At 41.9% G+C, this 72,089-nt stretch overlaps 1 protein-coding gene across 3 annotated transcripts; it reads left to right on the top strand.

The window, feature by feature from the left end:
- Positions 1-15,618: 15,618 nt before the first annotated feature.
- On the top strand, positions 15,619-53,425 carry LOC106560270 (mast/stem cell growth factor receptor Kit). 3 transcript variants are annotated; one of them, XM_045687673.1, is made up of 21 exons: positions 15,619-15,678; positions 22,380-22,634; positions 23,771-24,055; positions 24,189-24,328; positions 24,694-24,889; positions 25,102-25,288; positions 30,934-31,049; positions 31,333-31,447; positions 33,812-33,996; positions 36,844-36,950; positions 37,229-37,355; positions 37,911-38,015; positions 40,928-41,038; positions 42,598-42,754; positions 43,155-43,252; positions 43,434-43,564; positions 44,175-44,297; positions 45,156-45,267; positions 45,378-45,477; positions 45,834-45,939; positions 50,804-53,425. In XM_045687673.1, the coding sequence occupies exons 1-21, from the start codon at positions 15,624-15,626 to the stop codon at positions 51,005-51,007; spliced, it is 3,015 nt and encodes a 1,004-aa protein (XP_045543629.1). In that variant the 5' UTR covers positions 15,619-15,623; the 3' UTR covers positions 51,008-53,425. The 3 variants fall into 3 exon arrangements, with proteins under 3 accessions (XP_045543629.1, XP_013978460.1, XP_013978461.1); XM_014122985.2 differs by lacking the exon at positions 15,619-15,678 and adding an exon at positions 18,862-19,077; XM_014122986.2 differs by lacking the exon at positions 15,619-15,678 and adding an exon at positions 18,862-19,077 and having other exon boundaries at positions 24,721-24,889.
- The last annotated feature ends 18,664 nt before the right edge of the window (positions 53,426-72,089 follow it).

The following is a 72,089-nucleotide window of genomic DNA, read 5'->3' on the forward strand; positions in this document are numbered from 1 at the left end:
TGAAAACAATGTCCATTTAGCCTGTTCTCTTCGGTCGCATTTTGTTTTTAGATAAACAGCTCGTTTTTGAATGGTAACTGTGTGAAGGATGGAGTTTGGGGTCGGTGTGGAATACTGGAAAGGTGTGACTTTCAGGTTACAATAGGCCACAAGTATACAGTAGATCGCCATTTATCATCACTTTGATTATGCTGTAACAACATATTGTAGCACCGTGACTGGGATATCTATTCATTTAAGTGAGCCGATTAGGGCTTTCAGGAGGAATGGAAAATCTACTGAAGACATTTTAAAAATACTGGTAGACTTAGGGATTTTGGTCACGGACAGTGCTATTCGCAAAAACTATTATCAGATGCCTATGTTACACCAAAAGCGAAAGCCCTGGAAAATGAACAGCTACAGTAGGCTACAATACTGTACAGTAGGCCTAATGATGCTAAAAATACAGTGCCTTGCAAAAGTATTCACCCCCCTTTGCGTTTTTCCTAATTTGTGGCATTACAACCTGTAATTGAAATTGATTTTTATTTAGATTTCATGTAATGGACATACACAATATAGGCAAAATTTGTGAAGTGAAATAAAAACAATTACTTGTTTCAAGATATTCTCGAAAATAAAAAACGTAAAAGTGGTGCGTGCATATGTAATCCCCACCTTTGCTATGAAGCCCTTAAATAAGATCTGGTACAACCAATTACCTTCAGAAGTCGCATATTTAGTTAAATAAAGTTCACCTGTGTGCAATCTGTGTCACATGATCTGTCACATGATCTCAGTTTATATACACCTGTTCTGAAAGGCCCCAGAGTCTGCAACACCACTAAGCAAGGGGCAACAATAAGCAAGCGACACAATGAAAACCAAGGAACTCTCCAAACAGGTCACGGACAAAGTTGTGGAGAAGTACAGTTCAGGGTTGGGCTATACAAAAATATCCGAAACTTTGAACATCCCACGGAGCACCATTAAATCCATTATACATTTTTTTTAAGAATATGGCACCACAGCAAACCTGCCAAGAGGGCCGCCCACCAAAACGTACATACCAGGCAAGGAGGGCATTAACCAGAAAGGCAACAAAGAGACCAAAGATAACCCTGAAGGAGATGCAAAGCTCCACAGTGGAGATTGGAGTATCTGTCCATAGGACCACTTTAAGCCGCACACTCCACAGGGCTGGGCTTTACAGAAGAGTGGCCAGAAAAAAAGCCATTGCTTAAAGAAAGAAATAAGCAAACACGTTTGGTGTTCGCCAAAAGACATGTGGGAGACTCCACAAACATATGGAAGAAGGTACTCTGGTCAGATGAGACTAAAATTTAGCTTTTTGGCCATCAAGGAAAATGCTATGTCTGGCGCAAACTCAACACCTCTCATCACCCCGAGAACACTATCCCTACAGTGAAGCATGGTGGTGGCAGCATCATGCTGTGAGGATGTTTTTCATCGTCAGGGACTGGGAAACTGGTCAAAATTGAAGGAATTATGGATGGCGCTCAATACAGTGAAATTCTTGACGGAAACCTGTTTCAGTCTTCCAGAGATTTGAGACTGGGGCGGGGGTTCCCCTTCCAGCCGGATAATGACCCTAAGCATACTGCTAAAGCAACACTTGAGTGGTTTAAGGGGAAACATTTAAATGTCTTGGAATGGCCTTGTCAAAGCCCAGACCTCAATCCAATTGGAAATCTGTGGTATGACTTAAAGATTGCTGTACACCAGCAGAACCCATCCAACTTGAAGGAGCTGGAGCAGTTGTGCCTTGAAAAATGGGCAAAAATCCCATTGGCTATATGTGCCAAGCTTATAGAGACATACCCCAAGAGACTTGCAGCTGTAATAGCTGCAAAAGGTGGCTCTACCAAGTATTGACTTTGGTGGGGTGAATAGTTATGCACGCTCAAGTTTTCAGTTTTTTTGTCTTATTTCTTGTTTGTTTCACAATAAAACATATTTTGCATCTTCAAAGTGGTAGGCATGTTGTGTAAATCAAATGATACAAACTCCCCAAAAATCAATTTTAATTCCAGGTTGTAAGTCAACAAAATATGAAAAATGCCATGGGGGTGAATACTTTTGCAAGCCACTGTAATGCTTAAATAAATAAACTGCTGGTCTTTACTGTATGCTGCCCATTTTTACATTGTATTCCATTTCCAGCGTGACTATTCAAGCGATCGACTCACTGATGGATGAAGATGATAAGCGATTGGCAAAGGCCATCTGTAATCTGCTGGCATCACGGCACAGCATCAACATCGCTCTAATCACAGTCAGAAGACAGTTGAAGAAACTTGCATGGACTTATGATAATGGCCCTAGGACCATGCTTCAGGACTACCTGACCTGATGACCCCTTGCTGTCCCCAGTCCACCTGGCCATGCTGCTGCTCCAGTTTCAACTGTTCTGCCTGCGGCTATGGAACCCTGACCTGTTCACCGGACGTGCTACCTGTCCCAGACCTGCTGTTTTCAACTCTCTAGAGACAGCAGGAGCGGTAGAGATACTCTGAATGATCGACTGTGAAAAGCCAACTGACATTTACTCCTGAGGTGCTGACCTGTTGCACCCTCGACATCCACTGTGATTATTATTATTTGACCCTGCTGGTCATCTATGAACATTTGAACATCTTGGCCATGTTCTGTTATAATCTCCACCCGGCACAGCCAAAAGAGGACTGGCCACCCCTCATAGCCTGGTTCCTCTCTAGGTTTCTTCCTAGGTTCTGGCCTTCCTAGGGAGTTTTTCCTAGCAACCATGCTTCTACACCTGCATTGCTTGCTGTTTGGGGTTTTAGGTTGGGTTTCTTTACAGCACTTTGAGGTATCAGCTGATGTAAGAAGGGCTTTATGAATCAATTTGATTTGATTTAATAGGGTTTGAGGCAGAGAATCCCAGTGGAGAGAGGGGAACCGGCCAGACAGAGACAGCAAGGGCGGTTCGTTGCTCCAGTGCCTTTCCATTCACCTTCACACTCCTGGGCCAGACTACACCCAATCATAGGACCTACTGAAGAGATGAGTCTTCAATAAAGACGTCAAGGTTGAGACCGAGTCTGCGTCTCTCACATGGATAGGCAGACCATTCCATAAAAATGGAGCTCTAAAGGAGAAAGCCCTGCCTCCAGCTGTTTGCTTAGAGATTGTAGGGACAATAAGGAGGCCTTCGTCTTGTGACCGTAGTGTACGTGTAGGTATGTACGGCAGGACCAAATCGGAAAGATAGGTAGGAGCAAGCCCATGTAATGATTTGTAGGTTAGCAGTAAAACCTTGAAATCAGCCCTAGCCTTAACAGGAAGCCAGTTTAGAGAGGCTAGCACTGGAGTAATATGATCACATTTTTTGGTTCTTGTCAAGATTCTAGCAGCCGTGTTTAGCACTAACTGAAGTTTAGCCGGAAAGTAGAGCATTGCAGTAGTCTAACCTAGAAGTGACAAAAGCATGGATACATTTTTATGCATAATTTTTGGACAGAAAGTTTCAGATTTTTGCAATGTTACGTAGAAAAAATCTTGAAGCAGTCTTGTTATGTTCATCAAAAGAGAGATCAGGGTCGAGGTCAACGCCGAGGTCCTTCGCAGTTTTATTTGAGATGACTGTTCAACCATCCAGATTAATTGTCAGATTCAACAGAAGATCTCTTTGTTTCTTGGGACCTAGAATTAGCATCTCTGTTTTTTCCGAGTTTAAAAGTAGAACATTTGCCGCCATCCACTTCCTTATGTCTGAAACACAGGCTTCCAGAGAGGGTAATTTTGGGGCTTCACCATGCTGTTTCATCGAAATGTATAGCTATGTGTCATGCGCATAGCTGTGAAAGTTAACATTATGTTTCCGAATGACATCACCAAGAGGTAAAATATATCATGAAAACAATAGTGGTCCTAAAATGGAGCCTTGAGGAACACCAACATTTACAGTTGATTTGTCAGAGGACAAACCATCAGAGACAAACTGATATCTTTCCGAGAGATAAGATCTACACCTGGCCAGAACTTGTCCGTGTAGACCAATTTGGGTTTCCAATCTCTCCAAAAGAATGTGGTGATCGATGGTATCAAAAGCAGCACTAAGGTCTAGGAGCACGAGTACAGATGCAGAGCCTCGGTCTGACGCCATTAAAAGGTAATTTACCACCTTCACAAGTGCAGTCTCAGTGCTATGATGCGGTCTAAAACCAGACTGAAGCGTTTCGTATGCATTGTTTGTCTTCATGAAGGCAGTGAGTTGCTGCCCAATAGCTTTTTCTAAACTTTTTGAGAGGAATGGGAGATTTGATATAGGTCGATAGTTTTTTTATATTTTCTGGGTCAAGGTTTGGCTTTTTCAAGAGAGGCTGTAGTTGGAATTGGGTCCAGTATGCATCTTGAAGGTTTACAGGCCATGATTATTTTCATCAATGTGTCAAGCAATATAGTATTAAAAATCTTGAGTGTCCCCCTTGATCCCAGGTCCTGGCAGTGTTGTGCAGACTCAGGACAACTGAGCTTTGGAGGAATACGCAGATTTAAAGAGGAGTCCGTAATTTGCCTTCTAATGATCATGATCTTTTCGTCAAAGAAGTTCATGAATTTATCACTGCTGAAGTGAAAGCCATCCTCTCTTGGGGAATGCTACTTTTTAGTTAACTTTGCAACAGTATCAAAAATACATTTTGGATTGTTCTTATTTTCCTCAATTAAGTTGGAAAAATAGGACGATCGAGCAGCAATGAGGGCTCTTCGATACTGCACATTAACCATGTGTGTTCTCTTGTTTTGTACTGTTCTGTAGTTTCAACCCAATGATTCGTCTGACAAACAAAGAACTTCACGTCCTGCATGCCCAGGCATGGATCAAAGCTGGCGAGACGTTCAATGACGCCATCTTCACAGACAAATCAACCGTGGCCCTTGAGCAATTTGCTCAAAATTGCTACAGAAAAAAAGGAAGAAGATCAAGCAAGCCAAGTCCCAAGCATCCCCTCAAACTCCATGTGTGTGTGGGGGGGCAATTTCTCGCCAGGGACCAGGCCCATATTTGATTTTTGATGGTAAGTTTAGCTATTTAAAAAGCAAAAGGTACATAAAATATTGTAGCCTACACCTCACGGACTGCTATGTGTTACACAATAATTCACTGTTGTCTCCTTTTTCAGGTATCATGGCTCGGGATTTCTTTGAGGAAGAAATCATCAAGAGATATGCTGGACCCTATGTCAGAGAGGTGTTTCTGGGACCACATAGTTTCTTTCAAGGTAGGATTACAGCAATATTTAGTTATGTTTAGGCCTATTTACATGTATATTTCTAGTATTGTACCTAATGTTGGTTGTTAGGCTAAATGTCTTTTTTTTTCTCCAAATGCAGACAATGACCCAAAACACACTGCTGCCCGGGTTTGCATTGCAAATGAGGGCATAAACTGGGTCAAGCTGCCAGAAGAGTAAGTAGACCTTTATGTAGTAAAATAAGTATATATAAATAAATGAAAGACCTACAACACCTAAGGTAGGCCCACTGTATATCTGAAAATATATATTTCTTAATCTCTACATGTAGGTCTCCTGATTTAAACCTGATCTAACTTGTTTGGCATCAACTGAAAACATGAATCCGTAACTCTGCCAAGCCTACAAGCAAAGAGAAACTGGTGAAGGCCATCAAGACGTTTTGGCTTGAGAAATTGACGAAACAACAATGCAACAAATACATTGATCAGCTCAGCAAGGTTTTACCTGTGGTTGTGGAGCTGGAACTAAAATGTAGTTTAAATTAACATCTGTATTTTGAATGTCTTTTATCTAGTTATTTTATTAATGAAAGCATAAAGATGTTGATGAAGAACTGTTTGGGACAACCTTGTTATAGGAAACATTGTTTGCATGATGGGCTACACCTGCTACAGTACTACAGTACACTTGTGAAAAACAAGTGTTTGAAACCCTGTTTTCAAAATGCCTCCAGCTATCCATCACTTTTAGAGTTTGGGATTTACAAATGTGCATTTTTCAAGTCCTTTTTCATTTAATCTAGTTCGGATTTAAGTATAACTTTTGCATGACTGACGCCTTTAGTCAGAGGTCTAATGCTTTAATATTTAATCATTTCTGCCCTACGAATTCATACAGTATCTAAGGGGCCTTTTTCGTTAGAGCAAATCTGCTCTGTGAGAATATCTAATAAAAATAATAATAATCACTTGCATTATGATGCATTATGAAAGGAAAATGACATGCAAAAGAGATGGTGGTAATATTTTTCCTTTTAGAGACTATAATACATGGCATCCCGGTCATTTTCGTTTCTCTTAGAATAAAAACCTTAGTTTAACAACAGTTTTAGTAAGTAATGTGCTACAATCAAATTAAAACTTCTTCTTACCAAGTAGAAACAAAAAAATAAGTGTCTCTTTTCGGGTGTGCGTGCAGGACAAAGGAATAGCAATTCTTACACTATTGTTCTAAATTCAATCACCTTCTTCATCATTCAGTTCATTGGAATTCAATTTTGAAGTCGTGCACAGTTATCAGTTTCTATTTGGTTTATATCGCCCATTCATTGTCAGTTAGAGACACATTAGCACCTTGGGACCCAAGAGCATAATCAGTGCTCTAACTTCCCCTTGCAGTGGTCTGGAGCAATGAAGCAGTCACGCAGGGCAACGTACTAAACCACAAATGATCTCTAAATCCCATGGCATAACCTCAAAACTTTTAATTGAGGAACCACTGTAACGTTAGCTAGCGAGCCAGCCAGCTAACCTTAGCTAGCTAGCTAACAGTACACGTTAACTTGAAATGAAAACAACTTTCTGACAAAATTAGAAACGTGAAATAGATGAAAACGTAGCTAGCTAGACTATCTTACCCGTATACATGGATGGAAGCTTCTCCCTCTCTGTCACGGATGCCATGGTTGCCCTTAGTTTGAAGATGTAATCCGGTGACAGGTGTTTTCTCCATCCCCTTAGCTATCATGCTCTAATTCCACTGATTTCAAAACTTGGTCCCCCAGAAAGTGGAGAATAACGCTTATGCAGTTCTACTACAGATATATATTTTTTAAAGCAGCGTTAGACAGGATTACCTACACATACTGACCAGCTCAAATAGACAGAAGCTTGGTACATGACAGACCAATCTGAACTCATCTCTCGGCTCGTCCAGCCCACTCATTATCTCAGCCAATCATGGCTAGTGGGAACTTTGCTGTCTTTATCTGTGGCTTAACCATCTAGGCTCGTAATTTAACAATTTTATTCATATTTACAGATGGCATACCAGTTTGTTATTAAGGCACATGAAAGTTCACATGTTCCAGAAGGCATTTCTGCAAAGAAAACGCATTTTGATTAAAATAAAGTTTATGTTCAAATGGCTCTCCTGTGAAGTAGTGATGCGTGACATACGTCTAGTTTCATGAAACTAGTCACATGTGTCAGATTGTAGTCGGTTCTCCCCTTCAAACCTTGTTTTGCACAGGTAATTGTGCAGTTTGTCAACAACGGCCCAGTTTAATGCTAGATATCCTAATTTATGAGCAGGGTAATTGCACTCAGAAGGGGATAAACTTTGACTGACAAATGCAACTGGATGCAGATGTTGATCCTTGTCTTATTGGCACAATGCTCCACCTAACCCTTCACTGCTTGCATCAACATATGGCTGTTGAGGGTTTGCAAAAGCCAGCACCGGAGCTTCAGTGAGGCTTTACTTCAGTTTCTCAGCCATTTCAGGGGTTCAGAGGGCTTGAAGTACACTTCATCTGTTTTTTCCATTGGCTTTCTTCCTTTCTTGGCTGAGGGAAGGTAACCATGCAGGAGTTGATTCAAAGGGTAACTTACTTTTGAGTAGTCTTTCACAAATCTTCTGCAATACCCACAGACTCCGAGAAAAGAATGTAGAGTAGACACAGTGTCTGGTCTTGGCCATGTGGTTACTGCTTCGATCTTCGATGGGTCTGTAGCTACTCCATCCTGGGATACTATGTGTCCCACATAGGCAACTGACGTTCGGCAGAATTGACACATGTCCAAAGACAACTTCAGTCCTTTTTATTTCAAGCGATCCAACATCTTGAGAAGCATCTCTTTTCGTGTTCTTCCATTGTCTTTCCGAACACTATCAGGTAATCTACACTAGAACTTCAAGTAGGTTCATGTCTCCAACAGTCTGTTCTTTAACACGTTGAAAGTTGCTGGGGCTCCTGACACACCCTGTGGCATCCTCTCAAACTGATAGAATCCAGCAGGACATATGAAAGCAGTCTTTGTCAAAATCCCCTTTTGAGATCCAACACGCTGAAACATTTGTTTCCATTCAAACTGGGCAGGGCATCTTCAATTCGTGGAACAGTGTAGTGGTCATAAACTGTACATCTGTTGAGTGTTCTGTAATCCACACACATCCGTATGTTTCCATTCTTCTTCCTCACCACTACAATTGACAACGCATAGGGGCTTCTCGACGGAGAGATGATTTCAGCGTCTTTCAGGTTCTTCAGATGCTTACTTATATCTTCCACATCAACTGGGGACAGCCGTCGAGACCTCTCCCTAAACGCTGTGTCATCAGTGACTCTAATTGTATGGTGAGTACTCTTAGAACAACCAACGTCAAACTCATGAGTTGAGAACTTATTTTCGTTCCATCATCTAGTCAGTTAACCTTCTCTTCCATTCTTTAGATAAAGGTGAGGCACCGAAGTTGAATGAAGGAGTCAGCTTCTCAGGTAAGTTGCACTTAATCCCCTTTGGGGCAGCAGGAACAGGAGCTACATCTACAGGAAACAGGTAAGCAATGGCCATGCCACGTTTTAAGGTTATCTCCCTTGGTGATACATTCCTGACTATAACTGTTATTCTTCTAGATGACACAACCGTAGACATATGAATTTCAGGTCTCACAAGAAGTTCTTCTGAAAACTGGGAATTTTCTGGACACTGGGATTCTTCAGGCCTATCTACCATAAGATACCAGGTCGGCTTTCATCCTTAGTGGGACCTTGAGATGGATCAGCGTTCTTCCTTCTGACTTTGAATATAGAATCTGTCTTCTGAGAGAGAGTGTCAGGCTTACCTGTGGTGACAGCAGCAGAACTAAGTCAAGTCATATCAGTTTTCAAACCATTCAGTTCTTCCATCAGCAGCTCCATGACTTCTGTCGGTGCAGAAACAACTGGAGTGACAGCTGATGACATCACAACACATGTGGGAACAGTCCTGTCTTGAATCATATCTTCCTTCTCCCTCACCTCGTGAAGCAGCTCAGAGAAGGTTGGTGGATCACGCAGCTTTTTTAGGTCATCCATATGCAAAGCTCAGCCATGTCATGTGACAGTGCACCTCTCACAACCTGTTCAATGCATTTGCTATTCATCTCAGACAGTTCAATTCCAACTTTGCAAAACACACTGTGCAGCAGCTTGTTCAGTCTAAGCAAATATGCAGGAGGGTTTATTTATCTCATTCTGGAACGTATTTCTGAACCTTGCCATAAGATCAGATGCACTTTCAGTGGTTCCAAATGCAGTTTCAAGAGCGTTCATGTAATCAGCAGAAGTAGCTGTTGGATTTCCAATCTTCAAAAACACCACAATGTCAGCATCAAATCAAATTTTATTGGTCACACAGTACACGTGTTTAGCAGATGTTATTGCGGGTGTCGCGAAATGCTTGTGATTCTAGCTCCGACAGTGCAGTAATATCTAATAAGTAATATCTAACAATTACACAACATATACACACAAATTTAGTAAAGGAATGGAATTAAGAATATATAAATACACTACCGGTCAAAGGTTTTATAACACCTACTCATTCAAGTGTGTGTGTGGGGGGGGGGGGTCAATGCAAATAGTCCTGGTAGCCATTTGATTAGACTCTTATGGCTTGGGGGTAGTAGCTGTTTTGAAGCCTTTTGGACCTAGACTTAGCGCTCCAGTGCCACTTGCCATGCGTAGTAGCAGGAAGAACAGTCTATGACTAGAGTGGCAAGAGTCTTGGCAATATTTAGGGCCTTCCTCTGACACCTCCTGATATTTGAAGTCCTGGATGGCAGGAAGCTTGGCCCCAGTGATGTACTGGGCCGTACGCACTACCCTCTGTAGTGCCTTGTGGTTGGAGGCAGAGCAGTTGCCACACCAGGTGTTGATGCAAACAGTCAATATGCTCTCAATGGTGCAGCTGTAGAACCTTTTGAGGATCTGAGGACCCATGCTAAATCTTTTCAGTCTCCTGAGGGGGAAAATGCTTTGTCGTGCCCTCCTCACGACGGTCTTGATGTGTTTGGACCATGATAGTTTGTTGGTGATGTGGACACAAAGGAACTTGAAGCTCTCAACCTGCTCCACTACAGCCCCGTCGATGAGAATGGGGGCGTGCTCGGCCATGCAGTCATCGGTGAATAGGGAGTACAGGAGGGGAATGAGCAAGCACCCCTGAGGGGCCCCCGTGTTGAGGATCAGCATGGCAGATGTGTTGTTACCTACCCTTAACACCTGGGAGCGGCTGTAAGTCCAGGATCCAGTTGCAAAGGGAGGTGTTTAGTCCCAGGGTAGCTTAGTGATGAGCTTTGAGGGCACTATGGTGTTAAACGCTGAGCTGTAGTAAATGAATAGCATTATTACATCAAGTTGAAGTCGGAAGTTTACATACACCTAAGCCAAATACATTTAAACTCAGTTTTTCACAATTTTTCACAACAAGTTTTTCACAATTAGGTCAGTTAGGATTACTACTTTATTTTAAGAATGTGAAATGTCAGAATAATAGTAGAGAGAATTATTTATTTCAGCTTTTATTTCTTTCATCACATTCCCAGTGGGTCAGAAGTTTACATACACTCAATTAGTAATTGGTAGCAATGCCTTTAAATTGTTTAACTTGGGTTAAATGTTTCGGGTAGCCTTCCACAAGCTTCCCACAATAAGTTACATTTTGGCCCATTCCTCCTGACAGAGCTGGTGTAACTGAGTCAGGTTTGTAGGACTCCTTGCTCGCACACACTTTTTCAGTTCTACCCACAATTTTTTTTATAAGATTGAGGGCAGGGGTTTGTGATAGCCACTCCAATACCATGACTTTAATGTCCTTAAGCCATTTTACCACAACTTTGGAAGTATGCTTGGGGTCATTGTCCATTTGGAAGACCCATTTGCGACCAAGCTTTAACTTCCTGACTGATTTCTTGAGATGTTGCTTCAATATATCCATAATAATTTTCCATCCTCATGATGTCATCTATTTTGTGAAGTGCAAGAGTCCCTCCTGCAGCAAAGCACCCCCACAACATGATGCTGCCACCCCCGTGCTTCACGGTTGGGATGGTGTTCTTCGGCTTGCAAGCCTCCCCCTTTTTCCTCCAAACATAACGACGGTCATTATGGCCAAACATTTCTATTTTTGTTTCATCAGACCAGAGGATATTTCTCCAAAAAATATGATCTTTGTCCCCATGTTCAGTTGCAAACCGTAGTCTGGCTTTTTTATGGTGGTTTTGGAGCAGTGGCTTCTTCCTTGCTGAGTGGCCTTTCAGGTTATGTCGATATAGGACTCATTTTACTGTGGATTTAGATACTTTTGTACCTGTTTCCTCCAGCATCTTCACAAGGTCCTTTGCTGTTGTTCTGGGATTGATTTGCACTTTTCACACCAAAGTACTCTAGGAGACAGAACAAGTCTCCTTCCTGAGCGGTATGACGGCTGCGTTGTCCCATGGTGTTTATACTTGCGTACTATTGTTTGTACAGATGAACGTGGTACCTTCAGACATTTGGAAATTTGTGGAGACTTGGTGGAGGTCTACAATCTTTTTTCAGAGTTCTTGGCTGATTTCTTTTGATTTTCCCATGATGTCAAGCAAAGAGGCACTGAGTTTGAAGGTAGGCCTTGAATACATCCACAGGTACACCTCCAATTCACTCAAATGATGGCAATTAGCCTATCAGAAGCTTCTAAAGCTATGACATAATTTTCTGGAATTTTCCAAGCTGTTTAAAGGCCCAGTCAACTGGCATTGTGATACAGTGAATTATAAGTGAAATAATCTGTCTGTAAACAATTGTTGGAAAAATGACTTGTGTCATGCACAAAGTAGATGTCCTAACCGACTTGCCAAAGCTATAGTTTGTTAACAAGAACTTTGTGGAGTTGTTGAAAAACGAGTTTTATTGACTCCAACCTGAGTGTATGTAAACTTCTGACTTCAACTGTTGGTGTTCCTTTTGTCCAGGTGGGAAAGGGCAGTGTGGAGTGCAATAGAGGTTGCTTCATCTGTGAATCTGTTGGGGCTTTATGTAAATTGTAATTGGTCAAGGGTTTCTGGTGTCATGGTGTTGATATGAGCCTGACCAGTCTTTCAAAACACTTCATGGCTTCAGACGTGAGTGCTACGGGTCGGTAGTCATTTACGAAGGTTACCTTGGTGTTCTTGGGCACAGTGACTATGGTGGTCTGCTTGAAACATGTTGGTATTACATACTCGGTCAGGGACAGGTTGAAAATGTCGGTGAAGGCACTTGTCAGTTGGTCAGTGCATGCTCGGAGTACACATCCTGGTAATCCATCTGCCCCTGCGGCCTTGTGAATATTGACCTTGTGAATATTGATCTTACTCACATCGGCTATTGAGAGAGTGATCACACAGTTGTCCGGAACAACTGTTGCTCTCATGCATGCTTCAGTGTTGCTGGCCTTGAAGCAAGCATAGAAGCAATTTAGCTCATCGGGTAGGCTTGTGTCACTGGGCAGTTCGCGCCTGTGCTTCCCTTTGTAGCCCGTAAAAGTTTGCAAGCCCTGCCACATCTGATGAGCGTTGGAGCCGGTGTAGTACGATTTAATCTCATTCCTGTATTGATGCTTTGCCTGTTTGATGGTTCGTCGGAGGGCATAGCAGGATTTCCTATAAGCATCCGGGTTAGAGTTCCTCTCCTTGAAAGCGGCAACTCTACCCTTTAACTCAGTGCGGTTGTTTCCTGTAATCCATGGCTTCTGGATGGGGTATGTACGTACGGTCACTAAGGGGACGACGTCATCGATGCACTTATTGACGAAGCCAGTGACGGATGTGGTGTACTCTTCAATGCCATCGGAAGAATCCCAGAACATATTCCAGTCTGTCCTAGCAAAACAGTCCTGTAGCTTAGCATCTGCGTCATCTGACCACTTCTGTATTGATCGAGTCACTAGTACTTCCTGCTTTAGTTTTTGCTTGTAAGCCGCAATCAGGAGGATAGTGTTATGGTCCGATTTTCCAAATGGAGGGCAAGGGAGAGCTTTGCACACGTTTCTGTGTGTGGAGTAAAGGCGGGGGTTTTTTCAAGTTTTTTCCTCTGGATGCACATGTAACATCATGGTAGAAATGAGGTAAAACGGATTTAAGTTTTCCTGCATTAAAGTCACCAGCCACTAGGAACGCAGCCTCTGGATGAGCATTTACTTGTTTGCTTATGGCTTTATACAGCTCATTGAATGTGCCAGCATCGGCTTGGGGTGGTAAATAGACAGCTACGAAAAATATAGATGAAAGCTCTATTGGTAAATAGTGTGGTCTACAGCTTATAATGAGATACTCTACCTCAGGCGAGCAAAACCCTGACTTCCTTAATATTCGATTTTGTGCACCAGCTGTTATTTACAAATATACAAAGACCGCCACTACCCATTGTCTTACCAGAGGCAGCTGTTCTATCTTGCCAATTTATTGAACACCCAGCCAGCTGTATGTTATCCATGTCGTCGTTCAGCCACGACTCGGTGAAATATAAGATTTTACAGTTTTTAATGTCCCGTTGGTAGGATAGTTTTGATCGGATCTCATCCAGTTTATTATCCAATGATTGCACATTGCCTAATAGGACTGATGGTAGAGGCGGATTACCCACTTTCTGTCGGATCCTTACAAGGCACCCTGACATATGTCCCCAATATTGCTGTCTCTTCTTCATGTGAATGACAAGGATGTGGGCCTTGTTCAGTGTCTGAAGTAAATCCTTTGCGTCCTACTCGTTAATGAAAAAAATCTTTGTCCAGTACGAAGGTGAGTAATCGCTGTCCTGATATCCAGAAGCTCTTTTCGGTCATAAGAGACGGTGGCAGAAACATTATGTACAAAATAAGTTACAAATAATGCAAAAAAACACACACTAGCACAATTGGTTAGGAGCCCGTAAAATGGCAGACATCTCCTCCGGCGTCATGGTTAGCTACAACTAGTTCTACTGTACTGTTGCAGCTATAAGCACTTCACTGCACCTGCTATAAACACCTGCAAATCTGTGTAAGAGAGAAATAATCTTTGACTTGATAAAAATGTTGAGGCTTGTCTTAATTAAGGTATTGGCAATTAAGCGTGTTGGCTTCGAAGTACTGCATCTCTCTTCCCGTAACAAAAGTGATTACCTGGAACTAAAACTCTGGGGCCACAACATCAAAGCCACAAAATTGGTCTAGATCAGAATAAGTTTGAAGTAAATACTGAGATAATGATACCCAACTTGAATGCCCATGCAAACTAATGGCTATCACTGTTCTGCTTCATGATTTGGCTGCTCTAGCAACGAAGAAGTTACCTGGGCAATCTCAACTGCAGTTAGTTACCAGAGCTTAATAAAACAATAGTAGCACCAGTCATATGAATAGCACAGATAAGCATTAAAAAAAATAAGGAAATTAAACATTGATTATGAAAAATAATAAGAATAAAGATAATTTAATGTTTTAGCTTTGTTTTAGGTGTTAAATCCTAAACTGAAAAAAAGCAGGTGCAAACTTTGCACCTGGTGCAAAGGTTTAGTAAATCTGGGCCATATGTGTCACTGAACCTACAACAAAAATAATCAAGAAAGTCATGATTAATATGACTGCCTTGAGTATACCATGACATAAATTAAATAGCATTTGGGATGTCCTCCATGGTTGCATAAGGTGTTTCTAGATGTAAAAAGTAGAGAACATGCCTAGTAGGCTATACCAAACTCTCATACTGTATGATTTATGCAACAAAACAAAAAATGTTTTTATATGGACTTTAACCTTAGGGCTTCCAATCATAGCCACAGGAAGCACTCTGGGGCTGCTCTAATACAGAACTAGTAAAGGCCCAGTGCACTACTTTTGTGAGAAAAAAATGTAAACTAAATGTATTAAAGTGTTTACCAACATTTGTAACTTGAGTCTAGACCACTTCAGTTTTTACATAGAAATAAGTTGCATTTGCAAAGTATTTCAAGAAACTGGAAAACATATATCAAGCAAGTATTTTTATATTCTACAAGTATTATCAGATTTCTGTTTTGTACAGATAATTAGAATGACAATCACAGGGAAAGGGACAGTGCAAAAACATCTCTTACAAATTCAAACTATTGAATCGTGCGAGATACTGTTCTTAATTATACAACTACCTTTCTTGCCAACGCAGAGATGCTGATAAAATGTGTCTACATTGGTCTACTAATACTAGTAATGTAATTGAAATGCTTGTTATTGTTGATCTCACCCAACCCGCACCCTCCCCTGCCCACGAACAACTTCTATAGACACAGTTCAACACAACATCACCACCTGTTGATCTTAGTACTTCCACACAATACCCCGCTGCATTGGGTGTTCAAATACAGATGGAATTGTAATAATGGAACACCACTGGGTACTGTTTTCTATCTTGTTGCAGTTATCCTTCCAAACAGGTAAGACATAATAAGGGTCAACATTGTCTCTCTGCCAACGGTTGTGGGGGTAGTTGTTGTTTTACATAAGTTTATTTTAACCACTTGGTGATTGATCACACTTCACGAACATGATCACCTTGGTCACTGTACTAAATAGATTTGTTGCCACTGTTTTGTTCATTATTATTTTCGTTTCTTTGTGGGCTATAAATATGCAATTTCTATTCAGTTAGGGATTGTATTGTATTTCTGTACAGTGGCTTGCAAAAGTATTCACCCCCTTGGCATTTTTCCTATTTTGTTGCCTTACAACCTGGAATTAAAATAGATTTTTGGGGGGTTTGTGTCATTTGATTTACACAACTTGCCCACCCCTTTGAAGATGCAAAATATTTTTTATTTTGAAACAAACAAGAAATATAACAAAAAAAACTGAAAACTTGAGAGTGCATAACTATTCACCCCCCCCCCCCCCCAAAAAAAAAGTCAATACTTTGTAGAGCCACCTTTTGCAGCAACTATAGCTGCAAGTCTCTTGGGGTAGGTCTCTATAAGCTTGGCACATCTAGCCAATGGGATTTTTGCCCATTCTTCAAGGCAAAATTTCTCCAGCTCCTTCAAGTTGGATGGGTTCCGCTGGTGTACAGCAATCTTTAAGTCATACCACAGATTCTCAATTGGATTGAGATCTGGGATTTGACTAGGCCATTCCAAGACATTTAAATGTTTTCCCTTAAAACACTCAAGTGTTGCTTTAACTTTATAATTAGGGTTATGGTCCTGCTGGAAGGTGAATCTCCGTCCCAGTCTCAAATCTCTGGAAGACTGAAACAGGTTTCCCTCAAGAATTTCCCTGTATTTAGCGCCATCCTTCATTCCTTCAATTCTGACCAGTTTCCCAGTCCCTGCCGATGAAAAACATGATGCCACCACCATGCTTCATTGTGGTGCCACCACCATGCTTCACAGTGGTGTTCTCAGGGTGATGGGGTTCTTGGGGTGATGGGAGGTGTTAGGTTTGCGACAGACATAGCATTTTCCTTGATGGCCAAAAAGCGACGTTTTAGTCTCATCTGACCAGAGTATCTTCTTCCATATGTTTGGGGAGTCTCCCACATGTCTTTTGGCGAACACCAATCGTGTTTGCTTATTTTTTTCCTTTAAGCATTTGCTTTTTTTCTGGCCACTCTTCTGTAAAGCCCAGCTCTGTAGAGTGTGCGGCTTAACGTGGTCCTATGGACAGATACTTCAATATACGCTGTGGAGCTTTGTAGCTCCTTTAGGTTTATCTTTGGTCTCTTTTTTGCCTCTCTGATTAATGCCCTCCTTGCCTGGTCCATGAGTTTTGGTGGGCCTCTCTTGGCAGGTTTGTTGTGGTGCCATATTCTTTCCATTTTTTAATAATGGATTTAATGGTGCTCCGTGGAATGTTCAATGTTTCTGATATTTTTTTTTATAACCCAACCCTGATCAGTACTGCTCCACAAATTTGTCTCTGACCTGTTTGGAGAGCTTCTTGGTTTTCATGGTGCCGCTTGCTTGGTGGCGCCCCTTGCTTAGGGGTGTTGCAGACTCTGGGGTCTTTCGGAACAGGTGTATATATATACTGAGATCATGTGACACTTAGATTGCACACAGGTGGACTTTATTTAACTAATTATGTGACTTCTGAAGGTAATTGGTTGTACCAGATCTTATTTAGGGGCTTCATAGCAAAGGGCTGAACACAAATGCATGCATCACTTTTCAGTTTTTTTACTTTTTAGAATTTTATGAAGCAAGTTATTTTTTTAATTTCACTTCACCAATTTGGACTATTTTCTTTATGTCCATTACATGAAATCCAAATAAAAATCTATTTAAATTACAGGTTGTAATGCAGCAAAATAGGAAAAATGCCAAGGGGGATGAATACTTTAGCAAGGCACTGTATTGCACTTTGTGACATCGGATGATGTAAAAAGGCTTTATAAATACATTTGATTGATTGATTGATTGATTGATATTGTAGCCTAGCCTACACCTTTTTTCAGCAGATTATAACTTTGTATAGTTTATACATTGTTCAGGGCGTAGAGATAGCCTGTTGGTTACCCTGTACCTTGACATTTTGAGTTAGTCACTGAAACTTAATGAGGAAATTGGATATTTGTGTGCTCAGCATCAGGTTGCATTCATCTCCATAATTAATCTATTGGACCGGGCACAGCACGGAGACATTGGAAAAAAGTAAATAAACAGCGATTTTTTTCATGCACAGATTGATAACTGACCTCGTTGTAGGCTAAACAAATTGTTAGACATTACAATTAGGAATACTTTTTCAATTAAAGAATGACACTTGTGATAAACTATGTGATTTGGGAACGTTAGTTCAATAGCCTAGTAGGACTGTTTGTATAGGCTCTCTAACTGGTTTGTTCTTTTCCCGAGAGCCTCGAGTCATTGGCGCAGATAAGGGCTTTGCTAGTCATATCTTGTCATTTCAGCAACTGTCATTATGGAAATGTCGAGGAATTCCTTAGAAGTATGCAAATAAGCAGTGTCATTTTCTAAGAGTTGGTTTTGCATAGACCTACTGTGGGCCTGTAGTGTTGTATAGATTTTTTGTGACCATTATCCTAGCATCTCAACATTTGCATTCAAACTCAGTTTGTTAAACCTTGGAATGGTGTTTTTTGGTGTTAGGGCTTCATGTACCACGTTGTTTAATCAATACAAATATTTAATTTGATGTGAATGTTTTGGGTCTTTGCCCATAACTTTGCACATTTTGATGTAAATGTTTGTGGACAGGGTTTTGCTCTTTCTGGATTCCATTAGAATGACAATCGCAGAGAAAGTGACAGGGCAACAACTCTTAAAATGCCAACTATTGAATCCTGCAAGATACTGTTCTTAATTATACAATACCTTTTTTTGCCAAAGCAGAGATGCTGCATTTTTTTGGTCTATATTGGTCTGCTAATACTAGTAAAGGCACTACTTTTGTGAAAAAATATTTATAAAAAATTATGTATTATTATTATTTCTTTTTTCAGTGCTTCCCGCGGCTATGCTTCCAATGCAAAGTATTGCTGTGAAGTTCTGGCATGCATGGAATGTAATTGAAAAGCATGTTATTGTTGATGCCACTCAACCCGCACCCTGCCCACGAACGACCTCTATAGACGCAGTTGAACACATCACCACCCATTGATCCTAGTACTTCAACACAATACCCCTCTGCAATGTGCGTTTAAGACGTTCATCTGCATGTTTCAAGCCTTCACTCAACTGCGGAGCAATCCGCGGCATTTACAAGCGCGAGCTCTTCAGAGCAGACATTGGCACCGCACAGCAATATAGATGGAATTGTAATAATGGAATACCACTGGGTACTGTTTTCTATCTTGTTGCAGTTATCCATCCAAACAGGTAAGACATAATATTGGTCAACATTGTCTCTCTGCCAACAGTTGTGGGGCTAGTTGTTGTTTTACAGAAGTTTATTTTAACCACTTGGTGATTGATCACACTTCACGAACATGATCACCTTGGTCACTGTACTAAATAGATTTGTTGCCACTGTTTTGTTCATTATTATTATTTTAGTTTTTTTGTGGGCTATAAATATGCAATTTCTATTCAGTTAAGAATTGTATTGTAGCCTAGAATACACCTTTTCTCAGCAGATTAGAACTTTGTATCGTTCAGGATGTAGAGATAGCCTGTTGGTTACCCTGTACCTTGACATTTTGAGTTAGTCACTGAAACCTAATGAGGAAATTGGATATTTGTGCGCTCAGCATCAGGTTGCGTTCATCTCAATAATGAATCTAGTGGACCAGGCACAGCACGGAGATATTGTCATAAAGTAAATTAACAGCGATTTATTTATGCACAGATTGATAAGTGACCTCGTTGTAGGCTAAAATACTTGATAGACATTACAATTAGGAATATTTTTTTCAATTAAAGAATGACACTTGTTTTGATCAACTATATCATTTGGGAACGTTAGTTCAATAGCCTAGTAGGACTGTTTGTATAGGCTCGCTAAATGGCTTGATATTTTCTAAGAGCCTCGAGTCATTGGCTCAGATAAGCGCTGTGCTAGTCATATCGTGTCATCTCAGCAATAACTGTCATTATGGAAATGTAGAGACATTTCTTAGAAGTAGGTAAATAAGCAGGGGCATTTTCTAAGAGTTAGTTTTGCATAGACCTACTGTGGGCCTGTAGCGTTTTATATAATTGTTGTGACCATTAGCCAAGCCTAAACAGAGAAACTTTTGTCATACATTTTTAAATCAACAATTTTTATATCAACATTTGCATTAAATCTCAGTTTTTTTTAAGCCTTGTAATTGTGTTTTGGTGTTAGGGATTCATGTACCATATAACACTTTTTTTTTTACATAACTTACAACATGCCTTGCCAGTGAATTTAATGTCTCACATATAATTGCATGCCTCACCTATAGATTTAATTTAAGGCTTTATTGAGCAGTATTGAGTTGTCAATGTTAGGCCTAACTCTGCTTGTAATTGCTTACATGGTTGAATAATCAATCCAAACAACATCCACTTGAAATCAGGCAAAGGCAGATAAATAATATCAGTTATCCTGTGAAGTGATGGATCCTGAAATAGAGGAATGCTTTCTTCTATAGAGTGGAGTGCAAGGAATTTCCCTGCACACCTTGGTCAGAGCATTTCGTATTATTCTGTACGTAAATCCGACACTCCATTTATGATGATATGTTACTTTACGTATGGTTACATTAATCAAATCAAATCAAATTCTATTTGTCACATGCACCGAATACAACAGGTGTAGACCTTACAGTGAAATGCTTACTTACAAGCACTTAACCAGCAACGCTTTAAGAAGTTTTCAGAAAAATAAGTCTTAAGTAAAAAACAGAAAATATAAGTAACAAATAATTAAACAGCAGCAGTCAAATAACAATAGCGAGGCTATATACAGGGGGTACAGGTACAGAGTCGATGTGCGGGGCCACCGGTTAGTCGAGGTAATTGAGGTAATATGTACATGTAGTTAGAGTTGGGCAACACCAACCAAGCGACACCATGAAGACCAAGGAGCTCTCCAAACAGGTCAGGGATAAAGTTGTGGAGAAGTACTGATCAGGGTTGGGTTATAAAAAAATATCAGAAACATTGAACATCCCACAGAGCACCATTAAATCCATTATTAAAAAATGGAAAGAATATGGCACCACAACAAACCTGCCAAGAGAGGGTTACCCACCAAATCTCATGGACCAGGCAAGGAGGGCATTAATCAGAGAGGCAACAAAGAGACCATAGATAACCCCGAAGGAGCTACACAGTTCCACAGCGTAGATTGAAGTATCTGTCCATAGGACCACGTTAAGCCGCACAGATGTGCTTAGATGTGCTTAGATACGTTTTTTTTTTTTTTTGTCTTGTTTGTTTCACAAGAAAAAATATTTTGCATCTTCAAAGTGGTAGGCATGTTGTGTAAATCAAATGACACAACCCCCCCCAAAATCTATTTTAATTCCAGGTTGTAAGGCAACAAAATAGGAAAAATGCCAAGGGGGGTAAATACTTTCGCAAGCCACTTTGTCATATTAAATGGATGATGGACATCCAAAAATTATTACATACCATACGAAATGTAACAAATAATGCCATGTGGGGTGTCTCAGATTTACGTACAGAATAATACGAAGTGCTCTGAGTCCAGGTTGTTCTGCATGGTGGGCTTTGGCTGGTTGGTGGTCTGTTAAAGAGAGCCGCGCACAGTACGTTGTACCTGGCGCGTCTTTGTCCTGGACGCAATGCCCAGGTAGGCCAGTTCTGCCTACCTCTCGCCTGTGCAGGGGGTTGTCTGCTCTGCAGTATATTTTGTGTTGCCTGTGGGTGATTTTTCTTTTCCACTGTTCTAACCCATCCTCTGCCAAATTCTATTTAGGCTATATCCAAAGTGTTCTAGTTGACTATTTCATACCATAACATTTCTGTCGGGTTGAGAGCCGAAGGGCACATAGGGAATGGGACAGGAGATAACTTGTTTGGATTTCAAGACTAAATCAATATGACACTTCTCCCGTGCTGATATTGCTGCAGGTAGATTTTAAGTTGTGCCAAGAATTGTACATGGTGCATTGTTTTACATCTTTGACAAAGTGATAACTCACCTGTCATTTTTCAGTCATAAAGTGTTGTCAATATAATGCTAGGAGGGCTATGATAATGATTTGTATTAATATGAAAGTGCATGCAAAACAAGCTCTGAGGGTCTTGTCTACCCGTCCTCAGTGTTGACATACATTTCTAGCTGAGGAGGCTGGTAGAGGAGCTATAGGAGGATGGGCTCATTGTAATGGCTGGAATGGAATAAATGAAATGAATGTTTTTTCCATATGTTTGATGTGTTTGATACCGTTCTATTTATTCCCTTCCAGCCATTACAATGAGCCTATACTCCTATGTCTCCTCCCACCAGCCTCCTCTGATTTCTAGTCTACTATTACTGTTGAAGTACCTGCAGTGCAGTCGTTGCTGTTAATGATAGGCACTTGTACTTACTTATTTACTCCATTCTGTTAAACGTATTGTTATGTGTTATATGGCTCTGAGTGAGGACTGTGGTGTTTATGATTACGTTTTCAGTGACTATGTGCATGATATCCAGAGCCTGTTTGATCAATACTGTAATGACCATCCCAACCATGTTACTATAGGTAGCGCCAGACCCACCATCACCCCCAGAGGCCTCCACCTGGTCATTCCACTCAACATCCCCTTTAGCCTGCTTTGCCAGGGTGACCAGGTGGTGCAGTGGCAGCGGGAGGATCGCCCCAAACTGAGGGGCGAGGAGCGGACTAATGGGGCGTCAGTCCTGAAAATCCCCAGAGCTCAGCCTGGCCACATGGGCCGATACATCTGTCTGGAGGAGAGAACCGGAGAGCAGAGCTCTATCTACGTCTACGTCAAAGGTGTGTTTCTTTCTGAGTCAACATTCATAGCCCTGTTTGCCTGTGTGGGCATGTATGTGAGAGTTTTTATGTGTATAAGGCAGTGGTTCTCAATCCTGTTCCTGGGGACACAAAGGGGTGCACATTTAGTTTTTGCTCCCTAACACTACACACCTGACTCAAATCATCAAAGCCTGATGACGAGTTGATGGTTTGAATCAGGTGTGTAGTGTTAGGGCAAAACAAAAACGTGCCCCCCTTTGTGTCCCCAGGACCAGGATTGAGATCCACTGGTATAAGGTTGTGAGTGAGTGAGTGAGTGAGTGAGTGAGTGAGTGAGTGAGTGAGTGAGTGAGTGAGTGAGTGAGTGAGTGAGTGAGTGAGTGAGTGAGTGAGTGAGTGAGTGAGTGAGTGAGAAAGAGTGGGTGGGAGAAAGTGTGCATACGAGAAAGGTAAGCCTCAGAGAGGCTTGTGAACATTTATTTGAGGCAGAACAAGTGATTAAATCTTTTTTTAGAGGGGCACTGTGTGTGGGTGTGTTTGTGCATGAAGGTGTTTACTGGATTGATAGGTATTTGGATCAGTCTTTGGATTGTGCCATGTCCATATGGCAGTACATCTGGGCTCCTGAGTGGCGCAGCGGTCTATGGCACTGCATCTCAGTGCAAGAGGCTTCACTACAGTCCCTGGTTTGTATCCAGGCTGTATCACATCCAGCCATGAGTGGGAGTCCCATAGGGCGGCGCACAATTGGCCCAATGTTGTCCGGGTTTGGCCGGGGTAGGCCGTCATTGTAATAAGAATTTGTTCTTAACTGACTTGCCTAGTTAAATAAATAAAAATAACTGCTTATTTCTTGGAATGTGTGTGTGTGTGTGTGTGTGTGTGTGTGTGTGTGTGTGTGTGTGTGTGTGTGTGTGTGTGTGTGTGTGTGTGTGTGTGTGTGTGTGTGTGTGTGTGTCACTAATTGATTGATTATTGGCTAAAGATCAAACTGGATCTGTCTCCATTTCTGAATAATATAATTAGCACTATCTCCTAATCTCTTCTCTCAGTACTATACATACAGCACATGTACTCTGGACATCATTCAAAATACCTGAGGCTGTTTTCATACCACACTGTTGATTTTAAAGTCGTTTTTTTTTTGTTGGCAGATCCTGATAATGTCTTTAGAAAGACCATTGTGTTCAGTATCCTGACTCGTGCGGGAGACAGTGCCTCCATCCCCTGCCTAGCAACCGACCCGAGAGTGGTCAACCTGCGCCTGGAGCCATGCCATGGCGGTGCCCTCCCTAATGGTCTCCACTATGCTGCCAGCCTGGAGCGGGGCATGGTTATCGATGACACTAAGAAGGCCTTTGAGGGCTGTTACATCTGCACTGGCAGACTGGGCGGTGCCCTCGTTAAATCACAGAACTATGATCTGACTGTGCGACCAGGTAAAATAACATTAACTGTGTGTGCATCTGTGCATGTAGGCGCTAATGCAATCACTCCTGTGTTTGTGTTCTGGGATGTGAAGTACTGTATCCGTGACATAGTTTATTTGATATTCTCACATGTTTTACTCAGTCCCAGATGTGCCCCCTGTGATTGAGTTGCGTGGGCCCAAGAGGGTGGTCCTGACGCGGGGCCAAAATCTCACCCTGACCTGCAGCACCACCAACGTCAACGGAGACATCAAGCTGAAGTGGGCCGCTCCGCCGGGCACAGTGAGAACCCTTTGCCCTCTCTCTGAGGGGTTGGCCAGGGAGGCTGGAGGGATACCTATAGGACAACTCTCCAATAGACTGATTGGAAAATAGATTTTTATTGAAATAGAGCAAAGTTAAATATCTTTTTTATATTTGCTAGAGAGTCCAAAATGCTCCAAGTCTGAAACATCAGTATCTTGAGAAACTAGTGTGATGTTCAGTTGGCTGTGTGTGTATGTTTACTGAGTCTCAGGGCCCTGAGGTGGTGTGTGTGTGTGTGTGTGTGTGTGTGTGGTAAGCCCTCCTGTCCCCCTGGCCGGGGAGGGAAGGAATCCAGACCAGACAGGGTTAATCTCTATAGATCTCTGGGTGTTGATTGACAGGATGCCGTATGGGCTTCGTATCCACAGCAACCGGCAGTGGAGAATGGCTCACGTATCCTGACTGAGCCCATCACACACGTCCGCAGCGCTACACTCCAAGTCAACTCTGTCGGGACACAGGATTCTGGGAGATATCGATGTGAGGGTCAGAATGAGAAGGGGATCAGCTCTGAGTCAATCTGGCTGGATGTCTATGGTGAGTATATGGCATTGCAGTGCACTTCTGATCTATATTGAAATTCTCCATTTGAATGGGTTGTATTATGTATTTCCATAATGTGAAACTATCGCAACACTCATTTGAAAACCTAAGTGGAAATGGAGTGGTTTTGTTAAGAAGAGTCAAAGGTATTTTGATGTAGGTGACTGTCAATGTGTCTGACCTGTGGGTTGTTGTATGTCTTCCAGATAGAGGTTTCATCAACCTGGCTCCGTCAGATAACAGTTCTGTGCGTGTGCGTGCTGGGGAGAGTCTGTCCCTGCATCTGGACATGGAGGCCTATCCCAAACCACACACCTTCTCCTGGAGCTTCTCAGGCCAGCAGCTGAGGAACACCTCTGATCATGTCATCACCAAACAGAACCACCAATACAGGTACACACACACGCAAGCAAACAGACACACTCATCCACCAGGGTTTCCGTTAGGATAATTTGGTGCCGGACAAGTGACTGGTAAGATTTAATTTATCAGACATTAAAGAAATTGACCTGTCATCCATATGCATTGGGTACATAACCCATTAGGCCACATCCTCACGCATCCAGTGCCATCAATAAATGACAGATATTGGCCTCCCGAGACAACTGGGACCATCACCTGACAAGAATCTCCAGGGGACAATGACACAATCCCCCAAGAATGTTCAAGGGACCTTGACACAACGTCCCAAGAACATCCCGGGGATGTCCGAAGGACCAACCGGTAACAAATAGGCTGACCTCGGTCGTCAGTTGAACAATGTTTCCTCTGAAACATTAGTGCGGCTGGCTTCCGGGTTAAGTGGCGGGTGTTAAGAAGCGTAGTTTGGCGGGTCATGTTTCGGGGGACGCATGACTCGACCTTCGCCTCCCGAGCCCGTTGGGGAGTTGCAGTGATGAGACAATATTGAAATTGGGGAGAAAAAGAAGGTAAAATACCCCCAAAAATGTATATATAATAAAAATACACTGAGACAACTGGGACCATCACCTGACAAGAACCTCCAGGGGACCATGACACAATGACACAATCCCCCAAGAATGTTCAGGGGACCTTCACACAACGTCCCAAGAATGTCTTGGGGATGTCCGCGGGACCAACCGGTAAATAGACAAAACCTCCAGGGGACCATGACTCAACATCCCAATTATGTCCTAAAATGTCCACGGGAATGTCCCTGGGACCAACCAGGAACTAGAAAAAACCTTCAGGGGACCATGACTCAACGTCCTAAAAACCTCCCCGGAACAAACCTGAGAACGTTCCATTGGGACCATCATGTAAAATCCTAAGGACTAGTAAAATGAAAGTGCTGAAAATGTCCTAAAAAGTTCCTGACATGGTCCTCAGTAACATCCTGGGAACTTCAAGGAAACTAAACAAAGGTCCCCCAAAGAACGTTCCATTGGGACTATTACACGATTTCCTGAGGACTAGTAAGATGAAAGTCCTGAGAAGGTCCTAAAAAGGTCCTGACATGGTCCTCAATGACATCCTGTGAACTTACAGGGAACTAGACGAAGGTCCCCCAGAGAACATTCCCTTGGTACCATCAATTGACGTTCTTAGAACCTTGCCAGAATGTTAGTGGGATAACGTTGCGCTGAAACCCTTAAGGGACATAGTGGGAATGTTGCCGGATCAGGATGTCCCCTGTTTGCTGGGTAGGTCTACTGGCTTAGGTGTCCACTGTATTTAATGTTTTTTATAATATAAAAGAAGAGAAGTTTAGGCCTAGCCCCAGAGAGATAGAGATGTGCCTGCGGCATGTTACGACACTGACATTAATTCATTTATTTATACTTGTCTGATAGGTTACTGTGTCATACAGATATAACCGTACAGAAAAAGGCCAATTCGTAAATTGTCAATTTTAATATTTTTTGGAAAGATGAGCATCATATTCTCATATTATAGGAGTCATTGTGGTAGGCCTAAAACATTCTTCCTCACCTCATTCAGCTGTCGGAGTCATTTAGAGCACCTGTGCGCACTGCCTTCATATCATAGACCTCCAGTATATGGTGTCTCTGAGGGGTCTTTGGCCTGGTTTGCTAACTACCTCTCTCAAAGAGTGCAGTGTATAAAGTCAGAAAATCTGCTGTCTCAGACACTGCCTGTCACCAAGGGAGTACCCCAAGGCTCGATCCTAGGCCCCACGCTCTTCTCAATTTACATCAACAACATAGCTCAGGCAGTAGGAAGCTCTCTCATCCATTTATATGTAGATGATACAGTCTTATACTCAGTTGGCCCCTCCCTGGATTTTGTGCTAAATGCTCTACAACAAAGCTTTCTTAGTGTCCAACAAGCTTTCTCTGTCCTTAACCTTGTTCTGAACACCTCCAAAACAAAGGTCATGTGGTTTGGTAAGAAGAATGCCCCTCTCCCACTGGTGTGACTACTACCTCTGAGGGTTTAGAGCTTGAGGTAGTCACCTCATACAAGTACTTGGGAGTATGGCTAGATGGTACACTGTCCTTCTCTCAGCACATATCAAAGCTGCAGGCTAAGGTTAAATCTAGACATGGTTTCCTCTATCGTAATCTCTACTCTTTCACCACAGCTGCCAAACTAACCCTGATTCAGATGACCATCTTACCCATGCTAGATTACGGAGACGTAATTTATAGATCGGCAGGTAAGGGTGCTCTCGAGCGGCTAGATGTTCTTTACCATTCGGCCATCAGATTTGCCACTGATGCTCCTTATAGGACACATCACTGCACTCTATACTCCTCTGTAAACTGGTAATCTCTGTATACCCGTCGCAAGACCCACTGGTTCATGCTTATTTATAAAATCCTCGTAGGCCTCACTCCCCCCTATCTGAGATATCTACTGCAACCCTCATCCTCCACATACAACACCCGTTCTGCCAGTCACACTCTGTTTAATTCTCCAAAGCACACACATCCATGGGTCGCTCCTCTTTTAAAGTTCGCTGCAGCTAGCGACTGGAACGAGCCGCAACAAACACTCAAACTGGACAGTTTTATCTCAATCTCTTCATTCAAAGACTCAATCATGGATACTCTCACTGACAGTTGTGACTGCTTTGTGTGATGTATTGTTGTCTCTACCTTCTTGCGCTTTGTGCTGTTGTCTGTGCCCAGTAATGTTTGTACCATGTTTTGTGCTGCTACCATGTTGTTGCTACCATGTTGTTGTTATGTTGTGTTGCTACGATGCTGTGTCGTCATGTGTTGCTGCCTTGCTATGTTGTTGTCTTAGGTCTCTCTTTATGTAGTGTTGTCTCTCTTGTCGTGATGTGTGTTTTGTCCTATATTTATATTTGATTTATTTTTAATCCCAGCCCCCATCCACGCAGGAGGCCTGTTTGCCTTTTGGTAGGACGTCATTGTAAATAAGAATTAGTTATTAACTGACTTGCCTAGTTAAATAAAGGTTAAATAACATTTTTTTTAAATATATAAAAATAATAGGCTATTAGCCACACCACACCAAATCTTCACAAACGTTTCTACATTTAATTTGGGTAATGTCAAAAGTAAGTCAAGCCATTGTTTTTCTTTTGAAAATACAAACAGGATAAATGATATTGCGGTAAACACAACATTACAGTTGGAACTTAATTTGGCCAAAGAAATTGGCTCAACAGAATGAAACTACGCACTTACAAACTGATTTAAACCTTCACAGGCTATATTGGAGCAATTACCAAGAAAGGCTAGTGCATACCATACCCAACAAATGACAGCAATAAGTTAATAATGATATTTATTTTACAACATGCCTACTTATAACCCATCTTAAACAAAATACGGAGCACACATTTAAAAAGACAGATCTAACTTAATTTAGCCAATGAAAATGTCTCAACAGAATGAAACAAAACACGTTTTGCATATTTTAAATAATTGGTTTGGGTTAATAAATAGGCCTACAATAATAACAATGATTTTAAAAAATGTCTGAAAAATTGCTCCCTACCTGAAGAGTGTGTTGCACAGTAGCCTGCATTTGGCCGTGCCAACATTCTTCTCATCTTTGTTCACTACAACATTAAAACTTTTCCATTCGGAGGACTTTACCCTTGTAGCAGGGTTCCAGATGAACATTTTCCCCTGGTGGCACCAGCCCATGATTTGGTTTTACCCCCCCAAAAATGGTGCCATCACACAATACAAAAAAATAGTAGGCCTATCATCTTATAAAGTCATTCACAGTGTAATAGACTACCGAGATGGTATTGAAGAAATAAGTTGTTTCATCTTGTGATGTTGGGATTCTAAATATTTGAATGTGCAACCTAATCCAGTGATTGTCATGCATTGTGGGTAGACAATGATGCAATTGTTGTTATATTTTCAGATTTTTTTTGTTGTTGCTTGCATCCTTATGTGCTCTAATATCATAGGCTAATTTATTTGGGGCTAATTCACCACCTGAGTAAGTGGAAAATCAAAACACATTAGCGATATCACTAACTCTAAAAATAATACCCACTCATAGTAGCCATGTATTAGTGTAATAGTACATTTATGTCCAAAAAAATGTCCAATGAGGCCTATGCACTCCCAATGGCCAATGCACATTTCGCTAGCTCCATATCTGTGAAAAATAGTTGCTATTGAGGTTATAATTGAAGAGTTGAGAAATAGAAGATATACCAACAGAAAGCTGAGAACATCTTCTCTCCATCTGTGACAACAGTATAGCTGTGTTTTCCCAGCAACTGGATATTCAAATGTTAGACAATCAGAACACTTTTCTTTCTCCCAGAGCATTTTTTTCCCCTGGAAAGCAGAGAGAGATAGAGTGGCTCGCTGGACACAAAATCAGGCCCCAGCAAAACAGGTACAGGGACAGGCAGCCAGACACTTTCATGACAGGAATCATGAGGATAATGAACTTTACTGTTTGACCTAATCATGTTTTTAACCTCCTAAAAAATATGATGTATTTAGTGAGGTGAATTAATGTGCAGCCCGCACCGATGCAACTAATCAATTTTTTTACTTGCACAACCAAGTCAAAGGATCGCAAAATGCGACTAAATGGTCACAGTCTGGAGCCCTGCATTGTAGGCTTTTCACTATAGGCGTACTCTCAAACTTTTGTTTTACTCAATGAAAAAGGCATCCATCTTCGCAATCAACATTAGGCTAGGCCAAGGTTCCTCTCTCGCTTTCTCTCCCTCCTCAGCCGCACGGCAACCCCGGAGAATTTGGCCGGAATAAAAAAATATATATCTGCCAAAATCTGGCAATTACTGGCTAATGGAAACCCTGACACACACACACACACACACACACACACACACACACACACACACACACACACACACACACACACACACACACACACACACACACACACACACACACACACACACACACACACACACACACACACACACACACACACACAGTCTTGTGCAGCTAACCTTGTGGGCACATACAATTCAGTTCCATTCAAAATCCTATTTTGCCTAAACCTAACCCTAGCTCCTAAACCTAAACCTAATTCTAACCCTAACACTAATTCTAACCTTAGCCCTAAACCCCTAGAAACAGCATTTGACATTATGGGGACCAACAAAATGTCCGCAGTTGGTCAAATTTCCGTTAGTTTACTATTATTGTGGTGACTTCTGGTCCCAACAAGTATAGTTAAACACGTCCACACACAAATACAAAAAAACACACTCTCCTTGCCCTGGGCCTACCACATGATGAATATGTTCATTACACCCTCTCACTGAAATGTAACACCTTTGGTTCTTAACTGGCCCTGGGTCATTGAGAGATGATTACACTTTTATGCAACAGCCAGCCTTTCCCTGGCCCTGCTTTACCACACTCCAGAGCTGCCTGAGAAATTCAGTAAAAACGAATTAGTGCTTCTGGGCTTTTTGTGTGTGCTGTAATACTGTGCACTTTCGGGTGGTAAAGAATCATTGGGCAGTTTCTGAACCAAGCCTGGTACTGTGTTAATCATGAGGTGGTTTACTTAAATAAATCAGCTACAACACCAGTTGTTTTTAAAAATGTTGTGGTTGATTTAATCACCAGGTACAACAGTGAGCTCAGGCTGGTGCGTTTGAAAATGTCAGAGAGTGGAGTCTACACCTTTTATGCCTCCAATGGTGATGCAACAATCAATCAGTCATTTACGGTCTACGTTATCAGTAAGTCATGACATTATATTCTCTTAAGGTGCCCTGGAGCCACACATACACTATATTGGGAAATGGGCAGTCCGAGACTTCCCTTCTGCATACTGTCAATATGATGTAATTAATCATTAACATGATATGGCATTTATGACTAGATTTTCACAGACCATTTGACGTATGTGTTAAAGCCCAACACCTCTTTCGCCCCCCCCCAGTAATCCAGAGCATCACAGTTTATTTATATGCTATATATACTCACCTGGCATCAACACTAACATGTTTGTGCTCCTGTCAGGTAAACCAGAGATTGTATCTCATGATGGCCCAGTTGATGGACAGGTGCGATGTGTAGCTGAGGGATACCCTGCCCCACAGATCACCTGGTACTACTGTGAACAGCCTTATATGAGGTGAGATCACTGGGGTATCACACACACACATACTCCCAATGATATGCTATGATTGGTCTGTGTTGATAGATCGAGGGAATTTAGAAATTGAACTGTAATGACTTAAAGGGATAATTCAGGATTTTGGCAATGAAACCCGTTATCTACTTCCTCCGACGTAGATATTTCTATATATCTTAATTCCATTATTTTACTTTTTAGATTTGTGTGTATTGTGGTGCATTGTTAGATAATACTGCACTGTTGGAGCTAGGAACACAACAATTTTGTTACAAAATAATATCTGTTAAATATGTGAATGCAACCATTAAAATTTGATTTGATTTGAGAAGACGTCTTTTCAGACCTTAGTGAGAGGGTTTCAAAATGGTTTAATTGTCTTGACCTTCCCAGAGAATAAGCAGAAGTGGGATTGGACAGGTGTTATTTGTTGGTGGACTGAAGTGATCAGGGTTTGGAGAGAGGTGATTTGTGATTGGTTTGTTGGCTTGGAATGAGATGAACGTTATGATTTGGGGATTGGACAGTATGTTCTCGGAAGTTATTTATAATGATGATGGCAAAACCAATCCCAGGAAACACTGGCAATGAGTCAGAGGCAATTGGCTAATCATTATCCAATCACTTTCAATTAGGATCAAATCAACTTAGAGAGCTGTCCAACTCAAACAAACATGCTTATAGTTACCCTTGCCATGTCTATTTGATTTTTTTGTATACTTAAGGTACTAGGTGATGGTATGAAATGTCTTTGGAATGCCTCAATGTTTAAAATCATCCTTTATTGGCCCACACATCCAACGTTATTGGCACACACAAATAAATAGTGTCTCACACTCTCTATATATAAACTCCCAGTAAATTACTGGGAGTTTTTTATATATATATATATATAGAGTGTGTGACTCTCTTTATTTATTTTTTGATAGCTTGCAGTTTATTTGCCATTAATCAGCAGCTCCACACTAAATAATGTTTTCTGAGTGTGCTCCAGCTCATGTTATTTATTAGACTATTAACACACACATACTGCACACACATACTGCACACACAAACTCTACACACATACTGCACACACATACTGCACACACATACTGAACACACATACCGCACACACAAACTCTACACAACCATACTGCACACACATGCCGCACACTCATGCCGCACACTCATACCGCACACACATACCGCACACACATACCGTACACATACTGTACACATACTGTACACATACTGTACACACATACACTGGAGAAGCTCTGAGATTTTCTTTAAGTGTGACTTGGCCTGTCAGTATATGGAAAACAGCTGCTGTTTTTGGTACGCTGCTGTGAAATGTGGAGCCTTGCTTGGGGCACTCTCTACTTCTTCCAATCATTGTGCCCTACTTTAAACAACAGACAAATCCCCAGCCTTTTCCCTTTCAACATTATAGCTGTCATCATAATGTAACTTGATGATATTGGATAACACATGTTTTCACTCTGTGGACTTTGTGTACCTCTAAGGTAATGTTGTTTTAGCTGATGTGGAGGATCGTATAGGTTCCTTTAGTTTGTGCTGGAAGACTGGCATGGTTGGGGATGGATTGATTTAGCCTGAGACAGTGATGTTTTATCTGGGAACATTGATTTAAGACCAATGTATGTTCGTATGCATCATGCCCCAGTGCTGTCCAAAGACTCTCTGTACCTGGCTGTTGTTTTGAAGGGCACTCATGGTGAACATAATTGGGGAAAGAGGGGATGGTTGACTCTAAATTACCTGCATTTCAATCAAAAATTCCTCACTTTTAAATGTCCATGATCTAATGTGAACCCTTAGTTTCCCGTTTGTATACTCATAACAGTACATTCATCCATTTTACAATAACAACTGCTGTGTGCAACGACTGTCGTAGCGAGGGGACCAAAGCGCAGCGTGTTGAGTGCTCATGATGAAATTTATTATAACTCAAAAACACTAAAGACAAAATAACAAACAGAAAACGATCAGCTCCCAGTTCTGTCAGGTACTGAAGACTAAACAGAAAACAACTGCCCACAAACACAGGTGGAAAAAAAACCCTACTTAAGTATGATCTCCAATTAGAGACAACGAGGACCAGCTGCCTCTAATTGGAGATCATCCCAAAAAAAACATAGAAAACTAGAACTAAACATAGAAATAGAAAACATAGAAAAACACAAAACACCCCCTGTCACACCCTGACCTACTCTACCATAGAAAATAACATCTTACTATGGTCAGGATGTGACACTGTGTTTAGTGCCACATGAAACAATGGACTCAAAGCTACTGAAAACAACATCCAAATTCAGTCACACTAGTTTGGTAGACAGTTTGTCCCATTGTCCCCCTCAGGTGCTCCAACCAGATGAACGCCACTCAGGAGGAGCAGGACATTGTCACAGTGACGTTGTTGAGTCCTTCCTTTGGGAAGACGGAGGTGGAGAGCAGGCTGAACATTACCACAGGAAGATTCCACACGCTGGAGTGTGTGGCCACCGTGGAGGGAGAGCAGGACTTCACACTGTTCTCTATCAGTGGTGAGTTGTGGTGACACACACACACACACACACACACACACAGCTACTGGGAAGGTGTTGTCTGTACCTCTGTGATAGGATTGAAGCTCATCATCCTGGTATGTGTGGGCGTGACTGTGAGTGCCAGCAATTATTCCTGGATAAACACTTTCAAAACACATGCACGCACAACCGGTAAACATGTGTTGTTTTCAAGAGGTGAATTTTGCATAGACTTGCCTTGTCTCACCTCGAGCAGAGCACTTTGCAGACTCCATAAGAAAAACACAGACACCTCACTCTCCTGACTCTACCGGATCAGACAACTTATCTCTCTGGACCCATTCCCTGGAACTGGGGGGGCTTGAGGGTGGGGGGCTTGTTTTTTTTATGTGGGCCTGATGTCAGCTAGCCTGTCCGTGGGTTTTTAAATTGATGTGTTTGGAGTTAATCCCTAGGATATCCCTACCTTGGGATTAGAATTAAGTACAGTGTCAACAAACCTAGAGAGGACACAGTGACTGGAAGGCGTCTGTGTTTGGTTGTCCTCTACAGACTGGCTATCCCATTCAGGCCTCTCTCATTATATATTTTTTATAGACAATACTTAATGTGAAATATAAATGAATGTCGTTAATGCAGTACTAACTAAACTACATTACATGAACTACATTACTTTCCATCTGTAATTTGTACAGATAAACCCCGGGTCACCAAGAACATTCAGGTCAGACAGCTCATTCCTTCTCCCATTATGTCTAACCTGAGGTGCAGAGTTACAGCTGTTTCTCTTTATGTGGATCAAGGTCGTTTAAGTTATACGCACCATCAACACTCACCCAAACCATTTCTCAATTTGGTTCATCTGAATGTTTACGAACGACTTGGATTTTGACATAGATCTTACCCATTGATAGAGGTTCAAGATTAAACACTGATATAGGCCTGGAGTCTCTTATGTAAACATAGGCAGAGCGACATACCACAAACGTGTGTGATTTGTGATAATGTGTCATCACTTACTGGCATAAATGGTCATCAGTGGTAGGATATAGAGTACTTTTGGACCACAAATCCAGCTATCTAGAACATCCTGTTTATATACTGTGGGATGCACTAGTGGAGTATGACGGCAGGTGAAGCAAGAATGAGAAGAGAGTTGTCTTGGTGTGGGTATGAAGATAAGATTGGTATGGTGTAGAGGAGGAGGGGTAGCTGCCTGGACACAGTCGGCATGTGGGTGGGCATTATGGACGAGGAGTGTGTGTAGCCGTGCTCCCGAGTGGTGCAGAGGTCTAAGGCACTGCATCTCAGTGCAAGGGGCGTCCCTACGGTCCATGGTTCGAATCCAGCCGGTATCACATCCGGCTGTGATTGGGAGTCCCATACGGCGGCGCACAATTGGCCCACTGTTGTCCGGGTTTGGCCGGGGTAAGCCGTCATTGTAAATAATATTTTTTTCTTAACTGACTTGCCTAGTTAATTAAAGGTTACATAAAAATAATAAATAAAAAGCCAGGCAGGCCAGACCTCAGGGACCATGTGCCCAGGCTTTAGCGATCCGCTCTGCAGAGCAGGACAGACCTGGGGGAGTATGTGCCCAGGCTTTAGCGCTCCTCTCTGCAGAGCAGGACAGACCTGGGGGACCATGTGCCCAGGCTTTAGCGCTCCTCTGCAGAGCAGGACAGACCTGGGGAAGCATGTGCCCAGGCTTTAGCGATCCGCTCTGCAGAGCAGGACAGACCTGGGGGAGTATGTGCCCAGGCTTTAGCGCTCCTCTCTGCAGAGCAGGACAGACCTGGGGGACCATGTGCCCAGGCTTTAGCGCTCCTCTGCAGAGCAGGACAGACCTGGGGAAGCATGTGCCCAGGCTTTAGCGCTCCTCTCTGCAGAGCAGGACAGACCTGGGGGAGTATGTGCCCAGGCTTTAGCGATCCGCTCTGCAGAGCAGGACAGACCTGGGGGAGCATGTGCCCAGGCTTTAGCGATCCGCTCTGCAGCGCAGGACAGACCTGGGGGAGCATGTGCCCAGGCTTTAGCGATCCGCTCTGCAGCGCAGGACAGACGCGTGGAGACGTGCAGGGAAGTCTGGCGCACAGTGGGAGTCTTGGCCGCACTGAGTGTTTAGAGGCTGTGGGAATTTTGGACGCAGCCCTCCATGGACCCAGGGAGTTGTAGGGGAATAAAATAGGGATGGAGGGAGAGCTTTAAAAGCCACTAACAGGTTTACAGAGGATTAGTTCCTGCATACTCTGCATTCTCAGATGATTTGAAATGGAGAGAAAGCCTCTTATGGCTAAAGAGCTTATTACACCCCAGTGTACAGAGCTAGCAAAACAATAACACATCACAAACCGCTACACAAAGGAACAGAAGACTCATTATACAGATATTATACATAACAACAACAACAGCAGCAGCACCACATCATGCTGCACAGCATTACTGCAAGCTGCACAACTAGAATGGGAATTAAGGAATTGGGTAATAAATAGTATACAAATTAATTAACAAAATACAGAAAACACAGTTTGATTCAAGTAATATGATTACCTTTGAGTGATCACTGAAAGACAATGTAGCACATATGATACTGCACAGTGCTAAAGGCTAATATGTTGCCTAACATTAAAACTGATTTCTGTCTATCAGTGTTCCTCACTGATATCTCTCTCTTTATCTACCTATCTGTTAAATATCTATCTCTAAGGTTACACTGATATCTCTCTCTGTTATCTATCTGTCTGTTATATATCTATCTCTGTTACACTGATATCTCTCTCTGTTATCTATCTATCTGTTATATATCTATCTCTAACGTTACACTGATACTGTATGTATGTCTCTCTCTGGTGTGTGTCCTTGCAGAGAGAACAGTTCCCCATGAGCTCTTCACACCTCTGCTGATTGGCATAGTGTCAGCAACTGCCCTCCTCATCCTCATCCTCATAGTGCTCTTCTACAAGTACCTGCAGGTAACTACCCAAACTCACTACCTCTACTCAGGTAACTACCCAAACTCACCTCTTCTCATACATCACAGCCACTTCTACAAAGGGTTACACACCTGTATAAACTTGGAAAATTACAAACAGTAAGTCATAGGCAGAGATAAGGTACAGTAGCTCACCTTTAAAAATATATCCGCATTAACTCACAGAGGTCAATAAACTCTATGCTGAAGTACCACGATTGATGTGAGGTTAATGGTGTCCTCTGTACTTATCCTAATATAACTCTGCTGGCCTCACAGAAACCCAAATACCAGATCCAGTGGAAAGTCATTGAAGGTATCCACGGAAACAACTATGTGTATATTGACCCTACCCAGCTCCCATACGATCACGAGTGGGAGTTCCCCCGGGACAAACTGCGTTTCGGTGAGTTCCTTTGCTATCATCACACTCAGGAAAAGCACTGGTAATCACCAAGCAGGGAGGATGCCCCAGACATCTCTTACAGTATACTGTATGTATCATCTCTAATCCAGAACTGTATGATATACAGTTTGTTTTAATATTATCTAGGTCTATTTTATGTGTTCAATCAATAGCAGCAGGTGTTGAAATAAGTGTCTTTTGTTTTGCTATTTGGAGCCAGCCAATGTATCTTTGTTGTGACATCATACCTTATCCCCAGGGCCTGTCTCAAAATGATGGATTTACACTCTATTTGCTCACCAGTTGGTCACACTTTTACAATATCCCTGAGCATACACTAACTGCATGATGTATTTAATGTAGCTGCTTTCTTTAATAAATAACACCAACCCCTCCCTCTAAGCAAACGTTCTGTTGACATTTTGGAGTTTTTTTTCCTCATCCGAACCACCCCAAACAGGATCCTGCATGTCCTGGTAACAAGTGGAAGAGCCAGGATGTGGGAGAGGAACAGGATGGGTGAACATTGGTCTGTCTGTGTGTGTTTCCATGCAGGGAAAACTCTGGGCTCCGGAGCCTTCGGGAAGGTAGTGGAGGCTACTGCTTATGGGATGTCCAAAGCTGATACAGTGATGACAGTGGCGGTCAAAATGCTCAAACGTAAGACGTCACAAATTATGGTAAAAATGTTGATATAGCAATAAAAAGAGACACATGTTGGTGATAGATGTGTGTATTTTAAGGTGTCTGACTGATCAGACCTGGTCAGGTCACACTGTCAGAGAGAACCCCTGCCCCTAACTATGGGTGCTAAACACACGGATATTTGAATAAATGTATTTGACTAGCTATTGACCGTGTGTGTATGTTTGTGTGTGTGTTTGCATTGATGTGCACTATACAGTGCATTCGGAAAGTATTCAGACCCCGTGACTTTTTCCACATTTTGTTACATTACAGCCTTATTCTAAAATGTATTAAATTGTTTTTTTTCCCCTCATCAATCTATACACAATACCCCATAATAACAAAGCAAAAACTGTTTTTATAAATGTTTGCAAATTTCTTAGAAATAAAAATGTAAATACCTTATTTACATAAGTATTCAGACCCTTTGCTCAGGTGCATCCTGTTTCCATTAATCATCCTTGAGATGTTTCTACAACTTAATTGGAGTCCATCTGTGGTAAATCCAATTGATTGGACATGATTTGGAAAGGCACACACCTGTCTATATAAGGTCCCACAATTGACAGTGCATGTCAGAGAAGAAACCAAGCCATGGAGTCGAAGGAATTGTCCATAGAGCTCAGAGGCACAGACCTGGGGAAGGGTCTGCAGCATTGAAGGTCCCCAACAACACAGTGGCCTCCATCATTCTTAAATGGAAGAAGTTATGAACCACCAAGACTCTTCCGAGAGCTGGCCGCCCGGCCAAACTGAGCAATCAGGTGACAAGTGCCTTGGTCAGGGAAATTACCAAGAACCCGATGGTCACTCTGACAGACCTCCAGAGTTCCTCTGTGAAGATGAGAGAACCTTCCAGAAGGTCAACCATCTCTGCAGCACTCCACCAATCAGGGATTTATGATAGAGTGGCCAGACGGAAGCCACTCCTCAGTAAAAGGCACATGACAGCCCACTTGGAGTTTGCCAAAAGGCACCAACTGACTTTCGGACCATGAGGAACAAGATTCTCTGGTCTGATTAAAATCATTTTGAACTCTTTGGCCTGAATGCCAAGCATCACGTCTGGAGGAAACCTTGCACCATCTGTACGGTGAAGCATGGTGGTGGCAGCATCATGCTTTTGGGATGTTTTTCAGCGGCAGGGACCGGGAGACTATTCAGCATCGAGGGAAAGATGAACAGAGCAAAGTACAGAGAGATCCTTGATAAAAACCTGCTCCAGAACGCTCAGCAACTCAGACTGGGGCGAAGGTTCACCTTCCAACAGGACCACGACCCTAAGCACACAGCCAAGACAACACAGGAGTGGATTTGGGACAAGTCTCTAAATGTCCTTGAGTGGCCCAGCCAGAGCCCGGACTTGAACCAGATCGAACATCTCTGGAGAGACCTGAAAATAGCTGTGCAGCGACGCTCCCCATCCAACGTGACAGAGCTTGAATGGATCTGCAGAGAAGAACGGGATAAACTCCCCAAATACAGGTGTGCCAAGCTTGTAGCATCATACTTAAGACTCGAGGCTGTAATCACTGCCAAAGGTGCTTCAACAAAGTACTGAGTAAAGGGTCTGAATACTTATGTTAATGTGATATGTACGTTTTTATTTTTAATCAATTAGCAAAAATGTTTATTGTCATTTTTGTCTATTGTGTGTAAATTGATGATGGAAAGAAAAATATTTAATAATTTTTAGAGTAAGGCTATAACAGAAAAATGTGGAAAAGTCAAGGGGTCTGAATAATTTCTGAATGCACTGTATATACAAAGTATGTGGACACCCCTTCAAATTAGTAGATTCAGCTATTTCAGCCACACACGGTTCAGACAAGTGTATAAAATCGAGCACACAGCCATGCAATCTCAATAGACAAACATTGGCAGTAGAATGGCCTTACTGAAGAGCTCAGTGACTTTCAACATGGCACCATCATAGGATCCCACCTTTCCAACAAGTAAGTTGGAAGCAACATCAGCACAAAAACTGTTCGTTGGGAGCTTCATGAAATGGGTTTCCATGGCCCGAGCAGATGCACACAAGCCTAATGTCACCATGCACAATGCCAAGCGTCAGATGGAGTGGTGTAGAGCTCGCCGCAATTAGACTCTGGAGCAGTGGAAACGCGTTCTCTGAAGTGATGAATCCCGCTTCACCATCTGGCAGTCCAACAGACGAATCTGTGTTTGGCAGATGCCCGTAGAACGCTACTTGCCGAATGTATAGTGCCAACTGTAAAGTTTGGTGGAAGATGACTAATAGTCTGGGGCTGTTTTTCATGGTTCGGGCTAGGCTCCTTAGTTCCGGTAAAGGGAAATCTTAACGCTACAACATACAATGACATTCTAGACGATTCTGTGCTTCCAACTTTGTGGCAACAGTTTGGGGAAGGCCCTTTCCTGTTTCAGCATGACAATGCCCCCGCGCACAATGCGAGGTCCATACAGAAATGGTTTGTTGAGATCAGTGTGGAAGAACTCGACTGGCCTGCAAAGAGCCCTGACCTCAACCCCATCGCACACCTTTAGGATGAATTGGAACACTGACTGCGAACCAGGTCTCATCGCCCAACATCAGTACCCAACCTCATTCAATGCTCTTGTGGCTGAATGGAAGCAAGCCCCCGCAGCAATGTTCCAACATCTAGTGGAATGCCTTCCCAGAAGAGTCAAGGCTGTTATACAGCGAAGGGGGGACCAACTCCATATTAATGTCCATGATTTTGGAATGGGATGTTCGACGCGCAGGTGTCCACATTCTTTTGGTCATGTAGTTTATGTATGCTTGTTACACTAAACCAGCCAGAGGCCATACTTCCTGTGATGTTTTCTTTGATGATGACTTTGAAGCACTTTTAAATTATCATGTTCTGGTGGTGTTTCCACAGCCAGTGCCCATGCCACTGAGAAGGAGGCTCTGATGTCAGAGCTGAAAGTTCTCAGTTACCTGGGAAACCACATGAACATTGTCAACCTGCTGGGAGCCTGTACTGTTGGAGGTAAGGAGCAGCATGTCTAGAGGACTGTAGGGCTTATTCTCATTCTAATCTATGCTACTATCAATCTGGGAACTACAGTTGGCTGAGGTTTTTGAGATACAGCAATAATGTGAACAATCCTCCCTTTTATCACCAAGGATTGTATTACTTGTTGGCGAAATATCAGCCTTTCTAGAGTTTTTTCTGTTAGTTAACACTATCAACGTTTCTCTTTACTGTAACAATTGTGATTGAATCCACTCAATATTAGCCACTTTCAATGCAACATACCGAAACAAAACGAACTATGCAAAATATTTTGTTGTCGGCACAACGCATCGGAGTATGATTCTTTTGCACATGACTCAGCCAATACTCTACACAGACCGTTTCAGCATTACCAATCAGAGCTGCAGTAGGCCTATATGTAAATAGACCATTGCCAAATATGAATCTGTGCCATTTATTTTGAACTGGACTGAGTTTCCAGCTGTCTTAGTGAGTAGATGCACTTGTTTTGAGATCATGGCAAGAGCTGCATGTAGCCACATGTGCACATTTTGTTCATATCCTTTGCTAGTTAGTGAGTTATTAGCCCAGTTATAGATCATTTGTAGTCAACAATAGGGGAGTGATTGCTTCCTACAAAACGTGTACATTTCTAGACATCTTTGAAAAGATTAAGAGGTAAAGAGCTTTTTTTTGTCTTAAAGGGGTATTGTTGTATTTTGAGACAGGCTTGAATAATCTAAGTAGCCAATTGGCAGATGGTAGTATAATTTGTCTGATTCTCTATAATAATGGTATGGGAATAATAATACATTTTATTTTGTAAAGTGGTTTCTTGCATCAAACAACAAAACTACATTTTCAGTCACCTCCTTGTCTGAAGGACAAGTGGATAAAAAGGTTGATTTCATGCCCTGCATGTTTTTTTTCCCTCATGGAATGTAGGCCTACATTGAACACCACACATTGGCTGCTACTGAAGGCTGAATGATAGAACAGCTATTTCCATATTAAAATATTATGGGATGCATTTTCTCCATAGTTTTTTTTATGGTAGGCCACTGGAAGGCCTGGTACGCCAACATTAGGATCAAATAGCCACAGTTAAAACTAACTTAAAGCAGGTACAGCCTCAGTGTTCAATGTAAATGCGTGCTGGAAGTTGCAGAGATTTTCCACAACCTTCAAGTTTGCGCTCAGCAGACCAGAAATTTGCTCAGAGCTCCCCAAAAATTTGAGGGAACATTGCTTGTTGGGCGTAAGTATTGTTTACTATTCGTTGTATTAATGTTTATGATATAGGGGTGGTGCTCCTGAAACTTGCCGTACTTGTAGGAGTGGTGCTCCTGAAACTTGCTGTACTTGTAGGAGTGGTGCTCCTGAAACTTGCTGTACTTGTAGGAGTGGTGCTCCTGAAACTTGCTGTACTTGTAGGAGTGGTGCTCCTGAAACTTGCTGTACTTGTTTTGGGGTGTCTATATTTCAAGGTGTTTTGTTTGTCTTTAGTGTGTTGTTTCTTGGTGGATGACATTCATGTGACTGGCCATGGCTATTTGTCTCCTCGTCTCCAGGCCCAACCCTGGTGATCACAGAGTATTGCTGCTTCGGTGACCTCCTCAACTTTCTGAGGAGGAAGAGGGAGACGTTCTTTTGTGACACGTTAGGGGAGGACTGCTACTACAGGAATGTCATGCTGCAGAGGGAGACAGCTCCAGCTGGGTCAGATGGGTCAGTGTGGACTCATTATGTTTATAAGGAGAGGGTGGTAGTTGGGTGGTATATACTGTAATTTTCACTGCACAGTTTATACTGTATTTATGTAATGTTGCTTATGTCATCTCACCTGCTCACAAAAGTAAATACCACTGCCGTTGTTCTCCCACCCACTGGAAAATTCCCCAATTGAACTAAGCATACAGTACTTTCATGGTCTATAAGGCAGGACACGCCTACACTAAACCGACTACTCTTTGTTGTTGTTGAGAAAAATACTTACAGTAAATGTAAATGTCTCTGGAGATTCATAAATGTTTATGTTAGGGAGTATTTCTTACCTAGTGTGTAGTAGTTATGTGTAGTGTTTGATGGCGACTGAACTGAGACCAGACTGCTTATTTCCTCCTTGCAGAGACAGCAGGAATGGCTACATGGAAATGAGGCCTTCTGTCACTGGTGTCCTGCCCAATGGCTTCTCCTCAGAGAAGAGAATCTCGATACGCAAACCAGGCAAGACATCCACTTTTATTTGAATTGATAATTATCACATATATCACTTGAGAAAGCTAATTTATACAGCCTGCAATGTGCAGTATCTCCCTCTATACATAGTTAAGCTTCCTTAATACACAATGTTGCTCCCTCTACGCACCTCTCAAATTATCTTGCTCTATCACTATGTTTCTCTCAGGTGGTTCCAGTAGTGAGCCTGATGTTGTGAGTGAGATGCTCCATGAGGACAGTCTCTCTCTGGACACTGAGGATCTGCTCAGCTTCTCCTATCAAGTGGCCAAAGGCATGGACTTCCTGGCTTCCAAGAATGTAAACCCTTAATTTCCTCACAGAAGCTTTCCTCTCCTAATATAGCTCCTGAAAGCCCCCCACCACCAGCTATTCAAAACAACAGATCTATTTTCACTCTGCAATTAAATCCAGCAAGTTAAATCCATGATGGTAGATAATGTCCAACCATTCTGTAAATATTTTCATTCTGTAAGTACTGTACATTCACGTAGACCAAGAAAAGCACTGTTTCCACTGGTGTTGTTTGTTCTATGTATCAGATTAAATTTAGACACACGCTAAGCCGCACACACACCAACACACATTAGTTCCATCTTCTTTATTTCCAAACAATGCTAGGATCACATTTCCATAGCTGGTCAACAGGTCCAGAATGCATGTTGAGCATTCTGCTGAAAAATGTATAACCAATTGAGGCAAGCGGACACCATACTACAGCCAGGTCCTGTATCAATCAGTGTGTGTGGAACAGATTCGGGGAAGAACATTTACTGTCACCATATATTAGTAGTGTTTAAAAGTTTTATGTTATCTTATTACATTACATTATGTTTTATTATTTGTGTGTGTGTGTGTGTGTGTGTGTGTGTGTGTGTGTGTGTGTGTGTGTGTGTGTGTGTGTGTTCAGTGCATCCACAGAGACCTGGCTGCCCGGAACATTCTGCTGACTCAGGGGCGAGTGGCAAAGATCTGTGACTTCGGCTTGGCCCGTGACATCACCACAGACTCCAACTATGTGGTCAAAGGCAATGTAAGTCTGGCCCATCGCTTACTACTGTAGATCTCAATGTGATATATAGATACAGCATGGATATTTTGCAGTGAAAACCATCAATGGAATAGTCAAGCACAGGCACAGTATTGATATAAAGCCTCCCAGAACCAGTGTCAGCTATGAGCCTGGGGGCATCATGGGCTAGTACTGTATGTTCCAATTCCATGGCATGTGAAGTACAGTATGTATGTATGTATGTATGTATGTATGTATGTATGTATGTATGTATGTATGTATGTATGTATGTATGTATGTATGTATGTATGTATGTATGTACACTGAGTGTACAAAACATTAGGAACACCTGCTCTTTCCCTGACAGACTGACCAGGTGAATTCAGGGCCAGCATCCCTGTAGAATGCTTTAGATATTAGGAAGGTGTTCCTAAAGTTTTTTTACACTCCGTGTGTATCTGATGGATCTGACATTGTAATGTGCACTCTGACAGGTGTGTGATTATGAATTCCTTTAAATGTCACTGAATTCTTTCAAATGTCACTGGTATGGGTCACCAGATACAAGTGTCTCCAACATTCAGCACCTTAGGGGAGTTTTAACCTACTCTTGAAACTAAGGAAATACAGTACCTCTCCTCTCATACAAGAACAAGCAATTTTGAACATTTCTGATCCAAAATTCAAGATTAATCAACAGCATCTGCATTCATCATTTACTCTCTCTAGTTCTGCACTCTTCACAGCTGTAGACAGCTGAAGGGATAGAGATGATGGATTACTTCAAAGATGTCAAGAGATTTGCTTTGATGCATTTTCTGAATACGTGAAGTGCATCTGACATATTAGACTGGCTGTGATGGTTTGTGTTCCATGCAGGCTCGCCTCCCAGTCAAGTGGATGTCTCCAGAGAGCATCTTTGAATGTGTGTACACATTTGAGAGTGACGTATGGTCCTATGGCATCTTGCTCTGGGAAATCTTCTCACTCGGTACGTACGTCCACGTTACCCTCTGTGTGTGTGTGTGTGCGCGCGCGAGTACCTGTCCATGTGTGTGTTTTCATTGATTTGTATTATCTTATTTTCTTCATGGCCTACAGGAAGCAGTCCATATCCTGGGATGCTTGTGGACTCAAAGTTCTACAAAATGATTAAGGAAGGATATAGAATGGATGCCCCAGAGTTTGCACCGAGTGAAATGTGAGTGTGTGTGTGTGTGTGTGTGTGTGTGTGTGTGTGTGTGTGTGTGTGTGTCTAAGTATCTTGAGAAAGACAGTGTGTGCGTGGGTGTACTATACAGGTGTGTGAATATGTCGGATTTAAGCAGATTGCATATTTGATGAATTTCACCATAAACTTCACCATGAAAGCTAAATTATTATTTAGTTCGTTATTTGACGATAGCTACATACATTCCATTTTCAGAAGAATACACTTAGAGAAAAGCATGTAAAGTGTCAATTTGTAAGAGAGGGGGGCGAGACAAAAGAGGTAACAGGTGTATGTGCTTGGTGCCATGCCTGCGCCTGTGCTAAATATGTGTGTTGTGGTTTCAGGTATGAGATAATGAGGTCGTGCTGGGACTCGAACCCCTTTAAGAGGCACTCCTTCAGCAAGGTGGTGGAGAGGATTGAACAACAGCTGTCAGACACCACCAAACACGTAGGTCACAGATCTCCTCTAACCTGCTTGTTTACACATGTTGACAGACTATGGATTTAAGGTATTCACAAGAGTTTACCAGCAGTAAATTCCATAATCCATATTCTTGAGATTTTTCTTTAAGTGCCAAAAGGTCCCACCTTGAGACTTTTCTGTATTTAATAGTAGCAAACAGTGCCTTGCAAAAGTATTCACCCCCCTTGGCGTTTTTCATATTTTGTTGCATTACAACCTGTAATTTAAATTGATTTTTATTTGTATTTCATGCAATGGACATACACAAAATAGTCCAAATTGGTGAAGTGAAATGAAAAAAATATGAAAAAAAAGTGAAACTGAAAAGTGGTACATGCATATGTATTCACCCCCTTTGGTATGAAGCCCCTAAATAAGATCTGTCACAACCAATTACCTTCAGAAGTCACATAATTAGTTAGATTGCACACAGGTGGACTTTATTTAAGTGTCACCTGATCTCAATATACACCTGTTCTGAAAGGCCCCAGAGTCTGCAACACCACTAAGCAAGGGGTACCACCAAGCAAGCGGCACTATGAACGAGCTCTCCAAACAGGTCAGGGACAAAGTTGTGGAGAAGTACAGATCAGGGTTGGTTATAAAAAATATCAGAAACTTTGAACATCCCACGGAGCACCATTAAATCCATTATTAAAAAAATTGAAAGAATATGGCACCACAACAAACCTGCCAAGAGAGCGCCGCCCACCAAAACTCATGGACCAGGCAAGGAGGGCATTAATCAGAGAGGCAACAAAGAGACCAACGATAACCCTGAAGGAGCTGCAAAGCTCCACAGCAGAGATTGGAGTATATGTCCATAGGACCACTTTAAGCCGTATACTCCACAGAGCTGGGCTTTAAGGAAGAGTGGCCAGAAAAAATAAGCAAACATGTTTGGTGTTCGCCAAAAGTCATGGTGGAGACTCCCCAAACATATGGAAGAAGGTACTCTGGTCAGATGAGACTAAAATATAGCTTTTTGGCCATCAAGGAAAATGCTATGTCTGTTTCAAACCTAACACCTCCCATCACCCCGAGAAACCATCCCCACAGTGAAGCATGGTGGTGGCAGCATCATGCTGTGGGGATGTTTTTCATCGGCAGGGACTAGGAAACTGGTCAGAATTGAAGGAATGATGGATGGCGCTAAATATAGGGAAATTCTTGAGGGAAACCTGTTTCAGTCTTCCAGAGATTTGAGACTGGGACGGAGGTTCAACTTCCAGCAGGACAATGACCCTAGTTATACTGCTAAAGCAACACTTGAGTGGTTTAAGGGGAAACATTTAAATGTCTTGGAATGGCCTAGTCAAAGCCCAGACCTCAATCCAATTGAGAATTTGTGGGATGACTTAAAGATTGCTGTACATCAGCGGAACTTATCCAACTTGAAGGAACTTGAGCAGTTTTGCCTAGAAGAATGGGCAAAAATCCCAGTGGCTAGATGTGCAAAGCTTAGAGAGACCTACCCCAAGAGAATTGCAGCTGTAATTGCTGCAAAAGGTCTACAAAGTATTGACTTTGGGGGGTGAATAGTTTTACACGCTCAAGTTCAGTGTTTTGTCTTATTTCTTGTTTGTATCACACAAAAAAATATTTTGCATCTTCAAAGTGGTAGGCATGTTGTGTAAATCAAATGATACAAACCTTCCAAAAATACATTTTTAATTCCAGGTTGTAAGGCAACAAAATAGGAAAAATGCCAAGGGGGTGAATACTTTCGCAAGCCACTGTACTATACAAATTCAATAAAATATTACCTGCCTTCATGTTTTGTTAACGTCCCACTGGGCACACACTGGTTGAATCGTTTCCACATAATTTCAATGATGTAGTGGTGTATTAATTTTATATGATGTACTGCTTTATATTTGTTTGATATGTAATGTAAGTGCGTTAATGTGTTTGGACCCCAGGAAGAGTAGCTGCTGCCTTGGCAGTAGCTAATGGGGATCCCTAATAAATACAAATATAATACAATGATATTACATGGAGCCAACGTGGAATAGACTTTAAGTTGACGTCTGTGCCCAGTGGCGTTAGCCAACTGCCCTAGCCTTTTGTAAGGCCACTCAGTGGTTGAAGAATGTGAGTCCTCTGACAATCTCCCCACCTCTCTTTGAAACCTGACAGACTGTTAGAAGGACTGATCTAGTGGTTTTGGCTGAGTTAATGAATTACCACAGGGCCACACTGTAAACACTATGTGCTGTCATTACTCAAAACTTTTGATGAAACTTGTTACACTTAATGTATCTAAGTACACTTACATTTTAAATCGGAAGTTTACATACACCTTAGCCAAATACATTTAAACTCAGTTTTTCACAATTCCTGACATTTAATCCTAATAAAAAATCCCTGTCTTAGGTCAGTTAGGATCACCACTTTATTTTAAGAATGTGGAATGTCAGAATAATAGTAAAGAGAATGATTTATCTCATCTTTTATTTCTTTCATCACATTCCCAGTGGGTCAGAAGTTTACATACACTCAATTCATATTTGGTAGCATTGCCTTTACATTGTTTAACTTGGGTCAAATGTTTCGGGTAGCCTTTCACAAGCTTGTGGCTGAATTTTGGCCCATTCCTCCTGACAGAGTTAATGTAACTGAGTCAGCTTTAACTTTAACTTCCTGACTGACGTCTTGAGATGTTGCTTCAATATATCCACATAATTGTCCTACCTCATGATGCCATCTATTTTGTGAAGTGCACCAGTCCCTCCTGCAGCAAAGCACCCCCACAAATTGATGCTGCCACCCCTGTGCTTCACTGTTGGGATGGTGTTCTTCGTCTTGCAAGCGTCCCCCTTTTTCCTCCAAACATAACGATGGTCATTATGGCCAAACAGTTCTATTTTTGTTTCATCAGACCAGAAAACGAAAATGATTTCTTTTGATTTTCCCATGATGTCAAGCAAAGAGGCACTGAGTTTGAAGCTAGTCCTTGAAATACATCCACAGGTACATCTCCAAATGATGTCAATTAGCCTATCAGAAGCCTCTAAAGCCATGACATAATTTTCTGGAATTTTCCAAGCTGTTTAAAGGCCCAGTCAATTTAGTGTATGTTAACCTCTGACCCACTGGAATTGTGATACAGTGAAATAATCTGTCTGTAAACAATTGTTGGATTAATGACTTGTGTCATGCACAAAGTGGATGTCCTCACCGACTTTCCAAAACTATAGTTTGTTAACAAGACATTTGTGGAGTGGTTAAAAAACAAGTTTTAATGACTCCAACCCAAGTGTATGTAAACTTCTGACTTCAACTGTACTTAGCGTTTTTGTAGTCATTACTCAAACTGATGGAGTCACTGTGACCCTGTAGGAGTTGAGTTGTATCGGCTTGAAATTTTGAGGAATGGCCCCACTAAGCCACGCCTCCAATATAATTTCCTTGTGTGCCTTATCTTTTCGTAGAATTACCTCCCATGACTATATTTGTTAGTGACAGAGACCCATGGTTGTTGAATTCATTCATTTTCAGTCCTGTGGCCTTCACCGAGTAAGTTCCTAGGCTAACATTATCATTATAATTAAACTGTTTATGATAATACATTGCATATTTCACAAGGCCTTATTTTGAGGCCTAGCTTTACCCTAATACAGTGGCCTGAAATTCATGGTTTACAAGTAGGTTTAAGTTTACAAGTAGTCCTGCAAGTAGGTTTGAAAAATTCGGGAAAAATCCTGGATTTCCAGGAATATCCCAACTGGGATATTTGGAAAATAAATTACCAGAATTTTGCAACCCTACCTGCAAATCCCTTTATGCTGGCTTGCAAAGTGATGTGTAATTCTTATTGGAATCCGGCCAGAGTTAGGATATCCAACAATTTACGTTTTTAATTTCCTGAAACCTGCATTCATAATGACTGCCAGGCTTAGGAACAGTGTGAGGAGACTACCTAAACCAACAGTAAGAACCATTTCTGTAACAGGTGCAATAAATGTAACTAAATTATTGGATTAGTTTAGAAAAATGTATGTTATTTATCTTTGTGTAGCATAAGATTAATCAATCACTCAGTGTACATGAAAAATAAAACACAGATGTTAAAAACAATTTGAAAAAATCTACATGCAGTAGCACATGCTGGGAAAAAGTGAATTTGTTATCTTAACTTTAAAAAATGTAGTTGATGTGACTTCTCATTTAGTTTTGAGTCAGTATCTCATAAACATTTTCAGTAATAATTACTTTCATTGACTTTGAGTTCAACTTACTACAAGTATTTAAGTAAAACATGCCTTGGGGTTTACAGTCTACACAGTCCAAACAGAGTACAAAGAACATGCCTGTGGGTTTCCCCACCCCAACTACCCAGGGCCACACGTTTAGACTACAACCAGACTAGTCAGACTAGCAGTTAAAACACAGAAATGTGTCAACCCTCAATTAACACTCGTGTCACACACATCACGGGCCACACACACATGCATGTACCCCACGCACGCACACACACACACATACAGTAGCCACTGAACATCTCATGACAGTTAGGAAGTGATGAATATGATTGATCACTTGTGATATAATCACCTCTGTCACTGTGTCATGATGACCTCTCCTCATGACCTCGACTCACCTCTCACTTCTGAAACATGCCAGCGATTTAGCTAACACAGAGCAGGTCTTCTCTTCTCACGCCTTCCCTTTCACACCTTCAGACCAGAGTGCTACACAGTCACCTTCTTTATTTAACCACGCTGCATGTTCTCACTCAGTAAGCAGAACTGCAATTGAAAAACACCCCTCCACCCCTCCAGCACTACATAGTATATTGTATGAACTCTCTCTCTGTTTCTCTCCGTTTCTCCTTCTCTCTGTCTAGATCTATCTGAACTTCAGCTCCAGGTTTCCGGTTACAATGGGGCAACAGGTTACCAGCGTGGACCAGGGGACGCAGAATGCCAACATCCTTTGCCTCAACTCTGTGGGCAGCAGCAACGCCTCCACTCAGCCCCTATTGGCCAGCGCCAGCGATGACATCTTTCTGGGGGAGATGGCCACCGGGCTCAGGGTCCACCAGGTGTAAGGCCCCACCCACGATGGCTGCCCCATAAAGTGCCTGTTCAGTGCCATACAGAATATCCCACCACACTCTATTCCAATCATATACTGTGTCTAGCTATTAGCCACCCCTTCCCAAACTTATGCCTAGCTGTTAGCCTCCCCCTTCAGACCGAGGTTTCAAGAAGGATCCTCTCGAATCCTCTGCTCCTGGCCGCCTTAGGGGGTACCATTCCGAGATCATTACTGCATATCAATTTTGATGTGCTGTTTGAAATGGACACTATAGTTTATAGCTCCATAGTGGTGCTATTTTCAGAGGACTTTCCTCAATGTTGCTGTTACTGTATCTTATATGTTTAATACAATGTTTTTGTTTGTTTCACATTTCCGTTGTCAATGTATTAAACTGAATTACTATGTTTTGTTTTAAATATAATTTTTTTCTAAAACAAAATAATGTAGCATTTATAATGGTTGAAATACAATTATCGTTGGAGGTGAAAGTACTTGAAATGTATCATCTTTCCAGATGTAGGCATCATGTAATGAAGCTTTCAGTTGACCTTTTTTCTGTTGCATCTTTTTAAAAGTTAATGTTAGTATTATTCCACAAGTTCAGTTTTGGTGATTATGTGAAGGAGAGACATTTCTAGGGCCAATGGCTGAAATTATATTCAGTAGGTTAAGTCTCAAAACGTCTCAATCTAATGAACCGATAAGCATGGTACTATGACTGTTTATATGTGTATATATTGACCTTGTGTATGACTAGTAATACGTGTATGATGTGAGCGGTAGTATTAGCTTAGATTCAGCAAAGGTTGCTTGCTGGAGAATCCTTGTAAATATGTAAATATGTTGCTTGTGTCGGCACCTCTTCTGTCTTTTACAGTATGTGACCCTTGTTTACATTTGTCATCAGACAGGTACTGCCATATCACTATGGGGTTTCTTTAGTATAAAAACTGTCACCAAAGATGGGGAAGGTTGAAACAGTGCATGGTTAGGATGAGCATACTGTATAAGGGAAAAGGTGATTAGCCAGTGGATGCTTTCTACTCTTACAGATTGTTAAAGAAGGCGTTCTGTTTTGAGACAAAAAGCCAATGATGCCAATGTGGAGCTTGCAGAACAAACCAATAACTGTTCTGAGAAAAAGCCAATGGGAAGAATGCCGCTCAGATGAATAGCCAATTTGGTGTTAGATGTTAGAGCTGTCTAATCAAACAAGGTTGTGACATGTCTTAGAGCTCCCTACAGTCCTGTGGGCAGTACCCTCAGTGCACTCATCCCAGTCATCAGTAGCTGATTTCTCAGCCTTCCCTCAGCTCTTTATGTCCAGCTGCTTCCTCTGACGGAAGTGTCACTTCCACCATCTCTCAGCCAGAGCTCTGTATCACTTCAGACTCCCATCACTAGGACTTCCCTCTTCCCACACTGAGATATTGTTGTGAAGAGCACCTGGAAATGCACAGACTGAAGTGTGTGCGTCCGTGTGTCTGTGTGTGTAGGTGCCACAGTATGAAATGTATGACATTTACCCATCTCACTTTTCAACCCTGTCTCCTTCCCAAAGCTGGCTCTTTGTAAATATGTGTGTGAATACAATGTAAAGTAATGTGGATGCTGTCTTAATGTTTTATTTTCTATTGATATGGTATATTTAATGCACACCTCTGATATTCTGTAATATAAAACATTTCCTACCACAAATAGATACACAGAGATACATCCATTAAATATATACTGTACATCTTCTTCTTTGGAGGTAAACTGCTTGTTTTTCTGTTTTCTTGTGACAACTGTAGATGTCTTTGTTTGGACATTGCTGTAGATTCCTTGTGTAGTGTCATTTTCCCTTGGCTAACCATCGCATGCTGTCTTCTACAAGCAAGCCAAAACATTTGTTCTTTATTGTCAAATGCTTTTGTACAGCTTTGCCTTGAAAATAAAGTTTGTTTTCAGCCCCAAACAGGAAAGCTTCATACTTTCTTGGCAATAGCAAATATTGTTCTAATTTGGCTAATTACAAGCAAGGATGAGTAGAGCTGTAGGGCAATGACTCACATCAATGCAATGCTCATTCCCCATTCCCCCTTCTGTCACACTGAATTGGAGACCTCAAAATAGGTAATTACACACTAATAACATAGTAGTTACATGTTTATCTGTGTCATTCGTCACACTGTTAAAGATAGCACAACCAAAATATTGTCTGATTATCCCTAACAAGGTTACGCTGGAAAAGTTGATATAATATGATGCTTGTTTTCAAACTTTTAGGAAATTTGTATTTTCCCCCTATTCAAAGATAAGTTTATTTTGTATATTTGTTGTATATTTATTTTACAAGAGACAAAGTTGTTTGTTGTGCACATTTGCAAAGTATTGCTATGTCTTGTGTTACTGTAATATAAATAAAAGAAACCCTTAAACAATAGTTTTGTTAATCATGATTTGTATTAGTAATATGTGACTTTTTCTATGTTATTATTTTCATATGTGTGCAGTTTAGTACATTTTTAAGACATTCCTGTCTTCTCATTTGATCCAGTTTGATAATGTAGTGGTGTAACGGTCGTCGTACGTAATGGACCAAGGCGCAGTGGGTTGAATGCTCAACTTAACTTTTATTGAACACTAAAATAAACAAAACAAGAAAAACGACTGAACGAACAGTATTGCAGGCTAACACACAGCAGTGCAACAACAACTTCCCACAAAGGGACAGGTGAAAACAGGGCTACTTAAGTATGACTCTCAATCAGCAACAACGATGTACAGCTGTTCCTGATTGAGAGCCATACCAGGCCAACAAAGAAACACACAACATAGAAAAACATAGAAATACAAAACAAGAACATTACCCAAAAACCCCGGAACACATAAATCAAACACACCTTTTACATAAATACATATCCCATTAAACCCCGAACCACATAAAACAAATACCCCCTGCCACGTCCTGACCAAACTAATATAACAAATAACCCCTTTACTAGTCAGGACGTGACAAGTGGAGTCATTTTATTTAGATTGACATAGATCTGAGTGTCAATTTGTCAGCCATCTGTGTCAAGCCTCTGAGCAGGTGATGCCTCAGGTCACTGTCACTCTCCTCCCCATGGTAGTGTACAGTCATACTAGTCTACAGTCACTGACCGTATCTGTTTATAAAATCATGTTTCCTGCTCCAGAATTGTCAGGGTCTTTGGCTTGGGTCCAGCTTGGGACATCTGGCTGTAGGGGAACGCCGCTAGGGCTTGTCCAGCAGGCCAGGCCGGTGGACAGACAGACGGAGGGCCCTTGTGCGTGTCACTGTGTGGGCTGAGCCCATTGTTCTAGCATCTACAGTATCTGATAAGAGGGACAGGAAATCCCACCATTGAAGCAGAATGGTTGATTGAATACGTTTGTGAGATAGAGTGGTCGCGTATAGTAAAGAGCAGCTGAGAGAGGGAGAAGAATCTTTTCTGTAATATTTCATCACATTATTTGAAGATCATTGCGAGGCTGAGACTGGACTTTTACAGCAAAAGCTACTTACACTTGTGCTATTGTACTGTTTGGTCTAATATGACATGTCCTGCAACAACAGGGTGATCAAATGAAGATCTTACATCTGTATATGGCCTAGTTGAGATTTTCATATGTTATTACTCTCACAATACAGTCCAATTAGACACAGTGTATTTCACCCTTTTTTTCTTTCTCTATCCCTCTCCCCTCTCACCCTCTGTCTCTCAGTAAAGTTTGAATTCTGTCCAGGTCCTCATTCCAGCACAATAGTCTCATTTGTTTTCTAATAGCCTCTGGTAAATTATACTTCTGTCCAAGATGGAAAAACAAACACCCAATTGTATCGTGGAAGTTCCATTGCTTTTTTTCTGGGAGGATCTAGTTACAAGGGCCAAGTGCCAACACGACGCAATATGTCATTATTATACATGATATGGTGTGTGTGTGTGTGCGTGTTTACGTGTGTTTGCATGCGTGCAAGTGTCCGATCGTGCGTGCATGTGTGTATTTGTGTGTACTTCTTTAAAACAATCCCCTGAAGGTTGTGTTTTGTCTGCAGATTTTGCTTTAAGTATGGGGCTTTAATTTATATTGTATATATTTTAGTGTTATGCTCCTTTAATGAAAGCTCCAGTGCAGGTCTGCCAGTTTGATAGCTGCTGTTGCTGAACCTGTGGTGCAGCCAAATTAAGTAGCAAGGTTGACTAATTCATCTTAAATTACCTCCCTTATCCTACCTCATTTGCACATTGTCATGGGCGTCGTAAGGATTGGACCAAGGCGCAGCGGGTAAAGTGCTCATCTTCTTAATGTATTTAAAGAAAACACTTAAACAAAATCAACAAACGACGATAACAGTTCCATAAGGCTCCCAGACTATACAGAAAATAACCACCCACAAAACACAAGTGAAACAAACACAACTAAATATGGCCTCCAATTAGAGGCAACGACAACCAGCTGTCTCTAATTGGAGGTCCTACCAAAAACCCAACATAGAAATAGAAAACTAGATTTAAACATAGAAATAGAAAACATAGAACCAAAACCAAAAACACAACTAAACACACAAAACAAACACCCCCTGCCACGCCCTGACCAAACTACAATGACAAATAACCTCTTTTACTGGTCAGGACGTGACACACATGCTGTATATAGACTTTTTCTACTGTATTATTGATTGAATGTTTGTTTATTCCATGTGTAACTCTGTGTTGTTGTATGTGTCAAACTGCTTTGCTTTATATTGGCCAGGTCGCAGTTGCAAATGAGAACTTGTTCTCAACTAGCCTACCTTGTTAAATAAAGGTGAAATTAAGAATGAAAAAATCAGTCCCCTTGTGACAGGGGAAAGAAGGCTTGTTGATTGCAACAGGGAGTGGCAATGGAATACAAGCTTCCCAAAAAATATGATTTTGTTCAAATATTCCTAGTCTGTCTATCTATGAGTAACAGGGTTGACATGTTATGCTTGAACCACTGCTCAGTTTTCCACCAGAAAACATCAGAAAATGGCAAAAAAGAGTAGAACCAGCTCACCTACTTTTACAGTGCCTTAAAACCTGTCTGGGCTAGGGGGCAGTATTTTCACGGCCGGATGAAAAACGTTCCCAATTTAAACAGGTTACTACTCTGGCTCAGAAACTAGAATGTGCATATTATTAGTAGATTTGGATAGAAAACACTCTGAAGTTTCTAAAACTGTTTGAATGGTGTCTGTGAGTATAACAGAACTCATATGGCAGGCAAAAACCTGAGAAAAAATCCAACCAGGAAGTGGAGTTTTTCAAGACTGGGCCTATTCAGTATACAGTGACTTAGGGTTCAATTTGCACTTCCTAAGGCTTCCACTAGATGTCAACAGTCTTTAGAACGTGTTTCAGGCTTTTGCAGTCAACAGAGAGTGAACAAGACCTCCTGGAGTCTGATGACCGAGAGAATGACAGGCCACAATTACGCGCGTTCACGTGAGGAGGTAGCTGTGTTCCATAACGTTTTTCAAGACATTGGAATCGTCCGGTTGGAATATTACTGACGTTTTACGTTAAAAATGCCCTAAAGATTGATGTTTTACAACGTTTGACATGTTTCAACGAACGTAAATATAACTTTTTGTCGTGAAATTTTCGACGCGCTTCCTACATTTGGAGTAGCTTACTGAACGCGCAAACAACAAGGAGTTATTTGGACATAAATGATGGACTTTATCGAACAAAACAACATTTATTGTGGACCTGGGATTCCTGGAAGTGCCTTCTGATGAAGATCATCAAAGGTAAGTGAATATTTCTAATGCTATTTATGATTTTAGATGACTCCAAAATGGCGGGTATCTGTATTCCCTGGTGTATTTTTCTGAGCGCAGTACTCAGATTATTGCAAAGTGTGCTTTCCCCGTGAAGCTTTTTTGAAATCTGTCACAGCGGTTGCATAAAGGAGATGTTCATCTATAATTCTTTGAATAACAGTTTAATATTTTATCAACGTTTATGATGAGTATTTTTGTAAATTGTTGTGCTGATTCACCGGCAGTATTGGAGGCAAAATATTTTCTGAACGTCACGCGCCAATGTAAAATGCTGTTTTTGGATATAAATATGAACTTTATCGAACAAAACATACATGTATTGTGTAACATAATGTCCTAGGAGTGTCATCTGATGAAGATCGTCAAAGGTTAGTGCTTCATTTCGCTGTGTTTTGGGTTTTATTGACACATGTCCTTGCTTGGAAAATGGCTGTGTGATTATTTTTGTCTATGTACTCTCCTAACATAATCTAATGTTTTGCTTTCGTTGTAAAGCCTTTTTGAAATCGGACAATGTGGTTACATCAAGGAGACGTGTATCTTTAAAATGGTGTAAAATAGTCGTATGTTTGAGAAAGTTGAATTATGACATTTTGTTGTTTTTCAATTTGCCGCCCTGATATTTCACTGGCTGTGTCCCGCAGGTGGGACGCTACCGTCCCACCTAGCCCATAGAAGTTAAGAAAGTATTCAAACCCTTTGAATTTTTCCACATTTTGATGTGTTACTGCCTGAATCTACTGGGTGACAAATTCACCTTTCAGCAGGACAATAACCTAAAACACCAAATATAAAAGACCAAATACACACGTTGCTTACCAAGAAGACAGTGAATGTTCCTGGGTGGCCAATTTAACTTAAATCAGCTTGGCAAGACTTGAAAATGGCTGTCTAGCAATGATCAACAACAAACTTGACGAAGCTTGAAGATTAAAATGATGCTTACAAGAAATCCCACTATGCTCTGCAAAGACCCATTAAACAGGCAACGCGCCAATACAGGACTAAGATTGAATCCTAATACACCAGTTCCGATGCTCATGGGATGTGGCAGGGCTTGCAAACTATTTTGGACTACAAAGGGAAGACCAGCCGCGAGCTGCTTAGCGACACAAGCCTACCAGACGAGCTAAATGACTTCTATGTGCACTTCGAGGCAAGCAACACTGAAGCATGCATGAGAGCAACAGCTGTCCCGGACGACTGTAGCCGATGTGTGAAAGACCTTTAAACAGGTCAACATTCACAAGGTCACAGGGCCAGACAGATTATCAGGACGTGTACTCCGAGCATGCGCTGACCAACTGGCAAGTGTCTTCCCTGACATTTTTAACCTGTCCCTGACTGAGTCTGTAATACCTACATGTTTCAAACAGACCACCATAGTCCCTGTGCCCAAGAACATCAAGGTAACCTGCCTAAATGACTACCAACCCATAACACTCACATCTGTAGCCATGAAGAACTTTGAAAGGCTAGTCATGGCTCACATCAACACCATCATCCCAGAAACCCTAGACCCACTCCAATTTGCATACTGCCCCAACATATCCACAGATGATGTCATCTCTATTGCACTCCACACTGCCCTTTCCCACCTGGAAAAAAGGAACACCTACGTGAGAATGCTATTCATTGACTACAGCTCAGAGTTCAAAACTATTGTGCCCTCAGAGCTCATAACTAAGTTAATTAAAGACCCTGAGACTAAACACCTCCCTCTGCAACTGGATCATGGACTTCCTGACGGGCCTCCACCAGGTGGTAAGGGTAGGTTACAATATATCTGCCACACTCATATTCAACACAGGGGCCCCTCGAGGGAGCGTGCTTAGACCCTCCTGTACTCCCTGTTCACCCATGACTGTGTGGCCAAGCATAACTCTAACACAATCATTAAGTTTGCTGACGACACAACGGTGGTAGGCCTGATCACTGACAATGATGAGACAGTCTATAGGGAGGAGGTCAGAGACCTGGCAGTGTGGTCCACGTCACAAACAAACGTCACAAACAAACGTGTCCACGTCACAAACAAACTAACATCGTCCTAACACACCAAGACAGTTGTGAAGAGGGCACTATAATGCCTATTCCCCCTCAGGAGACTGAAAAGATTTGGCATGAGTCATCAGATTCTCAAAAAGTTCTACAGCTGCACCATCAAGAGCATCCTGACTGGTTACATCACTGCCTGGTATGGCAACTGCTCGGCCTCTGACCGCAAGGCTCTACAGAGGATAGTGCGTACGGCCCAGTACATCACTGGGGCCAAGCTTCCTGCCATCCAGGACCTCTATACCAGGCGGTGTCAGAGGAAGGCCCTAAAAATTGTCGTAGACTCCAGCCACCCTAGTCATAGACTATTCTCTCTGCTACCTCACAGCAAGCGGTACCGAAGAGTCAAGTCTAGGTCCAAAAGGCTTCTTAACAGCTTCTACCCCCAAGCCATAAGACTGCTGAACATCTAATCAAATGGCTACTCGGACTAATTGCATTGCCCCCCCCCCCCCACACACACACACACTTTTTCCCCCGCTGCTGGTACTGTTTATTATCTATACATAGTCACTTTACCCCTACTTACATGTACATATTACCTCAATTACCTTGACTATCCTGTACCACATCACATTGATTCGGTACCGGTACCCCCTGTATATAGCCTCGTTATTATTATTTTATTGTTGCTATTTTATAAATTTTTTCTTTAGTTTATTTCTTAAATATTTTCCTAACTCTTATTTTTCTTAAAACCTGCATTGTTGGTTAAGGGCTTGTAAGTAAGCATTTCACTGTAAGGTCTACACCTGTTGTATTCGGTTCATGTGACAAATACAATTTGATTTGATTACAAATATTGTACCATACAATCCAGGTGTGCTAAGCTCTTAGAGACTTACCCAGAAAGACTCACAGCTGTAATTACTGCCAAACTTTATTCTAACATGTGTTGACTCAGTGGTGTGAATACACGTGTAAATTAGATATTTCTGTACTTAATTTTCAATACATTTGCTAAAATGTCTAAAAACATGTTTTCACTTTGCCATTATGTGGTATTGTGTGTAGATGATGGCGACAACTTGGAGAAATGTTGGGCTGTGGGATGAAGTGGGATGCTGAATTTTTACACATTAGCAAGTCTTTATTCAGATTTATTAAATTATAATTGTCGTCCATATTAAAGGGCACTTCAGAAATATTGATGCACAATTTCTACTTAAAATATCAAAGGGATGCAAAAGTCACTACTGTCGTGGAATGACAACTGTCTCTGTATGATTGTATGAAAGCACAGCATTCTCTAGCATTCTCTAGTTAGTATTTTGCCCCTCGGGGTCCCAGAATATTCTAGAAAACAATGACAGATTGGACATCACAGTAGATCATTATCTTTAACTCCCATAGTTAAACAGGTGAGTCTCTATAGAGACTAGCTATAGTTGCCTGTGATAGGGACCTACTCTTTTCCTGTTTTCCATAGCCTGGGCCAGGTACATCATGTCTCCACTTAAATTTACAGGTGACAACAAGTAAGGAGAATTTTCTGCAATGTACATGTTGATTCTCTAATGTATATCTTATTATTTTTTGGTTGATCATTCTTGAGTTTTATCAGTTTAACTGTGAGTAGTGTAGAAGGTGGTAAATGTCACATATGGGTGTGTTTGTGGCTCACCACCATTTCCCTCTTTCACCCAGCTGCTCAGGAAGCATGTGCCCCTGTGTGTGTGGAGACTGTTTGGGGACGGGCAGTCAGCTTGGTGTGACCTGGGGGTGACACCACAGCCTGCCATCCAGAAGCTCGAAGATATGGACACCGCAGCGGGGGTACAGGAGAGAGAAGGGTGAGGGGGGCACCAAGGAACAGGGGGCGGGGGAGTAGGGTTAATTTATCTAAGGTACACTGCACTTCCTCCTGTGGTAATCCAGACAGCTCCCTCCTTCCCTCAGCCCCCTGTGTGTACACACATAGACATAGGGAGTGCACAGGGTACACACAGTCCCAATCTGGGAGGACCAAGAACAACAGTACATCAGTAAAGATAAAGAAATAAATGGGGAATACACTGAGACTGTGGTGAAATTGCAATGCCTCTCTTCATCACGTTTTCTCTCTGTGCTTTAGATTTAAATGTTCGCTCATAAGCATGTCATCAAGACCTAACGGTTGAAAGTTGCACTATAAAGATCAAATTATTGTGTTTTGTATGTTATTTAAGACATTGCTACTAAGTAAAATATGAAATAGTCATAATCATACTATTTTCAGTCATCATGAATAACCCTCATGTTGTTTCCAGGTGTATGATTAGAAGTCCAGAGTGAGATGGATGACCTGTGACGATCGTTGTCGAAAGGAGGAGACCAAGGTGCAGCGTGGTAAGTGTTCATATTACTCTTTTATTTAACTCAGAACACTAAAACAAAATAATAAAACAGAAAACGAACGTCACGTTCTGCAGGCTTACTGAGCTGTACAAAAACAAGATCCCACACTGAAGGAGTGAAAAAGGGCTTCCTAAGTATGATTCCCAATCAGAGACAATGAAAGACAGCTGCCTCTGATTGGAAACCATACTCAGCCAAAACAAAGAAATACAACACATAAAATGCCCACCCCATACAACACATAAAATGCCCACCCTCAGGGCGTGACAGTACCCCCCCCCCCTCCCAAAGGTGCGGACTCCCGGCAGCAAACCTGAACCTATAGGGGAGGGCATCTACCCATGGTGGCTGCTCCGGTTCGGAGCGTAGCCCCCGCTCCGCCCACTGATCCCTCCGCTTTTGTGCCAGCGGACCGTGGATCATCGCCGGAGGCTCTGTACTGCAGGCCGCCGCTGGGGGTTCCGGACTGGGAACCATAGCTGGAGTTTCCGGACTGGGGACCGTCTCAGGAGGTTCCGGCTGTAGGCCGTCGCTGCAGGCTCCATGCCATGTATCATCACTGAAGGCTCCGCGCCATGGATCACCACGGAAGGCTCCGGGCCATGGATTATCACTGGAGGCTTCGTGCCATGGATCATCCCTACAGGCTCCGGGCCATGGATCATCCCTACAGGCTCCGGGCCATGGATTATCACTGGAGGCTTTGTGCCATGGATCATCACTACAGGCTTTGTGCCATGGATCATCACTACGGGCTCCAGGCCATGGATCATCACTGGAGGCTTCTTGCCATGGATCATCACTGGAGGCATCGGACCATGGATCATCACTGGAGGCTTCTTACATGGAGCCGGAACGGGTCTCACCAGACTGGGGAACGTCACTGGAGGCTCCGGACTGGGGGACGTCGCCGGAAGCTCTGGACTGGGGGACGTCGCCGGAAGCTCTGGACTGGGAACTGTCGCCGGAAGCCTGATGCATGGGGCTGGCACAGGTGGCGCCAGACTGGTAACACGCACCTCAGGGCGAGTGCGGAGAGCAGGAACAGGACACACCGGACTGGAAAGACTCACTGGAGGCCGGGTGCGTGGAGCAGTTACAGGTGGCGCCAGACTGGTAACATGCACCTCAGGGCGAGTACGGGGAGCTGACTCAGGTGGCACCAAACTGATAACACGTTCCTTTGGGAAAAATCCGTGCATCCTCCACCAACTCATTTACTCTTCCATATCTCTCTTCTCCAGGATTTGCTCTGGTTCCCTCCTCGGCTCCGCCGACTGCTCCATGTGCCCCCCCCCCAAAAAAGATTGGGGTTTCTGTGGCCTTCCTTCCCGACTTCGTAGCTGTCCCTCCTTCGCTGCTTCCGCCTGCTTCCCTGGCAGGCTCTTGTCTCCTGCCACTATTCCTTCCAAAGTCCAGGATATACTCCTCCTAATCTCCTCAAAAGTCCACTGGTCCATACCACGCTGCTTGGTCATATTGTGGTGGGATCTTCTGTGACGATCGTCGTCGAAAGGAGACCAAGGTGCAGCGTGGTAAGTGTTCATATTACTCTTTTATTTAACTCAGAACACTAAAACAAAATCATAAACAACAGAACACGACCGTCACGTTCTGCAGGCTTATTGAGCTGTACAAAAACAAGATCCTACACTGAAGGAGGGAAAAAGGGCTTCCTAAGTATGATTCCCAATCAGAGACAACGATAGACAGCTGCCTCTGATTGGAAACCATACTCAGCAAAAACAAAGAAATACAACACATAGAATGCCCATCCCACACCCTGACCTAACAAAATAGAGAAATAAAATGTCTCTCTCAGGTCAGGGCGTGACATGACCTGGGAGGACTGGTATGTTTTAGTTAACCCCTGGAAGCAGTGATGATAAGAGATGTCGTCAATTCATTGTGACAAGGTTAATATAACGTTGCCATCTGACCTTTGACCTCTCATCCCAGGCTTGACAGCTGGGTGTTCCGCCAAACTAGATCTGGGCCCCATGGGAACCTGGCTGGCTTTCCTCAACAGTCGGTTCATTTTCATGGACCTGAACCAAGCATTTGAGATTAGATTAAAGTGTGGTATGTGTTGAGAGAGATTGTGTTGACAGGCAGAATTCACACAAGGGATCCTTGTGTTGCTGAGTTTCACATCCATTTGCCAAACGTTTATCCATGTTTCTTAAAAAAGGTGTGGCACACTTTGCTACTGCCTTATTCTGTACATTATGTTAGTATTGGTGTGTAACTGAGCCCACCATTCCCTCAGGAAAACATGTTCTGTACTATTTATTTCACATACTGTATGTATAATGTCCCGTGAGATTCATTAAATTACCATCAAACAACCTTGATATATTGATGCCTATGTTGTTTCTCAGTTGTCACACTAGCATTATTCAGTCAGCTGGCCAACATTAATATAGACATATGGAGCAAAACGTCTGTTTTGCTGAGAGCGTCAGCAGGAGCCTCTATATCAAACAGATATATCATATTTGGAAGCAGCTGGTCACTTTTCATGTTTAGTGTATCATCAATCTTGAACTTATTTGTTATTTGGCATGGCCTGTATAAAGTGCTGGCTTGTTCATCTCAGTTATACTGTAAATAAATGGCACTGCATGGGCACAGGGGAAGCACTTGTACCCTGTTCTCTTCATCACATTACCTTCTCTTCCTAACATGGTGGTATAGAGAATGTATGACAGAGACGTTGTGTGCTACTGATAGCATTTTGTCATGTGTGTTTTCAACCTTCTGTACCGAATTCTCCAATGGGCATCTTAGGACCAGGTGAGCTGCTGAGAGCAGCTGACTGCAGTTTTCACTACCATTGAACAGAGATGTTGGTCAACGCGTCCTGTTTCTCCCTTTAAATTCCTAGGAACTACAGAGTGCAGGGTAAGCTGGCTTTGTTCTTGTTTTCTTGCTTATACAGCAGAATGAGGGTCCCCTGCTGAAGGCTAGATCAGTAGACTTGGCTCTAGCAAGGGATTGTGTTTAGTGTGGGCACTACTAAGATATGGGATAACAGGTCTTCTCTTGCAAGTCCTACAACATTTTTTCCCAAGGTGTCGTTCTCAGGTTTGGCTTAAGTCTTAGTGGAAGGCTTCGCCATGGAACATTCCATTAGGTGTGGGTATATCACCTGTCCACTTATTAATGATTCAACGGCAGGCATGAGGGTCACAAAGGACAAGGTAGGAAGTTTCCAGTGAATTTTGGTGTGGTGAACTTTACGCGGTGAGAAATCAAGAAATAAATGCATTTTTTATACTTCATTTCTATATAGGATTACAGTACCTGATAATGCTGGATAACCTTTCATATTTGTATGACCTCTGTATTATCTTGTATATTCTACTTTCCATCACACACATTACAACTGTAAATCCTATGGCTAAGTAGTGAAGGGGTGTCACTAACGTGTGTTTTCACAGTACAATGGATCCAATAATGAGTGCACTGAGCTGTGGAATTCAAACAATCTCTTCCTGATGGGCCCTCTGACCCTCCACATATGGTACTAATGACAGTAGATACAGTGAGATGGACCCAGGGAGCATGCCTGACTGGTTTGTCAGGGGTTGAAGGAAAACCTGGGGTCTCGTCCTGGCTGGCCAGCAGGGACAGTCACACATAAGTGTAACCCAAAGCCCAGGATGCGTAGAATAGTAGGTTGGAGGTTGAGTCAGTCAAGAGACATTATGGATCAGCTTGACTTGAACCTGAAACTGAGGACACATTCATTTGTGGAGGGAACATGTTCCCTTTCAACTCAGAGAACATTGTGATTGATTAGTAAGCGATATAACATCACATCAGGCCCAGTTCTATTTGAGTCGCTATACCCTTCCCCTAGCTCCTTGACCCTAACCCTTCAATGCTCACAGATCTGATAAGGGCTGGATAGGTGAAAGCAATATAATATTAGCTCCACTAAGGAAGGGCTACGCAAAGACCATAACAATACTGATTACCCCATCCTGGGCGGCAGCGTAGCCTAGTGGTTAGAGCGTTGGACTAGTAACTGAAAGGTTGCAAGTTTGAATCCCCGAGCTGACAAAGTACAAATCTGTCATTCTGCCCCTGAACAAGGCAGTTAACCCACTGTTCCTAGGCCATCATTGAAAATAAGAATTTGTTCTTAACTGACTTGCCTAGTTAAATAAAGGTAAAAAAATAAATAAATCCTCCTCCTTTCAGATCAGTGAACACATATGGAGTAGTGTCTAGGGACTGAAATAGAATCAGACCTACTGTCATTTAGGTGTCAGTAGAATTAGTTACTTGATTCAATCCATAGCGTAGAAGATCTGTGTTGTAGCGTGGTTGAATTTAAAGGTAATATCCAATTGAGCCAACATACTGTATGCAGCGTTTACTGTGAATGCAGACTCAGCGAACGTGCAAAAATTGCCTTTAAATTTCAATCGTGCTACAACGCAGATCTTCTACGCCACCGATGGAATCAGTTCACTGTTAGATTTCTGTCAGTGAAGTGAAATAAGCCAGATGTCTGTGAGCAGTAATGACCTGTCAGCCCCCTGTCATTTTAGGTCTCACTCAGGAAAGTGCTGTTGTTTCGGTAGGAAGGTTCAGACACATCCAGTATCATGACACAAGGCGAGACCCAGATGCAGACACAGGAGGGAGATGGTTTGAGTTTATGATGTTTAATAAATCCAAAGGGACTAGGCAAGAGAATGGTCGTGGACAGGCAAAAGGTCAAAACCAGTTCAGGGGGTACCGAAGGGGTCAGTCCAGGCAGAATGGTCAGGCAGGCGGGCATGGAGTCCAGAAAACAGGCAAGGGTCAGAACCGGGAGGACTAGCAAAAGGAGAATTGAAAAAGGAGTACGGGAAAAAACACGCTTGTTGACTTGATAAACATACAAGACAAACTGGCATAGAGAGACAGGAAACACAGGGATAAATACACAAGGGAAAACAAGAGATACTTGGAGGGGGTGGAGACAATAACGAGGACAGATGAAACCATGAGAGGTTACTGCAGCATAAAAACATAAAAGACAGCTCTCTTACCCACATTCCTACTGACTGCACAGACCTAAATCATGCTCTATTGCTCCTCCTAACTCCTCCCCAGTCTTGCCTGTCTCGCTCTTACCCCAAGGACATATTACCTTTTTAATTACATCCACTTGTTTAGTACTACAAGCAGGTTGATGTTGGGGGTGTCAACATAGTTAAAGTGGTATTTACGACCTCGTCTGAACTCAGACCTAAAGTCAGTAAAGCATACTAATGGTCTGGTTGGTAGAACTGATGTTTGGATGAGGAAATAGACAAGTGATTTAGCTGTCACTATTACTATACTCAACGTCACTGCTCCTGGCATCTGCTGCTCAGTGTTTTTACATGTCATGTTTGAGCTCTAGGCTGTCTTGGGATCACTCAGGGATATGTTTGGGGAGTCTTGTAGACCTAGCTAATAGTATTCCAATTATCATATCTACAGTGCCTTCAGAAAGTATTCACAACCCTTGACTTTTTTCATGTTTTCTTGTGTTAGAAGGTGGGATTAAAATTGATTTAATTGTCATTTTTTGTCAACGATTTACACAAAATACTCTGTAATGTCAAAGTGGACGATTAATTGTAAAATTTTAAAGGATTATTGAAAAATCAAACACTAATATACTTTCATTACATAAGTATTCAACCCCCTGAGTCAATACATGTTAGAATCACATTTGGCAATGATTACAGCTATGAGTCTTTCTGGGTAAGTCTTTAAGAGCTTTGCACACCTGGATTGTACAATATTTGCACATTATTCTTTAAAAAAAAATGATTCAAACTCTGTCAAGTTGATTGTTGATCATCGCTAGACAGCCATTTTATTTTCTTACCATAGATTTTCAAGCCGATTTAAGTCAAAACTGTAACTAGGCCACTAAGGAACATTCGATGTCGTCTTAGTAAGCAACTCCAGTGTATATTTGGCCTTACTGTATGTTTTAGGTTATTATTCTGCTGAAAGGCGAATTTGTCTCCCAGTGTCTATTGGAAATCTGACTGAAACAGGTTTTCCTCTAGGATTTTGCCTGTGCTTAGCTCTATTCTGTTTCTTTGTATTATTAATAACTCTCTAGTCCTTGCCAATGACAAGCATACCAATAACATGATGCAGCCACCACCATGCTTGAAAATATGAAGAGTGGTACTCAGTGATGTGTTGTGTTGGATTTGCCCCAAACATAACGCTTTGTATTCAAGTCATAAAGTTATTCTTTGCCACATTTTTTGCAGTATTACTGTACTTTAGTGCCTTATTGCAAACAGGATGCATGTATTTTCACTCTGTCATTTAGGTTAGTGTTGTGGATTAATTACAATATTGTTGATCCATCCTCAGCTTTCTCTCATCACAGTCATTAAACTCTGTAACCGTTTTAAAGTCACCATCGGCCTCATGCTGAAATCCCTGGGTGGTTTCCTTCCTCTCCAGCAACTGAGTTAAGAGGGACGCAGTGTCTGCTTTTTTTTACCCATCTATCAATAGGTGCCCTTCTTTGCGAGGCATCTGGAAACCTCCATGGTCTTTGTGGTTGAATCTGTGTTTGAAATTCACTGCCCGACTGAGGGACATTACAGATAATTGTATGTGGGGGACAGGAAATGGCGTAGTCATTTAAAAATCATGTGAAACACTATTATTGCCCACATCATTAAACATTTTGTAAATGAAGGGTGCCTGTTCATTATGCAACTTATTATTTTACATGTTAAGCACATATTTAGTCATTAACTTACAGTTGAAGTCGGAAGTTTACATACACCTTAGCCAAATACATTTAAACTCAGTTTTTCACAATTCCTGTCATTTAATCCCAGTAAAAATTCCCTGTCTTAGGTCAGTTAGGATCACCACTTTATTTTAAGAATGTGAAATGTCAGAATAATAGTAGAGAGAATTATTTATTTCAGCTTTCATTTCTTTCATCACATTCCCAGTGTGTCAGAAGTTTACATGCACTCAATTAGTATTTGGTAGCATTGCCTTTCAATTGTTTAACTTGGGTCAAATGTTTTGGGTAGCCTTGCACAAGCTTCTCACAATAAGTTGGGTGAATTTTGGCCCATTCCTCCTGACAGAGCTGGTGTAATTGAGTCAGCTTTGTAGGCCTCCTTGCTCGCACACACTTTTTCAGTTCTGCTCACAAATTTTCTACAGGATTGAGGTCAGGGCTTTGTGATGGCCACTCCAATACCTTGACTTTGTTGTCCTTAAGCCATTTTGCCACAACTTTGGAAGTATGCTTGGGGTCATTGTCCATTTGGAAGACCCATTCGCGAGCAAGCTTTAACTTCCTGACTGATGCCTTAAGATGTTGCTTCAATATATCCACATAATAGTCCTTCCTCATGGTACCATCTATTTTTTGGAGTGCACCAGTCCCTCCTGCAGCAAAGCACCCCACAACTTGATGCTGCCACCCCCGTGCTTCACGGTTGGGATGGTGTTCTTCGACTTGCAAGCTTCCCCCTTTTTCCTCCAAACATAACGATGGTCATTATGGCCAAACAGTTCTATTTTTGTTTCATCAGACCAGAAAACGAAAATGATTTCTTTTGATTTTCCCATGATGTCAAGCAAAGAGGCACTGAGTTTGAAGCTAGTCCTTGAAATACATCCACAGGTACACCTCCAATTGACTCAAATTATGTCAATTAGCCTATCAAAAGCTTCTAAAGCCATGACATCATTTTCTGGAATTTTCCAAGCTGTTGAAAGGCACAGTCATCTTAGTGTATCTAAACTTCTGACCCACTGGGATTGTGATACAGTGAATTATAAGTGAAATAATATGTCTGTAAACAGTTGTTGGAAAAATTACTTGTGTCATGCACAAAGTAGATGTCCTAACCGACTTGCCAAAACTATAGTTTGTTAACAAGATATTTGTGGAGTGGTTGAGATACGAGTTTTAATGACTCCAACCCAAGTGTATGTAAACTTCCGACTTCAACTGTATGTAGGCTTGCCAAAGCAATGGGGTTGAATACTTATTGACTCAAGCTTATCATTTTTAATCAACTCGTAAACATTTCTAAAAACATAATTCTAGTTTGACGTTATGGGGTATTGTGTGTAGGCCAGTGACACACAATCCATTTTAAATCAGGCTGTAACACAAGAAAATGTGGAAAAAGTCAAGGGTTGTGAATACTTTCTTAAGGCACTGTATCTATTTATGTCAATGTTTACTTTCAGTTCTCTAGTCAGACCATGGTGGTGTTTATTTGCGTTCTAATGTAATAGGGCTTGAAAACTGCCTGGGGGTATATTTGCACTCAGAAAACAGAAATTAAATCCTCTGTAAGGTCATTGGTCATATGAGGACCATTAGACATGTGATATTTGACCTACAGTGACCCTTCTGCTTACAACAAAACACCCCATTCTCTTTCTTGGTCTATTTTTAGACTCTTATTTCACATAAACACTATGACGCAGGTACATATAGTATAGTACACCATTGTAATAGAAATACAAATAAACTTTTTCTTGCTCCATTTGGTCACATGGTTAATAAATGTGTGAATCTAGGTTCCTCAATATTGTTTTCACTCATTTTGTTGCTGGGGTCTTATCTTCATGTAAGTCACATAATCTTCCCCAAACACCACCTATAGTCTGAGACAAGGCAGATATGATGTAGGCTACTGATAAAGGGATCAAGACTTATTTTTATATTTGGACCAGAAAAGGGAACTGTAGTTGTTTATGATGATTAAATATGAAATTAACCTTTGTGCCTCCTGTGTGAGCACATACGCACACACGCACACACACACGCACACACACGCACACACAACACACACACACACACACACACACACACACACACACACACACACACACACACACACACACACACACACACACACACACACACACACACACACACACACACACACACACATCTAACAGTTTGTTATCATACCCTACCTACTGTACATCTCTCTCAACCCAGTATAAACCAAACATCCTGTTTGTCCATAATCTTAAGTGTAGGGATACCACACTTCCTTCCCTCACAACCTACAGGATCATGTTAACACCAGCTAGACAAACACACTCACACATTAACTTTACTGTAGGTGATGCTTTCCCTATTCACACAGTAGTTTGAATAGCAGGTTAATCTCATGGGGACTTTGCCCAGGGACAATACCAATAAGACAAGTTCCATTATAATCTTGTTTTAGGCCTCATGGGCCTGGCAGGGACAGGTTTTCCTAATCTCTCTGTGGAGAATTGTGTTGAAACAGCAAGTGTGGTGATGGTTTCTGAGATGAGCATTGGACCTGGTGAGGGGTGTCAGGTGTTCAGGCTGGTTTTGTTTGGTTTTGTTTGGTTGTGTGTGGTGGCATTGGTACCAATGTGGTCTGTGTACTATAGGGGTTTATCTGGAGTTTTCTCCACTATGGTGTCCCTATCACTGGAGACAAAGCAGGGGATTCCCAAGGACAGAGCAGAGAAAACACTGGGACGTCTGCAGCGGTGCTGGGAGGGAAAATTATGTCCACGTCTCCGGTGAGAGTCCTGATAAGCTGAGAGGGTCGACTTCCTGTACAGCTGAGCCTCTTCAGCTACAACACACTCACTGGTGAATCATTCACCGAAAGACACACGCCGGAACACAAACGCCGGAACACACACATGAAAAACTCTCTCTCATATCCACATATACACAAAAACATAGATACTAGCAGAGGACAGGACACCTGTGTTTTACCTTGATATTCTATTTGTCATTTGTTTTTCCGGAAGGAAGAGACCAACCCAATGTTGCGACGAGGCAGAAAAAACATCCTGAAGTTATCCAAATAAAGATCACTGACCTGCCCCCCTCTCTGCCCCAGCCCCCTCAGCCTTCTCCTGTTTTCAATCTCAAACAGCTTAATAATGACATCATTAGACATTTTGTGAATGGAGAGTGCCTCGTCATTCAGTCTTATCAGCCCCAGCAGATTTCACCCCCCGTCCGTAGGCCCAAGAGACACAATAACAGTGGGACAACACATCCTGTCCGCCTCAATGCATAATGGTTAATTGTGCAGTTAAATATTGTTTTGAATACAGTATAATTGCTTTGGCATTATTCAATCCATTCCCTGATAACAGCTGGTGATAGCAGTCTTTGGTCCACAGAATGCAGCTTGGCTGGACATTCATTGTTCGGCATCATTCATATAGGTGTTTGTGTTCACACTATTATTGTGCTGTCTAACAGGGCTAATTGGGATACCTGGTCACACTGTTGGGGGAAAGCAGATACAAGCCAGGTACCCAAAATCAGTCCAAATGACCCCTGTACAGTAATAATGGACAGGAAAAATTTGAGGGTCTCTTGGCTATATTGATTTTCAGTGCATAGTTTGATGAAGAAGAGCCTTGTATCACCATTATCCACAAGTTATTGCTAAAGTAAACTCTATATCAGAAGTATCAGCACAAAGGGCAGTGCCCTACAGCTAGACCATTTTGATAATAAATATAGGCTACAAGATAGATAGGGCAATTCACCTATTACAAACAGCCTATTTGAATGCAGCTGTACACACAGCTGTCTTACCAACATAATGCAAACTAAATGCTGAAAGTAGTGGCCTAGTTATTATTGATCTGATCTTCTTCTAGGTCACAACAATAGACAAACACAGTCTGTTTAAAGTAATAACACACAAACAATTATACGTTTTCATGTCTTTATTTGACACACAGTGTAAACATTAACAGTGCAGGGTGGGAAAAGTATGTGAACCCTTGGATTTAATAACTGGTTGACCCTCCTTTGGCAGCAATAACCTCAACCAAACGTTTTCTGTGGTTGTGGATCAGA

This window comes from Salmo salar, chromosome ssa10 (assembly GCF_905237065.1).
Source record: "Salmo salar chromosome ssa10, Ssal_v3.1, whole genome shotgun sequence".
Classification (NCBI taxonomy): domain Eukaryota; kingdom Metazoa; phylum Chordata; class Actinopteri; order Salmoniformes; family Salmonidae; genus Salmo; species Salmo salar.

Coding starts and splice junctions, on each gene's coding strand:
- LOC106560270 (XM_045687673.1), top strand. CDS start 15,624: ATGGAACACCACTGGGTACTGTTTTCTATCTTGTTGCAGTTATCCTTC. Junction 43,253..43,433: donor AATCTCGATACGCAAACCAG/GCAAGACATCCA, acceptor TGTTTCTCTCAG/GTGGTTCCAGTAGTGAGCCT. Junction 45,940..50,803: donor TGTCAGACACCACCAAACAC/GTAGGTCACAGA, acceptor CTCTCTGTCTAG/ATCTATCTGAACTTCAGCTC.